Here is a 54,341-nt window from a genome sequence, read left to right as displayed (position 1 = left end):
TTAAATTGGGACGAACGAAGTAAATAACCTAATATGGTCAAAGTATAAAAACTTATCACGTATATATAAATAGTTTTTTTTTTTTTTTTTTTTTTTTTTTTTTTTTTTTAAGGTAAGATGATAGGCCCTACAGCCCTACTGTATCGGCACCTCTCATAGGTTAAGCTAGTTCAGCTTCGTAGGACAATGTTTGAGACTTTGAGAGTAGAGAGGGGAGGGTAAGGGAATCCCCCTACTCCCAAGCAAATGTAGTTGGTGGGGCTCGAATTTATGACCTTTAAGTCACAAGATTAACGTATGTATAAATAGTAAATGGAGAAAATAATGAAGGGGGCAGGTACGATATACTCGTATATTTGTCAATTATACTCACTATAATACGAAGTACATAAGGTCACTTTCCGTCTTTAAGCATGCTTTTCTTGTTTTGGGTTCAATGCTTGGCCCCAAATAAACAAACACAACCAAGGAGCAATCCATTTCAAACTCAATTTGTTTAAACATTTTGAGATACTAGCTAACTAGCTAAGCCTAATGTAGCATTTCAACTAGGTGTAATAATGTACGTATAATCATGTACACAAAGTTTCAGTCACTCTTTTAGATATTCGGTTAGGTGAAATCGAGGCCATATTATAGGTACTACAAAATTAAAGCATGTTTACAAATCCCTATCCCATTGTGATAAAAGAAGTGCTATTAAATTATTGATGATTTAGATTAATCCTTAATTATTTAGTTAATTAGTTTCAAAGGTACATAAATAATAATAATTTTTTTGGGTGAAATGGGTAATATAAACTTAAGTGTTATCATGTATAATACTTGTAAAGTCGTAATTAACCTGATTTATTTCGGTTATCTAGATAAACACTACATATATTCAAAGTAGTAAACTAACATGTTGCTTAAGCCACACACTAGTTTACAATTATGTGAATGATAAGTGATGATTAAAACCTTGGAAGTTTGGTTTATTACAAAAAACTACAATACTTTGACAAAAGGATTTACAAAAATGTGGCATTTGTAATGTTTATTATTATGGGGTAAAAGCCAAAACATAAGATATGCACTTATCTTCTGGTCACCCAACATTCCCTTATTTTTTTCTTGTTGAACAAATTTTTTTAATGAAATGACTTATTTATTTATTTATTTATTTATTTATTGTGTGTGTATAGAAGCCCCAACCTCCAAGGGGTGGAGCAGGCAGTGGATTATTAATCATGCATTACTCATTTGCAAATAACTAAAATTATAACGAGCTAATTAAACTACTTCCAACCATTGTTTTTCATACTCCGATCCATAAAGTAAAAGATATAAATTGTTATACTCCCTCGGTCCCTAAATTACATTCCTACTTTTCTCTATTATGCTAAGAAAAAATTCTAGAACTAGGAATGTAATTTAGGGACGAATGGATTAATCATTTGATATAACTAATCTTGAAAATTGTTGAGTGCAATAAACGGAATTTGCTGTAGAATTATTGATGATCATTAATTAATGCATTGATATATATGAAATAAAGTAAGCGTAACATGAGGACTTTAATTTGTTAATTAATTAGAGAGTAACATGAGGACTTTAATTTGTTTATTAATTAGAGACTATTCTTAACCATGTATACTCGAAATTAATGAAAATAAGGTGTGGACATATATCCTAAAACTCGTTGTAACATAGATTAACCACATAAGTTGCGATGCTCATTATGCATTTTTTCACTCCATTGCATTAACATGCAATCAATAACGTTGTAGACACTATCCAAATACATATTGACCAATAATATAATGGTCACCAAGGTAGGGAAACTAAATAATAAAATACAAATTGAATAAGCAATAAATAAATGCATTTGTAGTTGGAAGAATCAAAATTATGTAGAAAGACCACCTAACAATCCATCAAACATATAGTCATAAACTCTTAATGATTGTTAAGAATCAATAGAAACTTAAAAAATAGGGCTATGCATGTGATTCGTTCTTATATATACTCGTACCTATCTACGTATTGATGTCAAATGCAACGTTACATTATTGCTGAAAACTAAATACTACCAACAAATCTTTGAGAAAATGCACATAAATATCTTCTATAATTAATTTTAAGATTGGTTTGTAATTTAGCTAGTTATTGGGGGTTATATTTAAATTAAATAACTTTGACTATTTATATAACTACAAGCATATATTTGAATTATTGGGTATTTTTTTAGTCCCAAAGGATTGGTTTTCAGAGTTAAATGATACCACATGGAATTTGAAGTCCACACACAATATTGAGGTACAATAAGCATGACTTGAGGAAGAGGAACATCTTCGCTTACCTTTTACTAGTTACAACTAACAAATAGGGTCCAAAATAAACTAGCAAAATCAATTATTTAACCAATTTTGAATTTAAGCTATCAACTTAATTTAAAGGTTACACGAGCAAATCTAACAATCGAAAAATTTAGAACTATTTAAAAAGTTAGACGAGTAAATTAAAAGAATCTCAATACAAATTACAATGCAAGGTTCCCAAATACCTCCTCCTTATTCTTAGTTGTTACACTTTGCGGCTTTAACACCTGCCAATGTACACCTAAATCACTCTCAAACAATAAAAGACTACTAGATCTTATAATACTCCACTTTCGCTCGTAAAAGTACTTATAAACCATAGGTAGTAGTATTGCTTACCAAATTGAGTGCTTGTTTATTTAAAGACATAATACTTGTAATTAGAAACATACATAAGTAGAGTTTTTTCTTGTTGCAGGAAACATACATAAATGTAAAAGCAAATCAAACTTGAATTACTGAGCATAAAAGCCAGTCAAAAATCACAAACACAAAGGCAAAGACAAGTTTTAAGCTCACTTTCCTGCAAAAATAATAAGGGATATAAAAATATACTTGTATGCATTAACATGAAAAATGGAACACATACTCAACCCACAAAAAGACAGCCTGGAAGGATCCAAATACAAGCCCCACCTCCTCTATTATTTTCTATTTTGTCCCTCCCCATAAAGTGCCTGTTAAATTTTTATTTTTATTTTAAATTTTTTATTAATTTTTTATATTTAGTTTTTTTTTAATTTATATTTCTACAATTTCCAAATAATAGATTTCCATTCTAATTTTATAGAACCCCAGGGAGAAAAAAGAGCTAAGAACAAAAAAGGGGAAAATCTCCAAGTTGGTTTCTTGATACATGCATTTGTGTGTATATTTTATAATATATGTGTGGTGAAAAGAATTGAATATATTATGTACATAATTAAATTCTTCTATTTTAACAAAAAAAATAAATTTTCAAAACTATTCAAATTATGATATAAACGGAATTTATAACGTCAAAATTATTTACTACATTTTGCAAAGTTTTAAGACTATTTCAAAAGTTGACAATAGGTTTAACGTACGCATGAAATTGCTAATTGTTGTCGAGTAATAGTTTAATTGGTTTCACTTTTACTAATGTCATAATTTTTTTCTAAGATTTTGCTACATTCACCTTACCAATAATTCTTGTTAAAATCATACCAATTAAACAAACAACTATAAATATAAAAATATTAGACCAATTAAAATTTTAAAAAAAGATTAACCTGCTTTATACAAGTCAATTTTATACATTTTACGTGAATAAGGTGAAGAGAACTTAACTTAAACTTTCAATGAAATAAGAGTTTAATGCGATAATAAAATAACTTCGAGACAATAATATCAATAAGATTAGAAAATACCCAACCCCACACACCAAAAATAAAAATAAATAAAATCAAGAAAGTAGTTAAATGAAAAAAAAAAAAGGATTCCCATGTTCTTCCCCTTTCCTGTTTCCCTTCTCTTCCCTCCACTTTTATTTCCTTTTTCTTGCTGCCACTGCTAAGCATCTTTAGTCTTTACCTCTCCCACTACTTTTGTTATCTTTCCTTAATTTTTTCCTTTTTTTTTTTACTCATTTGTGATTTTTATTTTCTTTCTAATTTCCAAGCTCAAATTTTTCTGGTATATATCTCTTCCTTCCTCAGCTTAACACAAATTTTCTCTCTCCTTTCCACTCATATTCTTCCTTTTGTTCTTTGCTTAGTTTAGCATTTGTTTGTTTGATCATAAAGTTTCTACCTTTTTATTCTCAATTGAGTAGTTTTCACTTCAATTGTGCTAAAAATTTGATCTTAGTTAGAAAATACCCAACCCTTTTTCTTGATTTCTAACCCCTTTTGAATTTCTGGGTTTTCACTTCAATTTTAATTTTTTCTAGTACCCAGATTTATTGGCTAAGTTAGAGTGGTTAATAATTTGCTCAATAATGTTTCCTCCTTATCTTCTTTAAGAACTTTTTGTATTTTTGTTGGGGTTGATTTCTGCAAAAATCTGGGTCTTTTTTCTTGTTTTTCTGGGGTTTGAATTAGTGGTGATTCAATTTCAATGGGATTATGTCATGCAAAACCCATTAAAATCCCAGAAACCCAGTATGAAAATGGAGAAATTAATGGAGAAATTCAACCCCAAAACAGTGGAAGTGGGAAAACCCCAAAATTCCCATTTTACAGCCCAAGTCCATTGCCTAGTGCTTTTAAGAACTCCCCAGCAAATTCAAGTGTAACTTCAACCCCTCTTAGGTTCTTTAAGCGCCCCTTTCCGCCACCGTCTCCGGCGAAGCACATTCGGGCTTTGCTAGCTCGGAGACATGGTTCTGTGAAGCCTAACGAGGCCTCAATCCCTGAAGGAAGTGAGTGTGACATTGGATTGGATAAAAATTTCGGATTTTCGAAACAATTTGCTAATCATTTTGAGATTGGGGAAGAGGTTGGGAGGGGCCATTTTGGGTATACTTGTTATGGTAAAGGGAAGAAAGGTAGCTTGAAGGGGCTAGATGTTGCTGTCAAAGTCATTCCTAAAGCAAAGGTTGTATTCTTAATCTTCCAATTTTGATTCATTATTGCTGCTTGTTTCATGTTATATGTTTATGTGCCAATATGAAGTTGATTTGGATCAAGAAATTGATCTAATTGCTTGTGTTAATCATTAATTCTCGGTGTTTTGGACTTCTGATTTTGGTCACTTTGTTGTTAACTGATGTTAATTTAGTCCTTCTTTTGAATTAGGTTGGTCAAATATTAGTGTTAGTTGGATGGTTGGATGCTGATGATGTTTGATGATATAATAGACATCTTTTTATGCCTTTGCTTTTTTTTTTTTTTTTTTAGTGTTGTATGACTTGCATAGTTGTTTTAAAAGATTCTGATTTCTTGTGTGACCTGAATGAGAGTAGCTAATCTTAAGGTTTTCTTGTATGATGGAATTTATACTGAAGAGAATTTGTGTAAAAGGAGATATAAGGGCCCTGCTATCATGATTTTGCGCTTTGTAGAAATTGCACGAATACGCCACTATTGTTAATTGGTACAATTATAATACAATATGGGGCCTTAAGTTGATTCAACCATTAACAGCTCATATATCATGATTAAGTTAACCTTTTATTGGTAGTAGTAAAATTTGTCTTTTGAGAGTGAAACTGTTTATGGCCTTGTGTAAAGTGGTCTATTTGGTCTGATGAATAATACTTGTCCAATTCTTGGCAGATGACAACAGCTATTGCAATCGAAGATGTCAGAAGAGAAGTCAAAATATTACGAGCACTTACTGGCCATAAGAATCTGGTGCAGTTCTATGAGTCTTATGAAGATGATGACAATGTATATGTTGTGATGGAGTAAGTTAATTTTAGCTCTCAATATCATTCACTATCCTATCTCTTTTCGAGAACGTGTCATGTTATACTCTTTCTTGGACACAAACACACAATTCAATTTGGCTGCGTTCTTACTACCAATGATATGGTTTAACGCGTGGTGGTGCTATCAACTAGTCATGGCGAATAATGAAAAATTATCTATAGTTTAGGATAATCCCAAGGACATGATGTGATATAAAATTGGATTCTGGTTTACTTGATTGGAGAATGTTGCTTTCTATGGTCCTTTGAATAATTGATGGGTTTAGTTGTGGATTCTGTCTTTACTCCAAGTGGGACGTGTAAGCTGCTGGGTCTGATGCCAATGATATGGGTTTTCTTTGCGTTATTCTCTTTATCGGCCCCTCTCCTAATATTTTTCCAAGTCCTTGTCCATCAACTCTGATATACTTAATGCATAAGAATGCTACTGTACGTATTGTGTTTGTAAAATTATGCTCACCATTTCCTTTGTTGAATCTTGTAGGCTGTGTCAAGGTGGAGAACTATTGGACCGCATACTTTCGAGGTATTGACTATTGACAAGCCATTAAACCTTGAACCTTCACTATTAGTTTAATATGTCTATTATTAGAAGTATAATTGGCTAACTTTGGCTTATATTTCAGAGGTGGAAAATTCTCTGAAGAAGATGCAAAGGCTGTCATGGTCCAGATTTTGAGTGTTACTGCCTACTGTCATCTTCAAGGGGTAGTTCACCGAGACCTCAAGCCCGAGGTAATTGACTCATGGCTCTTTCCCTTGAATTATTAAATAACAGTGTTCTTTTGCTTTCCTAGGTGGTTGCTCTTTCTTCCATGATTTCAGATTGCTATTTACTGTTCCTGCCATTCTTTAACAGTTGTCTTTTAAGGTTATGTGCAGAGACAAAGGATATATTAGTTTTTGCATTGGGAGTTAAACAAACAAGTAATAGTGCATTGGCAAATTAAGTGACAAATGAAATGAACTATGGACTGTAATTAAGTGAACATATTTTGAAAAATGGTGGAAGTATTTGCAACCCTCAGTAACTTTGTCCCCCCCCCCCCCCCCCCCCCTCTCCCCGCGGTTCTTCCTCCATTTGTCGGATTTGTTTCTGAAGAATATGTTTTTCTGTACATGTTTATCGGGTAGTTTGATTTAATTATTCTCGTGATTTAATTTAACATTTATCTTTCACCCTGATCCTTGATCCTTCATGCAGAATTTTCTATTTACTTCCAAAGATGAGAATGCCCCTCTTAAGGCTATTGACTTTGGATTGTCTGACTATGTAAAGCCAGGTAACTCCACTACTTGATGCCCAATTGCAAATCTTTCTTGTAGTGTGAATAGGCCCTTAATGCTTGTCTATATTCTTGCAGATGAGAGATTAAATGATATCGTAGGAAGTGCTTATTATGTAGCTCCTGAAGTTCTCCACAGAGCCTATGGGACCGAGGCAGATATGTGGAGCATTGGGGTAATTGCTTATATACTACTATGTGGAAGCCGTCCCTTCTGGTCTCGCACAGAATCTGGAATTTTCCGGGCTGTCTTGAAGGCTGATCCTAGTTTTGATGAAGCTCCTTGGCCTTCCTTATCACCAGAGGCAATCGACTTTGTCAAAAGATTATTGAACAAGGATTACCGAAAGCGATTAACTGCTGCTCAGGCACTTAGTAAGTTTACGAGTAAAAAAAATGTTGTCTAGAGATAGTTTTTTGTGTACTGTATCTTTCTTTTGTAGGCTTAACTTCTAACGATTCTATTACTAAAATACTTCTGCTTATTTTTTTATCTAGGTCATCCATGGCTTTCTGGCTATCACCAGGACGATAAGATCCCCCAGGATATGATAGTGTACAGGCTTGTTAGAGCTTACATATGCTCATCTTCTTTGCGGAAAGCAGCTCTTGGGGTAGGCTAATACATTTGATTTTTCCTCTTGTTAGTGGAACTTAAGTATGGATCTTGTGAAACAAATTTCCTCAAGACTCCTTCTCTTGTAAATTAATAACAGTGCTTGCTGTTGACAGGCTCTTGCAAAGACGTTAACTGTGCCTCAACTAGCTTATATGAAGGAACAATTTCAGATGCTATCTCCAAGCAAAAATGGCTACATATCAATGCAAAATTTTAAGACAGTAAGTTTCACATCAACTATTATTTTATGGTGTGTTTGTATATCAGTAGTGTTGGGCGAGCGGATAGATTAAGAGGGAAGGGAAGGGAAGGGAAGGGTTTGGTTTGTTAAAAAGGGGATCAAAATCATATCCTTCCCTCTCATATTGAAATATCGAAATATGGACCCATTACTCCCTCCATTTTATTCTCTTTAAATCCTCTCATCCAAACACACTTCTATCTTCCTCGCTCTAAAGTCTTCCTGACATTGCTGTTAATTTTATAGGCTGTATTGAGAAATGCTACAGATGCTATGAAGGATTCCCGAGTTATTGAATATGTCAACCTGGTTTGTGCCTTTTCCTTTCATCTGTATCTTACTTCTTGTGCGCTTCTCTTTTTGGACGTTGATTAATTATGCCTTGGAAGAATAAAATGACGTGAAGTAGCTAATGTGCTATGCAGGTTAGCTCAATCCAGTACAGAAAGATGGATTTTGAAGAATTTTGCGCCGCAGCCATAAGTGTGCATCAACTAGAAGCAATGGAAACCTGGGAGCAACATGCACGACGTGCTTATGAGCTGTTTGAAAAGGATGGTAACAGACCAATAATGATTGAAGAATTGGCCTCGGTATGTATTTTTTTTGCTGTTACTTTCATTTACATGGGAAACTTTTTGGAACAGCTTTAGCTAAGAATAGTATGATAGTCTGTTGCTTTAACCATGCCTAGTAGTTGCCTTTCCACTGAGTTGACGCAACTTTATGATCATTTAGTTGGCATAGTTAAATTAACTATAAATATTAGTATTACATTCCCCAGATGATTGTATGGCTTATAGCTGTAGATACAAAGGTTACAAACTTTTAGTTTGAAAAAATTCCTGCTTAAAATAGTTTATTTTGAATAAAGCTTACAAATCATATTTAGAAATCACTTGAACGATATCCTGAATAACTTGAGTCATTTGGTTAGTTGAAAGTATTATACTGTATTCTTATATGAATCTTTTCCCGTTTTTTGCTGTTCTGCATGTGGCTTACTATCTGTAGAGTATATAGAGTATAGATTCTTTAGGAAACATGAAACTCTCCATAGAAGTGTACCTACTTTGAGCTAATTATGACATGAATTCTAGAGGAACTATTTGCTTATATTTTGACATGTTTTTCTCAATGTCGTTATTTATTCCAACAGGAGCTTGGACTTAGTCCATCAGTACCCGTGCATGTGGTTCTTCAAGATTGGATTAGACATTCTGATGGAAAGCTTAGTTTTCTTGGGTTTGTTAGACTTCTACATGGAGTCTCTTCTCGTACATTTCAGAAGGCATAACTGGTGTAAGAACACTTCTACGGTCTGAGTTTCTTATTACTCAGCGGGTAAATTTCCTCACAGCAAACCATCTTTTCTTAAGATGAAAGGTTCCTATTCATGGAAGCTCAGCTGCACATTAATGTTAACCCTTATATCTGACAACTAATGAGCCTCCGAAAGCTCCTGCGTTATTTCAGTCTTTTTCTTTTCTTTTCTTTGCTTCCTTCAAAATCATATAAATGTTTCGTCTAGGATAGTGTTTGCTGGTGCTGGAACTTAAAGGTAGAGAAATGTACAGATGGAAATTTAGAATTTTAGAGTAGTGAACTGCTGGAAGCGAAAAATCAAGGTTTTGTTATTTTTTAGGTACATCCTGTGTACTCTATGCATATGTTTTTCTCAATAATTAGGGGAAAAAATTGTGCCTGATCAAGTCAGTAGCAATATGGACTGACCAACGTATAAGCCGAAGATGATCCATGGCATATTATGTAATGAGACTTGCTATTGTATTTTGCTTATACTGATATACATAACTTCATCATGAATTGTCCTCGTTTATTTAGTCGCCGCCTCAACAGTGACCAACACAAGCTGATTTCAGTTCTTATATTGTGTTCTTTGATGATATATGTTATGCATTGTTTGGCTTCAACCACTCTTGTTTTGTATATCCACTAGATTTAGATACACAATAGATTTCAAATTGGATTGATCCTTTATTTTTTTTTGCAGTTGAATTGGCTCTTATGTCACGTATAACCTACCAACTAAAAGATGACAAAGATTATACTTATATTTAATTATGTCACAAGCAAAGAGTAACGTGAAGAATAAACTGAGAAGTCTTGGAATAACAATTAAGAAGATTAAAATGGGAATAGGTTCAGTTACTTCAGTAATGCCGTTGGATCTAGCTTTGTTTGGATTCAGACTTGAATTCACAATTTATTTTATTGAATTTGGATTGGGATTTTTCTTTATACTGGGTTGGGCTTGAATTGGAATTGGACTTATTTGCATATCATTCAAGTAAACAATGCACACCTATTCTTTAAATTCTATAATACCCACTTAATTTTTGAAATGTAAATTCAATTTTTTTTTTTTTGTTTGGTAAGATTAAGGACCCTACTTTCAAGCAATTGTAGATCAAAGTTTGAGAGTAAAAGGGGAAGATGTAATAGAATCCCCTTACTTTCAAGCAATTGTAGTTGATGGAACTCGAATTTGTGCCTTCAAAATCACAAAATGAGATTCTCACCAACTTCACCAAACCTACTTGGTTTTCGTAGCTTAATGTATGGTTCAATTTTTGCGCTCTTTTGTTAATTTTTTGACGTCAACTAACTCCAATAATGATTGGAAACTGAACAATTTCAAAATCTTTGAAAAATTGCTATTTTGATTTTCACATTTACTCAACTATTAAACAAGTCCATTGTACGTATGACCTATCATATTCAATTTTCAACTAAGTAAGCCTTGACTCACTTTGTAACAGACTTAAGTACGTAGCCACATAGGTCACAAAGCCACAAAGGTTCAAACTTCAAAACCCTTAACCTTAACCATATTTGTATCACAAAGTTTTATACATGGCTGACCACATTATGTGGCTGAAATTACTTGGTCAGGCGTTAGTTAGTCAAGGGTTACTCGGTCGGTCATAAATTACCAAATTATGGTTTACTCATGTGTTAGCCGGCCATACAAAAAATGCGTTTTATTTGTAATGTCGGCTCATTCGGGTTAAAAAAATAAAAGAAAATACAATTTTTAACTTTTCTTCTTCCACATTCGTGTCAAACCAGAAATTCTGTGATCTTTCACACTGTTCGTTTCACGTAACAAGTACTCTTAACACTCAATCACTGATTCCCTCTCCTGCAAAATCTCCCAGAAATGGGAAACCTTAAAAATCAACCAAAACCCAAATCACACCTCTCTAAACCAATCTTACTTCTTGCACTTTCAATTACAGGCATTGCATTCTTATTCCTCTTCTCTTCTTTCATTTCTACAACTGGGTTTTCTTTCTCTTCTCCTAAAATCACTCCCCATGTTTTCAATAAATCTGGAACAATCTCCATTGATAACAAACACAAGTTCTTGTACTGGGGTTACAGAGTTGATTGCCCTGGTAAACATTGTGATACTTGTGCTGGTCTTGGTCATCAGGAATCTAGCCTTCGATGTGCCCTTGAAGAGGCCATGTTTCTTCAAAGGTATCATTTTTTTGAAGTTTTTTGATTGAATTTTGATCTGGGTTAGGGTTTTATTTGGGTGTGTTTTGAGGGTTTTTGGGATTTTGAGCTCTGGGTATTGTTGAATTAAATTGTATGATCTTTTTTTGTTGTATGAATGGTTGGGATCTGACTATTGTTCTGTGTTCTAAGGACGTGTTTCAGACTTTGGTTGTGTGTTATCTTGTTTTTTGATTGCTGAATTAGTGTATGTTGATTGCTGAATCAGTGTATGTTGATTGCTGAATCAGTGTATGTTGATTGCTGAATCAGTGTATGTTTTATGCATTTGTCATAAGTTGCTGATTATGATTTGGGTGAGAATTTGGGAGTATGTAGAATAAGGGTTAATTCATTGCTTATAGGGGGTTTGGGGTTCGCTATCCGGGTTAGAAATGGGATGTTTTTGTTGTTTGATTACGAGGGATATGCACATTGATTATATTATATTTTGGTTGATGTGATTAGTATCAAGCTTTAGAAATTATTTGCCTCTTTGTTGGCTTCTCATGAATCCTCGTTGGTAAATAATACAAGTAGAAGATAGTGTTACAATGTAGATACTTGTTAACTTAGCTGATTAGTTTCCAAGAAAAAGTAAGCATTGGTTTCAGTTACTTCTCAATGGTAAACTTTTAATTTGGCTCTTTGATTGAACAAGGAGTAGTTAATTAGGAATGTAATTTCGAGTTTTTAATTGTCTGAACTATGTCCTATGAAGCTTGAACTTCGGTCTTGTATATCAACTTTTTCATGTCCTTTTGACTCCTTCTATCCAGTCATCTTTGGGCTTTCCCTGCCTCTTTGGAGATCCCCTTGCTCCCAACCCTCTGCTTTCTTTTGTTACTGGTGCGTCTTCCAATATGCGCCTGATTTGCCCAAACCAGTGATACCAATTCTCCTTTATTTTATCCTCAATGTCCACTACTACAACTTTTCTCCTAATATCTTCATTTCTAGTTCTATCCTTTAAGGTGTTCCCAAATATCTATGTCAACGTACGCATTTTTGCTACTCCCATCTTCCGAGAATGTTCTTTTTTGGATTCTCAACATTCTATCCCATACAATGCTGGTTTGGTAGTCATTTGATTTTGTAGAAGAGTGGAGATGAAATTGACTAAGATGTAACCCATAGGATTAAGTTTGATTGGCTCAAATGGAGATAGGCAAGTGGGGTATTGTGTGATCGTATCATACCTTTGAAGTTAAAGGGAAAAATGTAGAGGTATAATAAAATCTTTAAATATATGCTTCACAGTTTTGCATAACTTTATCACACTTGGTTCATCAAAATGCTTCCATGTATGTGCTCTTGCAATATCTCTGGTGCTCTTATTATGTTATTGTTAGACGGTTGTTTGTTTTTCATTACATGAGGAAGCAAGATTTAGGCCATGTTCTTAGAGCTGCTCTCCTCTGTTCTTCTCTGCTAAAATCTGCTCCTCTGAGTGAAATCTGCTCTACTTTGCTGAACTCTGCTCAAGCTCAAAAAGAACAGGGCCCTCTAAATTCTTGAGGCAAATGGTGGTTGTGTGTTTGGCTTTATGGTAGTTCGATTAGCGTCTGCAAATTATGTTGCTTATTGAAACCTGTACTAATTTTTTGACCCTCAGCTTTCTGAAAATGAGGAAACTCATTGTCATGGAATTATTAATTTTAAGCTTCATATGTTTTAATTTCACTTACCTTTCAATTCTTTTTCCTTTCTACTTGCGGGATAGGAATTTTAAATTATTTTATAGATGAGCTAGGTGTCATATCTTTAATTTTCTGTGATATTTTTGACGCCTTGATTTGTGTATTTTTATGCTGCAGGACTTTTGTGATGCCTGCTCGGATGTGTATTAACCCAATCCACAACAAGAAAGGGCTATTGCATCAATCAAGTCAAGCGAGTTCAGATGAGGCGTAAGTTTCTTTGGTGCATGATTTTACCTGCAGAATTTCAGGGTTCTGTACATTTAGCTCTGAGACCTTCATTTTCCTCCCTCATTGTCTCAAAAATGGGAAACCCTGTTTTTGCAGCCAGAAGGAAAGGATTTGATGGTAGCTGCAACCAATCTTGCTTGATGCAAATCTAAACCCGTTTCCGATGTCTTCTAGGTGGATCGCTACCTCTTGTGCAATGGATTCTTTGTACGACTTGGACCTTATATCCACCAAGATACCTGTGATTTTAGACAATTCAGAAGTTTGGCACCATGTATTATCTACTGCTATGAAACTGGGAGGCAGAGGTGTGGCTCATGTGAAAGGAGTTAGCCGAGTTGAGCTCAAGGAGGATCCTCAATATGCAAATCTCTTGCTGATAAATCGAACTGCGAGCCCTCTCGCATGGTAAATGATCTTCACCAATACTTAAATTCGGATTGCTTCTATTTGGAACAATTGCTAGTTTGTATATTTTGAGCTTTATTTGTAATTTAAGAATTCTTCCCGTTTTCTCTTTCTTTTGCCATTTTGCTACAATTACCTTTTTAGTGGGCTGGCAGCTATGTGGAATTTAATTGTGTTATTATTACTTCCTGGAAGAAATGCAGGTTTGTGGAATGCAAGGATAGGTTAAACCATAGTTCCATCATGCTGCCATATACTTTTCTTCCATCAATGGCGGCCAAGAGATTTAGAGATGCTGCAGATAAGGTATGCATGTGTATCATTTTTAGCTAACTTGTTCACTGTCTAGGGTTATGATATGTTAAAAATTGATAGTGTTGCTTATTGAGATCTAATTGTTTTGGAGCAATTGTAATTTGATCAAACATTGTGAACTGAAATATGTTAAATTCTAAGTTTTCATCTTTATAGTGATTCTTATGCTTGTCTGAACCAACGTTAATGATCATCCTTCTCTGAAAATTTTATCGAAAATTGTTGATCACCATGTTTTCTTCTATTTCTGGGAAGATATTGTCCTTTTAAATTCATGCTCCAAACTATTGGATTGAGTGCTATGTGTGGCATATCTAGATTTTCTACTCCAATAATCTGTTGATTTTTTTTATTTTTTTTAAGTTTGAGGCTTAACATGACAGAGGTGCCACAGTTATTATGTTTTTGTCCTTTGTATTTGCTTGGTGATTGACATGGACAACACTGGCAGTAATTCATGTTACATTTCCATGTTAACATTTACTCATGGAATTGAACATGGAAATGGTGATGGAGACTGTTCAAAAGCTGGAGAGGTCATCTGATATGAAATGAAGTGTTTTAATTCATTGTAGTATATAGCTTATTGAGATGAATGTCTAAGTGTCTAGCTGGTACAGATCTAGGTGGTAGTAATATATTATGAAGTAGGTTTGCATAGGGACATTTTGAGATGGTCCAACTTGTATTCATGTGGGGAGATAATGAAGTGATTAAAGCATTACAAGTGTTTTGGTTTAGTAAAATGTCATTAGTAAAAATTTGTTTAAAATTGGGAGCCATCACTCCTTGTCATTGTACAGGTAAAAGCAATGCTTGGTGACTATGATGCTATGCATGTCCGCCGGGGTGATATATTAAAAACAAGGAAAGATAGGTTTGGTGTTGTGAGGAGTCGACATCCTCATGTTGAGAGGGATACAAAGCCGGAGTGTATTCTTAAAAGAATAGCAAAATGGGTCCCACCAGGGCGAACTCTTTTCATTGCTTCAAATGAGGGGAAACCTGGATTTTTTGCACCCCTTGGTGCCAGGTAACCTTCGTTAGCTTTCTCCAGCAGATTTATGGCATATCTTATGTGGATTGAAACATAATGGTTTTCTAAATCTTTGATCTCTAGTATAATAATTGGGCTCTTTGGAATGTATGCATTATATTAATTGATCCGTTTGCACCATGTTGTTTGTGTATGTGGCTTGAGATATGTTTATTTAAATGTGAGAATTCTAGTTTCTTTGCTGTTTACAATTTCTATTTTGACATGAGTATTTAACCAAAATGGTTTCCCTTTCCCTGAGCTCAATTGCCATTGTGCTATTCTCATGGGTCATGACACCTTGCTAAACTTCACGTAGTGTATGTAATGATCCTGCACGGCCTGATATTTTACCTTCCATTATTACATCTACAGTCGTGCAGTTAACAAAATTTGTTAGCCTATGTGTTTGGCCAACTTGATGGAGGAAAAGAATTGAAAGAAAAGGGAGATAGAGGGAGAGATGGGAATCTTATCTTATCTCTCTATTGGAATCTTTGCAAATTTGGGAGTGGAGGAGCTACTGTGTGTTTCCTCTATTACTTCAACGCTGGCCTGTTTGTTTTGTTAAATAATTGTACTGTGATAATTTTAGGGTAGCATGCTCCAACTCCCTTTGTTATTATAGGTATTGCTGTTATGTGTAATGAATAGCATTCGAAATACCAACTCACCCTATCAGATAAAATCTAGCGTGCCTAATCCTGTTAGCATGTGATAGATTTTATGATGAAACAATCCCGTTCCCCTAGTAAATGTAATAAACGTTCTTATCCCTTTTATGATATTGGTGATTACCAACTCATTATGGATGAAATCAGACAAACCAATACCAAGTCTTAGTAGCAAGTGGTTTTCAATCAGTATATAGATGTGAGAATAGAAGACTGAAATACAAAGTTATTTTGTGTTGCTCGGTTATGATGCAATTTGATGTAGTACCACCTCTAATGACATAAATGGTGCAACTTTTCTTCCACCTACCAACTTATTTTTATTTGTCTGTGTGTGTGTGTGTGTGTGTGTGGGGGGGGGGGGGGGGGGGGGGTGGAGAGATTAGCGCAAGAGGTTTATAAGACAGTTATGACCTTTTTTATTAGAGAGAGTTTGGATTGGTTTGGTTTGTGAAGGGGTGGAAAAATTTTCCCATGGGGGAAAATTGTTCTCCCTATGATAAAGAACATTTTTCTTATAGAAGTCTCCCCTCCCCAATCTTTAACGTCCCACCCTCTCTCTTTCCCCAAAAAATAAAAAAATAAAATAAAAAATCTCATTTATCCTCTCTTCCACTTCCATTTTCCTTTCATGTAAAACTTTTGTGGTAAGTAAACTAGTTTGCAGTTGTGTTTTCCCTTGACAAACCATTGCCCAAAGAATAAATTTTCACTGTAAATGTTTTCTGTTTAACCGAAAAGAGCCTCAAGTGAAAGAGTGTGCCTAAGATGTAGTATTTTTTTTGCCTTTATTTAGGAAGATTAATACAGCTACTGAGTCTATTTTGTTCTTTGGTATTTGCAGGTACAAATTGGCATATTCATCAAACTATAGTTGGATTGTAGATCCTGTGATAGAGAATAACTACCAGTTGTTTATGATAGAGAGGCTCATTATGATGGGAGCAAAAACTGTCATCCAAACCTTTAAGACTGAAGATTCAGATCTTAGTCTATGTGATGATCCGAAGAAAAATACTGGGGGATGGTTGAAAGTTGTCAGTGAGGGCTGCTGAAGAAACAGGAATTGGTCTCAGCATCTACCTGGAATGGAAATTGTGACTAGAAAACTATAAGGACTTTCTCGATCATAGCTGCTGGGCTGCAGGCTTGTGTATCTCAACGGGAAAATCTATGCAAGTGAATATGAAGAGTTATTAAATGGCTCTTAAGTTTCCACTTCCAGAAGTTTGGATGTGTTGATTGTCGATATGTGATGGCGCTGTATATTTTTAGCTTATGTAGGGTTTAGAGTTTTAGACTGTTAATGGATTAAACTCCAGTGGGTGGATTTCATAGGACATCGTCCCTAGTTTAGCAACCATTGCCCATCATCAATATTTTCAACAAAGAGCTCGGAAAAAAAACTGTAGGACATCATGTAAAGAAGAGAATTAGAAGAGGTATATTTATGTGTAAGGCAGACACCAATCTGTTATGCTGTTGAGCAAATCGCTCTTTATACTAATTGGGTGCTTACTGCATCACCCGTGTTTGACAGATTTTGTGTGAAGAGAAGTCATAGGGGGAGATAAGACTTTTTGGATACCTATTTGTAATAGTTTGACTCATTTTATTGGATTCTAGATTGAACTCAGTTAAGATTAACTAGCATGAGATACCCCTTCAAAAAAAAAAAAAAAAAAAAAAAAAAAAAAAAACTAGCATGAGATAAATTAATTATTTCTTTAACTAAGTGATCAACTGACAGTAAGGCTTAATGTGACTTTTTAACCTAAGGTGACACATTAACAACTTTTAAATACATACCGAATTACTGACCGATTCACCCAATCTAACTTAGGTCACGCTTATACGGTGAATGGCTCACCCTATACCTTTTTAAACACCTTATTGCCAATCCCGCTCTCTAATTGTCATCCCCGCAAGCTTAGCAAGCTTGGTGGAGTTGGTGGGGAACTCACCTTGTAACTTTGAGGTTACGAGTTCGAGCCCTACCAACTACATTTGCTTCGAAGTAGGGGGATTTCCTTACCTCCCCCTCTACTCTCAAGTGTTGATCTATGGAGTTGAACTGGCTTAACTTGTGAGATGTGGCACTGAGGGCCTTTTCAATAAGGTCCTTTGGAAAAAAAAATCTTATTCCCGCATGACTAAGAGTCTGTTCTGATTGACTCAGCCATTTCAAACATTAGCCTGGCCCATAATGACCCAACGTTAATCGGGTCAGCCCGCCCATTGCTCCCTTTTACAAGAAGCAGAAGTTTGATCAATGTTGCAGTATTTGACCCGCAAAATTTTTTCTCCTGCGCTTTGTCTTCATCTTCAATTCTTCAAGCTTTTGATTGATTACTCCAAAAGCTTCAATCTTTGTGATATTTGCGCAATCCTATAAACTGGGTAATTTCTCTCTTTTCTACTATAATAATATATAATTTTTTTTCGGTATCTTTGATGTTATTTTTGTAGGGTGTGGGGTTTTTAGCAGAATTTCAGAATGATTGTATTTTAATACAATTTATTATTAATTGTTAAATAAAGTTTGATTTTTGTCTGAATTGCATAGGAGTTCTAATTGATTTTGATTTTGTTTTGAATTATTGAAGATGACTTGATTGTGAAAGTGCACAATTATGAAATTAGAATGTAATATTTTCGTGATGATTTTATGAACTATATAGACAATGAAAATCTGAATTTATTTTGATTAGTGACTAATTCCAGGGAGGATTGAGTATTTAGCTGGAAGAGATTTTGGCGCAAATGAAAATTTGTGTGAAAATTTTCAAGTACTATTTGATACTGGTAAATCATAACGATACTATTAGTAGTATTATCAAGTGATTTTGATATAATTTATGGAGTAAGATTTTCAGTAGGGGTATTGGAGTAGAATTTGGTTCAGCTCAAAAAAACATAAAATTAATTTTACATTTTTGCTGATGACTTTTGGTGATTATATTGCTGAATGCTGAATGGGCGAATGGCCGCCTGAATCTAATGTTAATCCACCTGTCTCACACTCACACAGTCCTTTTGATGAGACAGGAGCACGCAGAATTCACGGTGTAGTACAGCGAGCATTTCTTGTTTTAGTAGAAGGGGATTGGGGTTTGTGTGCAAATGATGATTAAATAAAAAAAAAAAAATGCTGAAAGATTAAGAAGAACAAAAGAATAACTTTCTAATTTAGGTTCTTCAGTGTATAAAAAATTTTCCCATCCATTGGTGGTGGTTCGCGGGATGTGTTTAGATACCAATACATTCTACGTGATTATTTGGTGAATTTGATTGCTAAGCAGCTATCACTGGATAACTTATGTCTTATAGCACTAATAGCAGGGGTGATTGGTTGTTCTAGTGAATTGATCATAAAACTGGAATATTCTGCTCATTTTTTAAAGAATAAAACGACCTCTCCTTACTTCTTTGTCATATGGAAATTTTGATTTTGGCTTTCAGGGATGATGAAAGGTGTTCATATGTTTGAGAAGGGTTGTTGATACAGCATTCAGTTTGCATTTTTGTTGCCATATCTGCAATGTTTTTATCAAAGGTTCGTAATAGACCTTTGTTGAGGAGAGCCTTTTCATCTTTTCATTCATCATTTACGATGGGCGTGGAGAATCAATTCAGTATTCAGAAGGGGGAAAGCATCGACGGTGTTTCATCAGGGGGCTTGTCAACTGCAGGCTTTGTTTCTGGGAAAGATGAAGCTGTCACATATAGCAATGGATGGAAGGGTCAGCAGCTTCCAATCAGTGACAAGTGAGTAGACAAGCTAGATTTAGTCTTCAATATTTTTGGATAGAGCACCGTGTGTGATTAAAGCACCCAAACATTGGGTTTTTTATTTTTTAATATTTTTAATGAAAGATGGTAATTGTGACTTCTAGAATTGACTCCATCACCATAAGTTGATAGTTTGATACACATGTATTTTTGTATTCTCAATACCCTACATTGTTTTCCATTACGTACTATGAAGTCAAGATTTTGTTAAACTATAAAAAGAAAATTCTAATGTTAAACCCCATTCTCATACTGTTCAACAGAATATACCATGGAGTGAAAACATACATTTTCCTTTCTTTCTATTCTCCATTAGTTGATGACTTGACTCATTGAACTATCTTATGTTCTGACTTGAAAAGAATAGAAGCAAATGACTAACATATAGCATGCCAAGAACTGAACAGATAAGCTATTTGATAGAATTTTGTGGTCTTTTCCACCAAAGAAAATCCTCAATAGCAGAATTGAAGTCTTGTTATGCCAGAAATCCCGCAATTTCTCAATAGCACAGATACCTTTATGTAAATAGAGTTTGATTCAATATATAGGAGGCTGACATAAACTAGTCCTGTGCATCACAAGGGACCAGAAGTTATTCCGTGTTTTTTATTTTTTTTTTTTATTTTTTTTTTAAGACCATGTTATTTCCTAAATGTACTTACTTTTATCCAATCTCTTCCAGTGGTAAAATAGTACGAACATATATGTCAAGGAGAAATGCTGTTGAGGGTGTTTTGAGCTCATCAGCTTTTGTATATGGGAAACACAGAGTAGCTGTGAGTCCTCATGCTACCTGTTCTTTGCAAACTCATCACTACAGTTCCCTGGCCGATGATAAGAACAAGGTATGTAGAATCTAAGTTTGTACACTGTTTGATTTTATAAGAATAAGCTTATGCTTAATTGGACCTCCTTGAAATAAATTTCTTTATTTTCTGTTATTGCTTAACATGTACTTTATTTCAGTGCAGCTGCTGGAGAGGATACCCAAATATGTGAAGATAGTAGAAGTTGGTCCCAGGGATGGCCTGCAAAATGAGAAAGATATAGTACCTACTGATGTGAAAATTGAGTTGATAAAGATGCTTGCATCTTCTGGTCTGCCTGTTGTTGAGGCCACTAGTTTCGTGTCACCAAAATGGGTTCCTCAGGTAAGAAATTTCTCAATGATCCACTCTTGTAATCATCGCTGATAAGGCTTTCTTGTCTGGTGTGCACTTCGGTTCTTCCTATTCTATGGGCCTCTGGCTATGGGTGGTGTGTGTGTGGGTGTGTTGCCGGGGGGGGGGGGGGGGGGGGGGGGGGGGCGCAGTTCTATGATCTTATACAAGGTTCCTCCCTGTGAATTTGAAATGCAGTTTCATCTTTTCTTACTTCCTTGATACAGCTAGCAGACGCAAAGTTAGTAATGCAAGCTGTCCAAAATTTACAAGGCAGTAAATTTCCTGTATTAACTCCTAATCTTAAGGTAACCTCTGTTCCAGTTCTGCATGCAAATCCCACTGAGATGAGACCCTTGTGGCTGACATTGATATTTCATGATCCCAACTGAATAGGGCCTAGAAGCAGCTGTTGCAGCAGGTGCCAAGGAAGTAGCAGTGTTTGCTTCGGCTTCAGAGTCCTTTTCAAAGTCAAATATCAATTGTACTGTTGAAGAGAGTCTGATCCGATATCGTGATGTTGCTAGTGCTGCAGAAAAGCTTTCTTTACCTGTCCGTGGGTGCGTATTGCAGCTCTGATTAATTATAACTTTCTGGAAAAAATAGTGTCACTATGCATATAAAGTAATTCTGTTTTAAATCTTGCAATGGCTCTTACCTTCTAGCCTATGTTCATGGTAGTTTTCTTATCTTCATTGGATGTGATGTGTTTGTGTGCCAAAGCTTCCTCCCTTTGATCTGTTTTTTACATCACAGAAAAGGAAACAGTCACTGTCATTTTGTATCATATAATTCACCTCAAGATGGCGACAATGGCATTTTGTGCAAATAATAGTTCTATTTATCATTGCATTTTGTGTATGCATGTGAATAGCTAGAGCTGTTTCTAGGGTGGATTCTTATATTAATGAATTCAAAGATTTCTGTCTCTGGTAAATCTGTTTTCCTGTGGAGTATCCTGAAAGCTATGACTTTCGGCCATGCCCTTCTAAATTTGAGGTGCTTCTTAGAAACAAAAAAAAAAAAAAGAGTATGGAATATAAACAGCAAAAGATAACCTGATCAGCTATATGCATCCTTCTTCCTCTGATGTCCTTAAGAGTGCATGGGGGGCTGCCAAACATTTGAAAGAGATTTTCAACCTTGGTGCAGTCTTTACTTCACTTTTGATTGTATATATTACAGAGAACTATTGGTTCTGGACACTGCCATGTGGGCCTGCATATTTTTTTTGTTGTACTATTGATTATAAGATAGATGCATAGTTTGGTATGTTGTACTATTGATTCTGTAGCAGTGTATGTGATTTGCCTGTGATCATGGTTGAGAAAGTTTGATGGTCTCCGATGATTGAGAATCTGAGATGTTTGTAGCTCTCTATTTTAATATTTTATGTAGTTGCAATACATTTCTGCTTAAGAAAATGTTTTCCTATCTAGAATGAAAATATATGATTGTGTCTTACATGTGTTTGGTAAATAGCTTAATGGGCTAATTCTTTAGGACGGTGCTAACAGCTGAAATTTTTCTCACAGATATATATCATGTGTTGTGGGGTGCCCAGTTGAAGGAGCAGTCTCACCCTCTCAAGTAGCATACGTTGCTAGAGAACTATCTAATATGGGCTGTTACGAGATCTCTCTTGGTGATACTATTGGAGTTGGGACTCCAGGTAACCTTCAATATCAAGGTTTCGCTTTGAAAGTTTGAATATCAAATATTTTGTGTCGTCAATAATCATGGTACGAAATTGTGGTTGTCATGATTTGTTTGTAGAACTTGTCTCCTTCATTACATTGATGTAGACTGATCTGTCAGCAGCTAAGACATTTGGAGCTTATAAGAGATTGGGTAAACTACCTAGCAATTGTCAAAGTGTTTTTGACGAATCCATCAATTGAGTTCATATTTTTTTTTTAATTTTTAATTTTTTTTTTTTAATTTTTTTTTCTTTCAAAATTGTCCAATAAGTCCATTATTTATTATTACTTCTCAAGTACTGATCACCTACAGTAAGTACCAATCATCTTTAAACTCCAGATGTGTAATTCTATTGTGATCAGGGAATGGAATTGGTATACTTGAGTTGTAATGTGACTAAAGTGGAAATCTCATTTATCCTCATATAATTTTCCTGAATCATACCTCTTTGAGAATTATAATGCTCAACCAAAGCGCTTTCTACTTCACATATTCACTAAGCTCACTGTGATATGAGAAAAAGAAATGAGAATTCAGTGTGAAAAGGAGGCATTGTGAAAAAAAGGGATTACTGTTTTCATGCAGATAACTTTGATGTGTTTTTGGTCACTCATTGTTTGTCTACCATATCTTAATTAAGTGTCATTAAGATGGGTTTTTGCCTCTAGAATGTTTTGAAAAATCATGTCATTCTATGATAAAATTTCTTGAGCTTTGTTTTTCATGAGGGTGATGCTGTTCTTGTTGTGTATGTAAATAAGTAACAATGACTTGTGAGATCCACTGGCGTGCCATTTTCTATCTAACTCTAATTTCATCCTCTGTTTCCTTATCCTTATTTAAGGCATCATTTTGCTAATCTTTTCTTCTCTCTATTTCAGGTACTGTTATTCCAATGCTTGAAGCTGTTATCGATGTTGTTCCTGTTGAGAAGCTTGCTGTCCATTTTCACGACACATACGGCCAAGCTCTTTCAAATATTCTCCTTTCTCTCCAAGTAAGAAATTCATTGATGTATTAGTTTGTTGTTAGAAACCTCATACATTGTACTACGTACTTAAGAAGAACCTAAGTGCTTGCTAAGTATCATCTCAAAATTTTCTTATGCAGTCATACCTCCTCCCATACCCCACTACAGTTACTTTAAAATTAAATAGTAGTCAGCTTGTTATGTTATGTCCTTGATTTAGAAACTTTTGGTGAACATAGTTGCATTAGCTGAGCAATTCCTTGAACCCCTATCAAGAAACTCAATTTTTTTTACTTTGTAGATGGGTATCAGTGCTGTGGACTCATCGATCGCTGGTCTCGGTGGCTGTCCATATGCCAAGGGTGCATCTGGTAATGTAGCCACTGAAGATGTTGTGTATATGTTGAATGGACTTGGAGTAGAGACTCATGTTGACTTACAAAAGCTTTTGGTGGCTGGAGATTTCATCTGCAAGCATCTCAACCGTGCATCTGGTTCAAAGGCTGCTACTGCTTTGAGTAAAACGCTTGCTCATGCATCTAAGCTGTAAGATACGCACTTTGTAAAACTGTTATTCATCTTTCTGACTTGCTCTCTGGATCATACAAAACTATGTGGTATATATCCATGCTATTATTGATGTGCTGTGTTATGTGAAGTCTCCAGTTGACTGGTTCATATCCCATACTGCATTTTCATTCTGTTTTCAGTAACAATGACATTGCCGTTCTTTATAGAACATAGGGAGGTTTTGGACTCATAAAATACAAAGAAGGCTATGTTTTATCGGAAGGAAACTTCCTTTCTAGGAAGAGTAGGCATACTATTTTCCTGTTTTTGAAGTTACTGATTTCCATGAAAATATACTGTGCTTTTCATTGATAATAAAATTAAGTTCAAAATCTGTTTTCCTTTTTGAATGCAAGCTGTATTAAGAAACACCGAGAGAGAAGCTAGAGTAACAACCATGTTCCAAACTAGCTAGTGAGGAGTTTCATCCTAGATATTATGTTATATACTTATATTTCATTTAAGTATACCAAGGACCTGGGAAAGTCGAAACAGTGAGAAATGGTAGAAGATTTTCAAGAAATCGGTCTGACCGTAAATCAATTCCCTCTATAGTCTTTTAGGTTCCCATCAAGAGTGGGATATGGAGTTAGATGTACACAACCTTATGCATAGGACGATATGATAACAGTGGAGTGGTAGCTAGTAATCTGTTTTTAGTGCAGATTACAATGACTGTCTTATTAAGTTTTGGAATTTTAGTATTTCCAATAAACAATACTGCTTTGATGAGCCAATTATTCTTTATTATTGGTCCGTTGAAATTAGAATTGCATGAAGAAACAGCACTAAGTTAATGCTTGTTTAGTTAATGCCAGGAATTAGTTTGTTGTAGCTAGTGAGATGCAATTAGTCATGAACTGGAGATTCCTAAAATTATTCACAGCAACATTGGGAATGAGAATTAATGGAATGATTGACAGAATATAGAGAGCAAAGCATTAACCAAAACTCCATATAGAGTACTTTGTATGTAGATGAGCGAAGCTAAATGGTTAATTGTTAGCTACCTAACACACAAAAAAATAATTCAAAAGTCGATAAAAGTCGATTACTTTTCTCTTTTGAGCAGTGAACTCCATTTTAAATATATGATTCACCCATTTTAGGGTATAAGCATGGGCATTTGATCGTAAGGGATGGAGGAGGAATATTTTTGTGGATGACTATATGGAATATATCATTTTTGGTTTATGTAGCCGACCCCACTTATGGGATTAAGGCTTTGATAGAATTCACCCGATATTTATTTTAGTGAATCTGAAAGTTGTTAAATGGCTAACATATTAGCCGTTTAGATTTTTTATTTTATATTTGAGAAACGTAACTCCGGGGGAGGAGAAGAGAACAACTTTACAGCCAGATGAACACACGAACAAGAAGCCAACAAAGAACAACAAAACCAGTCGAAAGAAGTAAGCAAACCTGTGTCATTGAAAATGTATTCCAACCCCAAAAATGGATTCTTAGCCATATTAAGTTTGAAACAAACCACCTTTATGATATGACACACGAAGTACTTTGAAGAATCTAACTCCTGAAATAAGAAAATAATCTTATCCTGAAGCAAATGAATTGGAATATGCTTCACTAACCAGTGAAATTAAGTGAGTGTAAAATTTTGACAGTCCATTTTTCCCTTTGAAATGCTTTTCTATTATTCTTAATATTTTCGAAATGCTCGTTAAAGATCCCCGAAAAAGACTATAGTACTCTCGATACACCAATCATCCCTCTGAAATGAAAATCGATCTCCGATCCCTAGCTTCTACAATGACATAGAAAGTAGGCTTCAAACGGCCTCGAATCCAATCTTACAACATCAGGGAGTAAAACCTTTTGTTTTCCATTACCCTTGCTATCAACTTTGTAACTAGACCGAACTCTTCCTACATATCTTGACAAATTGTTAAATCATATGTAGGTTTGTTCAACTTATATGGTGGATTAGGATACCGTACATAATAAGAACACTAATAATATTATGTAAAAGAACGTGACATTATGAATTGTAATCCTTTTCTTAATACAATCAAAACCCTGCTTAAACAATAAGATTTGAATATAACGACATGCCAAAAACAGAAAAAGATGATGGAAATCGAGACACATTGTTGTATGCAATATTTGAAGTGTTGAATATGATAAAGTAGTACGAGTTACTTTTGGTTGAGCTTCAAAATCAGTTCTTACATTTTCAAATCCCAAGTATTTCTATCGAGATTCTAGGCTAGCCTTTCAGATTCAGCCTCTTTCTTCCCTAAAGTTCTGATTTGAATGTAGATTTCATCTTGTATGCATGTTAGTCTTTGATATAAAGTTTCACTTTCAACTTTTACTTGGCTTATCTACCTGATTGCTTCTTGATTTTAACCTCATTGATTTTTTTTTTTTAACTCATCCCACACCTCATGAAACTGCTAAATAATACTCCGTACTCCCCTTGTTTTATAAGATTTATTTTTCTAGTTTATATTGTAAATATAGTCGTAAGACCAATGATATAGAAATGATTCGATCTCAGATTTTAGCTATCATTCACAAGTGAGTTGACATCTCCATACCATCCACTCCCCTTGTTTCATATTGTTTGTAAGTTCGTTGTAACAGTTTGATGGACATACTTGCAAATTAAATACAAATTTGACTATAAATATAGACAATTATGTATTACAAGTAGTTAAAACTAACGAGTAAAATTGATTTTTGTAGAATATACATTGTAACTCACTTCCCAATTGTTTTCCCTCAAAACTCAATTTTACAAAGTCCTCATGTGTTTGATGTTACCTACTCTTGTTAACTTCAATTTGCTTAATACATGGAAACTGATTAAAAGTATAAATCTCTAATTAATTTGACTTTATTAAACATATTACAAGTAATATATACTTGTACATTTACACCCATATTATTGGCAAAATCTTTAAATATATTGGACCAACCTTTATCCATAGGCGTGGAGAATGATGATGCACTTTATATGTGTAAAATATCACATAATATAACGCAATAGTGATGGTTTTGGTCGGTTTGGATTAAATCAATTTGTAACAACTTCAACTTCCAATATAATGAGTAGTTTTGGGCTGTTATCTACGGAGTACGATATTACTAAATATTTTATACATTGAACGTATGTTTGTCTTCATTAGACCATTGTTTTCTTTCTATGTAATTCTCAAAGTAAGACACCATTCATTACTTTATCATTGTTTAACCAGTTGAAGCCGTTGTAGGCAATATAATACCACCGCTTTTTTAGCTGTTTCGGGAGGGTTTTTGACACCATTCACATATCTTAATTTTACCATGTACTTCATATTATTGCAAAGTATAATACAAGATTTTTGGGATTCATCTCGATATATATTAATGATCAAAGTTGTGCATTGAGAAACATATTGCATATTACGAGTAAGTTTTAATAGAACAGCTAACAAACAAACTGAGTAGAAGCGCATTTTTAGCAATTTTGCTATAGGTTGTCCAAAAAGATTACATATTTCTAATGAGATATAAATACATTTTCACATAAACATAAAATTACAATAATTTAGGTGTTGATTTATGTTTAATATTTTCAATTTTAGCTTCTTTTGTACTCTGTACTTCGTATATCCTTTGGGAATACGATATCAAGCAATATACGAGACGATTATTTTATGTATTTATGTATGGAGGGGCATTTAATTTGTTAGAATTTGTGCATAGAACAGCTTAAAGCTTCCATGCAAGAGTCAGAAAGCAAAGAGAGTAATTAAAGGGGAAATAATACTAAAATCAAAAAAATGAAGAAAGAGTAGGTAGTTGTTTGGTCGGATAAAAAGCAGTGATGGTTGCTGGCTATCTCCAGGAGACAAAACTAGGTTTTGTGGATTGTATTCATTTCACTACCATTCAATGCCCTGATTTATTTGCATTTACAACTTGGTCGGACCTTTATTCTATTTCTAATTTATTATTGTAATTATATAACCACTCTTATCTATTTTATTAAATTCACATTCTCCTTTATGATATGAGTCATTGAATTTGGTTTCATCAAGTTAACAAACACGTTTTTTATATTTATGTTTAAGGTTCTATAATTAGGTTTTTGTAAATAAAGTATTCAGTTTAAAGGTTAAGATATACGGAGTACTTTGTGTATGACAAGGCCGTAAATAAATATTAAATAACACGTAATACCAGCATTTTGTAAAAAAATTAAAATAATAGATATTGAAATTAGTTCGATTTGCTTGTCAAAAAAAAGAAAGAAATTGGTTCGATTTGGTTAGGTTATTCTTGACTAAGACAATGCATATATGCACTTGGTTTTAAGAATATGCTAAAATTCAATGGACATGAATCATAATATTGCAAGGAACATACATTATTGATTATGCTAAAATGTAAATGACGTGAATCATAACAAGACACTATTTATGAATAGAATTGTTACATAATTATTTACAATTTTGCATCGGAATAAAACATATTTCTCAAAACATTGTCCACGCACATAGAATCGGTTTGAATTTTTTTTTTTTTTTTTTTTTGTCTATGATCCTTTTCCTAATAAAGTTGCTGATAATCATGTTTAATGTAAAAACTAGGTTAAAATCCCGTGCAATGCACGGTCGTTAAATATTTTTGACAATAATATTACAAAATACTACATAAAGTATATCAAAGATATTCAGAATTATTTCATTTGGGTATATATGGAATATAATTGTCAAAGTGGAAAGAAAAAATCATAAGGTATAAATAGTTTACTTATAGATTTTGCAAAAAAAAATAAAAAAAAATAAAAAAAAAATAAAAATAAAAATAGAGAGAAGCGAAAAAGGCGGGAAAATTTTTCACTACGCCATGACAAGTGTCATGAAAGGATTTGCTTTTAGTATAGGTTAATAGATAGATTAGGTCTCATTGGAGATAGTTTCTTTATTGAGCATCTGTCAACAGAACATTTGCTCCCTTGATTGAGAAATAAATACAGTATGTAGAATTAAATAGGGTTCTGCAAGCTTTAAATGAAAATTGTATGTGTTCTGATGTAACACTATATATGGCTTTTTCTCTGATTTGTGGTAGATACAGAGTATGGCCCTGACTTATTACTTCTTCTTTGAATTGCTTAGGGACTAGGGCACTTTTATTTTCTTTGGATTTTTTTTGCATGGTCTCAGGATTTTACCCCCAACTACAACTTTTCCACATGCCCTGCTATTGAGATATTATCGTATATTAGGATTACCTCGACAGGCAGCCCCGTTCCTAGAAATTTATGGGCCCTAGGCATAATGTAAGAAAAGGGCCCCTTACGTAAACAAATTTTTTTACACGCAATAACTTTAAATATAAGACAATGAAAATAACTTAAATTATTTGAATAATAAGTCTCCATACACAATACTGGAGTAATAACTTTGCATAATATTTCGGTAATTGAATAAATATGAAACGATGTAATTGAAAAGATTAATATTTTGAAACAGATACTCATAAAATCGGAAAATTAGAAGAAGAAGAAGAGGTTATATTGCATAATTATTTCCACCTAATTGACATCTAAGTAATTTAATATTAATTGCTAACTAAATGCATTTATTATCTTTTTTAAAAGTAGCTTATTTTTTAACGAGTAAAAACTACAATTTAGATAGTTTAAATTCTATAGCTATGCAAATCGATTTATTTTTTTTGAATTTTTGGGCCCATTCTGGCATGGGCCCTAGGCGGTCGCACTCGAGGCCTACCCCTCCGGGCCGGCCCTGTCTACAGGATGTCCAGCCCCTAAGAGGATTATTGATCTGGCCTTATCCACTTAGCTCTGAAGTTCTAAGGACACTCATAAGTGAGGGGGAGTGTTGAATCCCATTGTAGCCCACTTATAAGTGTCCCACATTGGAGAAAGAGGAGAGAATGTTTCACTTTATAAGGTAGAGGAGTACCTCCTGCTATTGCCAATTGGTTTTAGTAAGGAAGCTCCAAAGCCTTGTTTGTGGACCTAACTCTCCTCCTCCTTGTTCGGGTTGCCCAGGCCCATTTTATAATGTTTCGAAATTTAACACCTACATACTACTTCGTCCCGTAATATAATACGAGTAATATATCCATTTATGTTCCGCAGATTGAATTGTTAATGTTGGTCATTTTTTTCACGAGTTTGACGATATTCAATTTTTGTTTAGCTTTTGGAGTCTACTCTAAAACTTTGCTGAATTACTATTAACTTTCCTCTAATTTGAGAATAAGACTTTGATTTTGTTGTTATTGTAACGGATTAAATTCATCATTCAACCATGTTTGTATAGAGTAAAATCTATAAGCGGTTCTCCTATTGGGTCCACATTCAAGGATATATTGTAATTTTAATCACGCCATAAGCTACTAATATTTAGTACAATGTAACATATTGTCAAGTAATTTTATATGCTTATCAATGCAATTATGCCAGTCATAGCATACAACACATACATTTTGACTTTAAAAGGTCAACGAATTAATCAACACATCGTATTGGGTCTATCACTCCTCAATCCTCAGTCCTCACGCACACGATAAGACTTATATAGAGTGATAGTAACACTAGTGCACAAATTTTAACCTTAATGGTCGACAAATTAATCTACTCGCCGTGACGGGTATGTCACTCCTAGCACACACAATAAAAAGACTTCTAATGAATGATAGTAACAATAGAACACACGATTGTCCTGCAAATTTCTATTTCTACCAAACAATAAACATAACTCCTAGACATCCATACCATACTATAAGTTGCTATCATTGGTTTCTGATAGGTGACTTCTGAGAGCTGGCTCTTATTCGAAGGTTGTGGACCCTTTGTATAAAAAAATATGGTCATTTTGTCAGATGTAAACTTATTTTTTGGAGATATGTAGGTTATTTGCCTCCTATTTTGTTATAAAATTTCAGTTTTCTGTAAGTTTGTTGATGTCATATGCTTCAATATTTCCTGGTTTCTGCTTCTATATAAGTTTACAAGAAATGTGTTGCTCAAGAATATATATCATGAGTTTGGAATGTATGGTTGGAAGTTTTTGGATTTGCCTACTTAGCTGCCTGCTCTTGTGGAATCATATGACAACAGCATCCTCAATATTCTGTCAAAGAAATTTAGGCTACAAACACATGGATATTGTAAGCCGAAATTCAAGATTTAAATAACAATCTGTCTTTACAACATCGTTAAAACTTACGAAGGATATATAAGATTGGCGTCTACCACAATATTTTAGTGTGACCAATAGTAGAGTGTCACATAATGACATAACTCACGTTGCTGAAAGGTAAGCTGTAATGTTAAAAAAAACGCAACTATTTTGCTAAGCGTTTTATAATTCACCCATATATGAGATTGGTCTCAACTAGGCCTGTTCACGGATCGGATATCCGATCCGAAATGTGATTTCGGATCGGATATCCGATTCATCGGATGTCAGAAATTGAAATCCGAATCTGATCCGAAAATTTCGGATATCCAATATCCGATATCCAAAATCATTTGGATCGGATATTTCGGATATCCATTATCCAATGTTATTGAAAACTCAAAATTAATTATGGTTGTATTCCTGTAATCCTGTACCTGTTAATCCTGTACTTTTTTTTTTGTTTTTTTTTGAAAAACCTGTACAATAATTGTAGTAATCTTTTTTGCAAATTAAATTAATAAAAAAAAAACCATTAAATAACATACAACTCCTCAAATACAAGCAGTATTGCAGTAGCATACTAGGAATCTTAGTGCATTACAAATCCAACTCCTCCAATTAAAAATACAAAGCTTAATAAAGTCTCAATATTACAAAGTTTACTAAAGTCTCAAATCTCTCAATATTACATTTTACTAAATAAAATAGAATCTGAAACCATGACATGTTAGTGACACTCTGCCAAACTAACTAACCACATTTTAGCAAACTCTTAATCAACGAAATCAACTTTTGATTTTACCATCTACAAATTCTCTTAATCAAGCTCCTAAATCCTCAACTCAACTCAAAAATACAAGTGGCTAATCAAGTTAGCAAGCAATCAACCCCAAATACATACCGGAGAGGAGCGGAGATAAGCCGAGTAAATAGGTTGGGGTGGCGCCGTGTAGATCTGGACGAGTGGACTGAAGGAGTGAAGGAGATCTGGAGCGTGGATTGAAGGAGATCTGGAGCGTGGCGGTGGGGTGGGGTGGCGTCGTGGACTCGTGGCGGTGGGGTGGGGACGTGGGGTGGTAGCTTGAGGCCTTGAGCGGCTGAGCGTAGAGAGAGAAAGGGAGGAATTTAGGGTTTTTAGTGAGAGAAAGTGAATAGGATTATCTAGGGTGAATTGAATACTGAATAAGTGAATAGGTTGTCTAAATAACTACTGATTTATTAATTTGTTTTAATAATATTTTTTTTACAAAAATATATTTAATTTCAATATTTACCCTTTAAATTTTCGGATATCAGTTCGGATATCCGATATTTTTCGGATATCGGATATCCGAAATTTAAAAATAATATCCGAAATTGTATCCGATATCCGATTTTTCGGATCGAATATCCGATCCGAAACGAAAACTCGGATCGGATATTCTAAAATTCGGATCGGTTGCGGATCGGATTTTCGGATTCTCGGATAGTTTTGTACAGGCCTAGTCTCAACCAAAACTAGATGTTGAAAGCTTGGTCAAGCTCAACCCTCCAAACCTTTCATAATCCTCAAATTTTATCAATTCTCTAGCTTCTTTTAATTAATTAATACGAGTAATAAACAACTTCTCATTATAATTTCAATAGCTTTTATCATTGTGTTCCTTTACAAGTTTGATATATTCCGTGCAACTAACAACACGGAAACATTTAGTGCCAATAGATTTTTGAGATAGTGTTAGCCAGAATCAAAGCTGTAAAACAATCTTTACTCTACAGAGCTCAATTGACATAATTGGCAACACAAACTTACTTTAGCCTTTTCATCAATGTTAAGAATATCAATTAAATATTTTTTTTGTTTTTTTTTTTTGAAAAAAAGAGAGAACATTGGTTAAAATTGTATACATTTTAGTATAATCATGAACTTGCCTTTTGACTTGCTTTTAACTATTATTTGCTCTTTTTGATAATTAGATTAATTGATTTAATTAATCACGTGATAAAACTCAACATTAAAGGCATACATTCCTTAAAAGTATGGGCTTAAACCTACATTCTTATACATTTATACGTAGACCTCCCTAAATCCTATAATCGGTGGGTTGTTGGAGTAATAAAAGCAAAGGGCATTCATTTAGATTAGTGGTCCTAGTGATCATGACCAAAGTTGTTTTTTGCCCTATAGATTGGGAAATCCAAAATTAAGACGTTCTTACGAAACATAAATACTCTCTCCACTTTTAAAAAGAGACTCTACAAACTTTGCTCTTATATTTCATTGGTACAAAAAATCATGCGTGTGTACTAACAATTGACGAGTAAAAGACTTTACAGTATTCAGTTGATCGCTTGGCATTAAGTTTCACGTCATATATATATTTTTCTTTTTCTTTTGGTGTTTAAGGAGCTACAAGGACGAGTGATGTGAATCGATCTCAGAATCACTTGAAAGTGGGAGGGTAGCTCTAAACACTTGAGCTATCCCTCACGTCCTGTACATATTATGTAAATCAAACAAACGCGAACAATTATACTCCGAAGTAAATTAAACAAGTCGATGTAGAAGAATGAAAATATGGCCAAAAGATGAAGCATCTACCAATTGATATGCCGTGTAGCTAAAGTTTCATCTATGAAGGCAAATATATTCTGTTTCCATTTATAATACTTGGATCCTACTTTTGGATTCAGTTTTTCAAAAGTTTATTTCCTTTATTACTTTTTCGGTTCTTTAATAATATCATCTCTGTTTTTATCTCTTTGTTTTTACACATTTTTACTAACACTTTAGATTTTTTACTTGCTTAAAAATGACTGTCACCTCATTTAACCCCCAAAAATGGAAAAACCTCAAAAAAGAAAAAAAATTTATCCTTTTGTTTGGAAACAAAAGAAGAATATATAGCTGGCTTGATAATTTCCACTTAATTATTGACTTAAGATGTTGGAATAATATCAGATTATATGCTAATTGTTTTACATCAATGTTTATCTGTAATAATTATATAATTACTGTTACATAACTTTATTTCATGATATCATCCAACTTTTTATTTTAATTTCCTGTTTTTGAATCATTACTTTTGAAATACACCTCCATTTTAAAGTTTTTCCTCCTTTCATCTAAATTTATGTGAGGAGACATCTATCCTGTAGTTTCTGACAATTAATTGATTCCACAATTAATGAGAAGAAGAAGCACAGTTTACATTACAGATTCCACAATTAATTTATCAATTAATTAACTTTTCATGAATTCGAGATCATACATCACAAATATAACATTTGTTAATACAGTACATATTTCATGTTAATATATTCAACAAAAATAGTCATATGAAATGTCGTTAGTTCTGTTTGCTAGGATTGTCAAGATAGCATAAAAAAGCATGCATTGTTTGGTGTTATTAAATGTATAGCAGCTATTCTATACTAGTATTAGCCATCATATAATGTTGTAATGACCTTTCATTAATAAAACCTTTAAGTCCTAATTAACAAACTATTTAAGTATGCATGCATAAAACAATGAGAAAACAATAATCAAAAGAGATTGAAAAATGATACTCGTAATTTTTTTATTTTTTATTTTATTAATGATTCTTTAATTTTCAACATTAGTAGCTATGTTTAGCAAGAAAAGATTATACTTCCACTCACACTCACAACAACCAACCTGAAAAAAAAAAAAAGAAAAAAAAAAGAGACAAAATATTCATTACACCAACAACCCATTATTAATGTCATTAATAGCATATTAATGATCACAATTATTCTCTGAAAAATATAATTTCATCCATATCTCAAATTTTTAAACAAATAAATACTATATGTAAAAAAAAAAAGAAAAAGAAAAAAGCAAACTTCTTAACAAATTATAAAAATAAGATCAAAATTTTCATATACACTCCTAATTAACATAATCTGCAAATTTAGTTTCAAAATATCATAATTTTGTTTTTTTCCTTTTTTTCTACTAAATATAAAAATAAAAATAAAAATAAAAACTAAACTTATCTATTATGAAGTGGGTTTGGACCTGTATGAACTTTTCTCTTATCAGCTCCAAAAATATCATCACCACCATTTTTATTATTGTTTTCTTCAACTTTATTTTTCTGATGTTGCTGTTGTTTTCCATGAAAATCAATGACTTCAGAAGAAGACGACGACGACGATGGCCCGGATTTGAATTTGTTGAATCTACCATACCCGAACACGAATGTAGGAGTTTTGAAGATCAAGATTACGAGTAATAACAACGACAAACACGCTAGTTGTTGTTGCTTTCTCATTCTACTGCGATGACCTCCCATACTTAAATCTTTTACACATAAGTTTGCGAGTACGAGTGCGAGTTTGAGGTTGATTTTATGTATGTACCACGCACGGAAACTCTCATAAAGGGGTATCCCGGTTCCGAAACTCGGAAGCGGGGTTTGATTTGTTGTGTTGTTTCTTTTGTGAAAGAAAAAATAATAATCGTATTTTTGCGGTTTTGTTTGGTTTGATTTGGGGTTGGTTACATTAATGTTAGGGGGAAAAAGTTTTGGGGGTTTGGGAACTTTTAGTAGAAGAAGAAGAGAAGATTGTAAGGAGTCAATTGGAGGAGAAAGAGTCAAAATTGAAAATACATAGGTTTTGGTGCAACCTTACAATTTTAAATGAAGGCTGTTGTTGGAAATTTCTTTTAGTTCTGAATTCTGAGATTTTATTTTTATTTTTATTTTTATTTTTATTTTTTTATGTGTAAAAAAAAAAAAAGGTGAGGAGAGAGAAAATGGGAGTACTTTGAGTGAGAGTTGAAAGTTATTTTTAACTTTGGGAGGTGGAGTGGGAGTAATATAATTATAACATTTAGAAAAGGGTGGGAGGAGCTATTTTTTGTTGGTGTTGTTGTTGGTGGGCTAAAAAAAAAAGGTTTAAGTGGTGGTTCAATTGTTGAAAACTTGGTTCATGTGAGGTCAATCATTTTTATTCATTTATTAGGAGGGGTTTTTCATTGCTTTTTGGGGTTTATGACTTAGGGGTTAGTTGGTCAACATCTTCTTTCTTTTTTTGTAAAATTTATGTACTATAATTAAGATTATTATAATCATCACTTATTCTTGGTTTTACCATAAGTATCTTTTGATATAATGCATTTACATTGAGGTAATTGTACTAATTGGTTTTCATTGTTGTTTGAAAATGACATATTTTAGCTTTGATATTTTAGACCGACACATGATACAGAGTAGATGATACTCTTTCTGCCACAAAATAACTGATATAGTTTTCATTTTCGTCCGTCCTAGAATAATTGATACATTACTAAATACATCATGGGACTATTAATAAAAATTATTTTCCTTTACTCTTCCATGACCCACTATTTTTGGGAAACAATTTCAAAACACACACACACACAAAAGAGAGAGAGAGAATTTTTTTACATCAAAAAATGTATTAATTATATCACTCAAAGTTTTCTTAAACTATGTGTCATCCCAATGTCCCAGATTTTCAAAGTAATAAGATTTGATCAATCATAGATTGAATTTACTTGAATTAGGGTAGGTTTAGAGGAATAAAATCCTTCACAAATTTAATTTGGGAAATGGTTATCCCATCTAAAACATCAATATACTTTTCAACCCATCTTACATTTACCGTTTGTTTTGGTCTTCGAGAGGGAGATTATCTATCTCTTGATAAAGTTGAGAAGTACGTCAAAGTTCTAAGTGATCATGTATCCATACTCTAAAACTAATAGCATAATAAATATATGTATCTACAACACATTCAATTTCTATCTATTCTGAGAATGACTAACTCTAAGGTTGATGAATCAGTTTGACTTTTAGTAACTTATCTCGATAGTTGGAAAAAATAACAAATGTTATAAGGGACGGAGATAGTAGTAAAAACGGAATGGAAAAAAATAACATTTCTTTGATGGGCAAATGGGCAATGGTGCTCTTTTTGGAGTTAACTAGGCTTGGGTGGCTAATGTGGCTTAAAGTTTAAGGGAATGTTAGTTGTTTTATTTAGTACCAATAATTAACAATAATAATCATGCTTAATAGTGGATAATCCAAAAGGGAACATTGCCAAAAAGGAGCTTAACCTTTCTTTCCTCAAAAAGTTGCAAAAAATCAGGTTTAATAATAAGGGTGAGAAAAAGAAGCAAATGAATTGTTTTATGTGAATGTCTAATAGAATTCATTACTAATATATATTACTACATACAACTGCTTCACTAAGATCTTTGTCTTAAAATTATTGTCTTTCTTTCACTATTATTTATTTATTTATTTATTTATTTTTAATTTTCAGGAAATTCAATGCTCTTTTTCTTTTGATAGAGCAAATAAAATTCAATGCTTTACCTTACAAACAGTGTGAATTTATTTTTAGAAGGGTGGGAATATAATTCTGTCCTCACTCTTTCATTGCATTAAACCAAAAATAAAATAGAATGACTCACCAGACATCTTATTATAGCATGAACTTTTGACTTTGGTATCTCATCTGTCATTTAGTAGTTAAAGCAATTACTTTAATTCTTTAACAGTTAAAATTGTTACAACTTGAAACAAAAAATGACACTATTTGGCTAAAAGTCGACTAAATTTGATTAGTCAAAACATTATCTCCTTAGGAATGCATACTCTATTATAAATCTTTTTGTTATAAACTGGTTATGATATATATAACACGGCTTACACGCATTTCTCTCACATTAAGTTATGGCATATATGGGCTATTAGTAATGTGTGATAAAGTCATCACGTGTTGATCAATGTTATTACTGTTTAATATAAGTTAAAATCGTTTATATTTACTACATATCACTTATTTTCACTGTAATTAGCACAAATACGACCTTTCTATCATGAACTATGATGTGCACTTGATCATGAATATATCCTTTTTTGACTATGTACATGATTTTTTTTTTTTTTTTTGGTGCGATTGGTGTATATGAAAATCAATCCAATAATCACCACACGTATGTACTAATTCCAAAAACTACGTCTAAGAAATTGTTGTGGCAATACACATAATTAATCATAATTATTTATGTACACGTAATGGGTTGTAATATAAAGATCGAATGATATCATAGAATTCATTTCCCATTGATCTTGAATATGAAGATTTCTTACAAAAAAGTCTAGTTATAATTGCAAATTTTCCAAAAGAAAATTAGTAAAATTGCTAAAATACTTAAGAATTGGTGGGGACGTAAAAGAAGTGGAATTTAGTAAGATTTTGCACCATGGGGCGGTGATTTTTCTTAAGAGAAATGATGGTGTTTTTGTTTACTTTTTCTTAATGCCTTTAAAAGGAAATATGAATATGAAATTTTTATTTTTTTCACTGTTTTGCAAGTCTTACGATCGATGTGATACGAACATTTTGACCCACTTATTACTTTCTCACTTTAAATCTAGTCGTAAATTACATTCATAATATAATCTCATTACATATTATTATATTTGATCACTAATTTTTTTGATAATTTAATTAATTTTTTCAAGAGATCATCTAACCTTTTTATTAACCTTTCTTCATTTGTAATAATATGTCGTTTGAAATATTGACATATTGAGCCATTTATTACTTCTCAAAGACTCCAATTACATTTCATAAATATCTCATTATATATAATCTAATCATTTAAATTTTCTTATAATTTTTTGAGAGATCTAATCATTAGACTAATCTTTAGCCTTTTCCATTTCTAAAGCTAGGTTGTTAGAGATAATATCAGAAAATATATGTGTGATATATTTTCCGTATTGATCTTATTAGGAGAATAATATATTTAGGATTTTTATGTTAAGATATTATTTAGAGAATATATCTTTAGGGTTTATGATTATGGTAGTATATCTTTTAGGAATATTGTTTCCTATCTTATGTTCGTAGGTTTTGTATAAATACTCTACCTATTGATGAATAATAATCAAGCTAAGCTATTCTCTCATAAATAATTTGTCATAGGTTGTTTAAAATTTACTCCCCTGTCCCTAAATTACATTCCTATTTCTAGCATTTATTCCTCACATAATAGAAGAAAGTAAGAATGTAATTTAGAAACGGAGGGAGTAATGAACTATGTTAATATATTAGTTAACCTTTTTGTTAGTTAATTAAACTTGTATACAAGCTTTAAAGTTAATTAATGAGGAACGGAGGGAGTATGAAATGGAGCATGTAATAATAATTATTTCATTAATGTTTAGCAACATACCGTCAATAACTCAATATGGATACAAAATTGGTTGTGGATAATGAACTCAGGAAATCTCTACAAAATAGTGGTCCTAAAGAAGCATATTCCCTTTTTATTTAGGACCACCTTATAGTATATAGTATGTATGTATGCATTTAAACAGTAGTAAATAGGATGAAAATATATATAGGAAAGTCCATCATCGATCCACCTCCTCCTACATAAACAAAGTTGAGGTGAGCAATGCCCTTTTTTTAAGTGGTGGTGCAACTTGTATGGAGATCAATAATCCTAATGTATTGGACGACTACTTTAAAACTACCCGCATTCTCCTCTTTTACCTCAAGGTGTGCCTCATAGAGTCAAGAAATGCACGATAATGGGTTGTGTTAGTTCATATTTTCACATTTTAGGCCGAAAATTCGGTCAAACCATTGGGGCTTTGGTCTTTATATGTTAATTCAAGAGAGTTGATCATGGATCACTCATTTAACATGGCACGGACAATAATGGGTTGTGTTAGTTCACATTAAAGGGCGAAAATTCGGTCAAACCATTGGGGCTTTGGTCTTTGGACCATGTTGAAATAAATTAGTTTGGATTGTCAACTTATATACTAATGAACATACTTAATTTGTGTAACGTTAAATGATTGCAACTATTAAGAAACAGAAGAATTACTTAATAGGGTACGAGGCTCAATATAATCTTACTACAAGACAAGAAGACACATCCAGAAGATTAAAATCAAGGAATTTCCATTTAATGAGAAAGTTGGGATGAGTAAGTCGAGAGCAAAAGAAAATGTAATGGATAAGTGCTAATGGAGCTATAGATGTCTAATATCTTTATCATAGAGTTCACACGACATATAAATCGCCTAATATAAATTAGTACACAAGTATTAATAAGGATCTTGATTATTATTTCGCATGACATAAATATAATACAATTAGGCTCATGGTATTAATTATTAGGTTAAATGCCCGGCTCACTTGTTATTAGAATAGAATCAATAGATGGTCTTTTCTTTAAGTGTCAATATTATATATATGTTTACTACTTGTATGTCATCAAGGGTAAAAAAATTATGATTGATTTGAGTACTACACTCTACTACATAACACTAATTATGTTATAAATTTGGATTTTTTTTTTCTAATCATATGTAATGAGTCTATTGATATTTGAATTTCAATCGTCAAAAGCAAGTAAAAATAGACTTTAACATGAAAATTGAATTAAGATCGCCATAACACATGCGTACGTACTCTTTTTTTTAGGATCGCAAAACAATGAATTTATCTCACAATAAGTAAAGCACTTGGGAGGCTAGCTAGAATATTTTGTTGCAAACAGGAATAATGTAAATGAATACTTCGTATGATGATAGGGTACTTAGATCATATAGTATAGGATGAAGCATATACTTGACCCATAGGTGAAATTGGGTAATTAGTATATCATCCATGATCATATTGTAATTCTTTTTTAGATGTTTTAACCTTAGTAAATTAATGAATTGGAATTTGTCTTTCATTAATCTTCCAAAAACATAGGAAGTGGTTTTGACAAAGATGTTTTAACCTTAGTAAATTAATGAATTGGAATTTGTCTTTCATTAATCTTCCAAAAACATAGGAAGTGGTTTTGACAAAGATGTTTTAACCTTGGTATATGGTTGGTGACATATACTAACAAAAACATTAGAATTATTAACATGCTGAATTAATACGACTAAGGGCCTGTTCTCATTAACTGAACTCAGCTGAACTGAACTGAATTGAGCTGAACTGAACTAAACTAAACTTAACTGAAATGAATATTTTATAAGAGAAGGAAATTAGGAGCTGAACTGAACTGAGCTGAACTGAATTGAACTGAATTTCAACGTATGAGAACAGGCCCTAAGACTCCCCAGTTCAATATGTATAAATAAAACTCTATTTTTGTATCAGTTCAATATGATAGGATTTATAACCTATTTTCACTAGATTTACGACTGAGTTTGTCTTATTTCAGGTTATTCAAATAGAAATTTACTTGTTATATATATAAAGGGATACATGGAGTATTAATTTAAGTTTGGTACCTTACAACACAAAAGAAAACAAACATTTCTCAATCACAATTACTTAATCTGCTTTTTATTGGAAAATAAGGAAACGGAGAAGCTACTATACTAATACTCCCTCAGCTCGATTAATTACCTAGCTTGCAATCTTATGACTCGCGTGCTAATATATGAAAATTAAATGTTGTTGTGTAACTTGGTGTATAAAAATACTCATCATAAGTTCATAACAGTTAACCAATACATACATTATATATGTTTAAAATATATCAGTTAAACAGTCGCAGCAATTATGAAATAGAGAAAGTATTTACATACATATTTACAAAAAAAATAAAAAATTGTAGGATTATTTTATAAGTTAACCAAAGAAATTAATGTCTAAGTTTGAGTAGCAACAATTCTGATAAGTTGCAACATAAAACCAAAAGAAATCAAATCTATATAGATGGGAATTGTCGTAATGAGTACATACTACATCATTAGTAGGGTTGAAGAATTATATAGTTTTGCCCTGCAAGCAATTCAATAACCTTTTTGGACCCCTCCTAATCTTCCATTTTTTTTTCCAATGATATTATCTTTTTCAAAGAATTTTCTTTAATTTTGTAGCAAAAATTCTTTACTCTATATTATTCAGATTTATTGGTCAAAGTTATGGGGCTCAACATCATTAGAAAATCAACTACTATTACTACTACTTGAAAGTATGAAATATCTCACTATAATGAGCTAGGCTGTCTATGGCTTACCTCATTAGTTGGTAATCATGCTATTCTTATTCACATGTATGACTCTTAATTCTTGAATAGGAGTAGTTCTTTTACTTTAAATTACTCCGTAAGTGGTACGTTTATTTTCATGTACTCTCCCCGTCTCTAACCTTATTTTTTTTGTTTTTTTTTTTTTGTTGTGTGTGTGTGACAACCGTTATTATTAGGAACAACAAAAGAAACGGGACATTATTATTCAACAAGCAAATAAATATTTGTCATTATCTTGGTCAATACTAATATTCTACCCTGGAAGACAAGTTATGTGTTAAGGATAAGATGATTAATCATGGTTTGTGAGACCAATGATATTTGTACCACTAAAGTTGAGATGAATATAAAAACAAGTTGAAACTATGATATCATAGGAATAAAAGGCCATAACACCCTGCCAATAATAAAGGCCATACCATAATATTATTCCACACTAATATACTTCGCAGAACGCCTGGCTTTACAGCTTGTTCCTCGGCTACAATTTTTTCATTTTCTCCACCATTTGGTCAAGCTAAATAGATTTTTTACCCGATAAGCAAGCAATACTACCCGCCACACGGTTAGAGCTAGCCTTCCGATTTCAGGGGATCTGAAGCTTGATTCTCATCACCCACCCTAGTGACTAGCTAAAAAGAAAAAAATTGTAACAATTAATACGAAGTAATTAACTACGATACCCTAAATAAAACCTATAAATAAAAGCTAGCAATTATTCGAATGAGAAATGAAATCTTCTACATGATTCTTTAAATAAATTGAGGTCTTGAACATTAGGCTAGTGTGAAATAAAAGTACTCTTAGATTATACCGAGTAGTCGGATATTTTTAGATGATTTCGAATCTGTTTTTGATAATAAGTATTGCTTTGGTCTTGGATGATCATAAATAGTCCTAAGTTATTGTTTGTTAAAAATGCGTTGCAAAAATTGCCAATTTTAAAATAAATTTCGGTTAATCCATGATCATGGCTTGCCAAATCATGGCTAAATTTGCTTCAACTAACTTAAAATCATCATTTCAAATCTAAATTTTTAGGACTTGACATGATGCCAAACTTCAATAACCAACTCCTACAATTATGCTTCCATTTACATATTAGATTGAAACCTTGATTTTTGTCCTTTATTATTATTATTATTATTATTATTATTATTATTATTATTAATCATATATTATGGAAGACTACACAAATTTTAATTATATATCGACTATATGTACCCATTCTACAAAGGTCATAATCGGAAAAGAATATTCGGAGAAACTATAGTGGTTAGTGATATGTACTATGTAATCCCTCTAGTAAGTAGCTCCAAGAGTCCAAGCACATTTGAATTAGAACGACAGTTTGCACGACTATTCACGATTGTACTTACATTCTTTATTTTGTGCATTATATGGCCCTTACCCACATTGGGTGTCCAACGTTGGACCTGTCCTTTGAACATGTAGCTATTGAGTTGAGTCCTTACCATTAAGGCCCTACAATGTCTTTGTTGTTCACCCTAAAGGCCATAAATCGACGAATTAGCTTTGTGCTTACACCGTTAATTAAATTTATCGATTATTGATCAAATTAGAACTATATACCTAATACATTAACTTTGTTTTTAGAGGATTATAATTAATTTACATTACAGACATGTATACAAATTAAGTTCGATATCAACTTTGTTAACAAAAACATACTTACGGAGGTAAGATGAGAGGTGATAATTCCGGCAAGAACAAACATAATAGGAGAATTTGTTCAATGTGGTAACTAAAAGAAGGGGGCCAATACTATTGGATATGACAATTGCTAATTATTCTAAACACAAAAACTTTTACGTAAAAATAATGATGTTGCTTTGTAATCTACTAAACACAATCGTTTTCATTAAAGATAATCTAATGATAATAATTAAAGAGATTCCTAATGGTGAAAAATTATAAATTCATGTAATGGGATATAAGGTAGTCAGATCAAATGGCCCTAAAATAGTTTTTAACACTATAGTATATATGATTATGTATCAAATTATTAAAACCTTTAGTGGGTTTATGAACTGGTGACAACCATGGGGTCATCATTTTGGAACAAAATCTCAAGTCACAACCAAATTTGTGAGTTGTTAGCTTGTGACATTGACAATCAAATTAAGCTACTATTCTAAATTCTATTACCTTGGACCGTTCCAAGTACTTGGTGTAACTCTATATATATAACCTTGACTGTACGAACTAACTCCTCATATGCTTCTTAGTCAAGAGTTCAATCATATTTTGATTAGCTAGGCTTAAGTTCAACCTACTTGTAATGAGAAATCAACACTTGGTTTTATAGCAATAGTAAAGTTGGATCGATATGGATGTACAAAATATGTAGTATACACGAGTGTACTGTGTACCTCGAGTTTGTAGCTACTAACAGAGTAACATGTGTAATTTATAATTATTTACCAAATGCATAACATGACATGTTCGTATTACATTATAGAAGTTAAAAGTGGTACAGTTATTCAATCAAATAAATACCAATTTGTCCAATTATATAGTGTAACAATAATTTTGTAGATGATTATAATGGTACTCACATGATGCGGTTTTCACCATAGATTTATCTCTTTTTCTATGTCTTTTTATCAGCTAGCTGATGGGCCCTAATCCCACCACCTTTTATCCCCATCTCTCTCCCATCATCTTTTATCCCCATCTACTTATATACGCTGAATTGAACATAACCTTAATTAAAATATTAACAAGTACTAGTAATAATTGTCTGAGTTTATGCTTTGAAAAAAAAAAAAAATTTATCTAAGTTTATTATATTCTTAAAGTTGGTCAAATAAACTACTCTTTATCAAGGGTTCTAAGAAATTCATTAAGCAATTAATTGCTCCAATGTTGTTATTAATCATTCTATACAATAGAGTAGATATCATCCAACAGTTAATTCTCTAACACTTTACATGAATAACTAAACAATAAACTATTCAAACCATCTAACACAACTAGCTAACCATAATAAACTAATACAACTAGTTAACAGTTAATTGCTAATTGTCATTAAGGTCTAGATTACTTTCTTTTTACATCAATTTATATTTGCACCTGGTTTTCTAACGTACACCCAAGTATACTTTCACACGCGTCATGATTTTGTGGCTTATGGCCTTATGCAATGTGCCAAGCATGTATCTAATAATGCACCCAAACACATGCCTTTACCACGTTCAATATTCTTGCATTATCTTTAACAAACTGTACACTCGGGACTATAACAGACATGATAAGAATGACCATGATGATATTAATAGTCTTAATACTAGTAGATCAAAATTTTATGCTTAGCAACAGTAGCCCATATAAAAGTTGTATGTCAACACATAAAAGAAGTAGCCCACAAGATAAAAGAATTGAAACCAAGACTAAAAACAATTGGGCCAATTAAGTATTATAATCCCTAACATCACTAGAGAAGACTAGAACCTTCTAATTTGTTGACTAAAAGGGCATTTCTGCAATTTATGCTTGATAATTCATAAACCCTATTCTCTCTCATAAACCCTAGTGAACTGATTTAGGGTTTTTCTTCCGTCTATTTCATCTTCCTCTTTCTTGTGATTCTTCTCGAAAAAAATGGCGAAGCGTTTGATGCCATTGTTGAACAGAGTTTTGGTAGAGAAGATTGTTCCTCCTGCCAAGACTCATGCCGGAATTTTACTCCCTGAGACCAGCAACAAGGTATCAATTTCCTTCAAAATTTCAGTTAATTTTTACTCAAATTTGTATTTTGTTATTGTTTTCTGCTTTCATATGACTAATTCATGGGGGAAATTGTTGTAAAAATGTGTTTTTTTGCTTGATTTTGTAATGGGTATGTTGCCAATTGGTAGATTTGTTATTTATTTGCTTAGATTGTGTATGAAATGCGAAGAAAATTAATGGGTTCATCCTATTTTAGATTAAAATTGTGGTACATTATTGGGTTTAAGATTCTGATTGACTATATAGTTGATTAGGTTATCTGCTGAATACAATGGCAGTATGTTGACTATGTTCTGCTATTCATCTGATTTATTGTGATTTGTGAGATGTTGGCGGGTTATTCTGCAAATTAATTGTATGTTTGTTATTCATAGATTAATTGGGGATTATTTCCAAGCTGTTGCTGTCTGTAAAATTTGTTTTTTTTTTTTTATTTTATTATTATCATGCTTTGTTTTGGGGAGTTTGGTTTATATTAATTGAATTAGTTAAAGTATTATCACTGAAATTTGTTACTTGGATTGGATTTTAGTTGAATTCTGGAAAAGTTCTTGCTGTTGGACCCGGCCTTCGCGACAAGTCAGGGAATCATATTCCTGTTGCTGTCAAAGAAGGGGATACTGTACTCCTTCCTGAATATGGAGGAACTACAGTGAAGCTTGGTGAAAAAGAGTGAGTTTATTGTTCTCCATGCACTTTTTTGTAAGAGATGGTTGATTTCTTAGTCAAATTACTCTAATTGAATGCTTTGACTCTTGATTCTCAAAACAACTTTATGATTGATATGGATTTCATGCTTATACACGGACTCTTGGTGGTTATCGAACTAACAACATAACAACTAAATTCAGATAAAAGTTGTAACTTGAATAGATTTGCTCTGCTTTTTTTCACTGAGTGTGATGGAGGCTCCTGATTTGCGTAACTGGTGACAGTGATTTGATGTGGGAAGTCCATATGATTGTAACAATGTGTAGTGAAGGAAATGTAATTCCTGCTGTATCCAAGTGTGTGTCTATGATCCATCTGCACTATGAATAAAGTTTTGTAATATTCAGATGTGGGAGGTCGTACTACCTCTGTTTCTAATTACTTGCAACAAAAGAATATATTATGTCTCACAAATAATCCCCTTTGTTGTGAATAATAAGCAATAGAAATAGTAGTTTTATGGCATTTGTTTGAATGCTAAAGCAACTATGCAACTAGGAAGTATCCATGAACCTTTTTTTTTGTGGAAAAGAGTATAGTACCTGCTCCTCTAGAGTACATGGTGTTTAATGTGAAGTAGAATTTAAGCTAGTCAATATACTACGAGTAATTAGATAGGAGTAAAGTAATTATCATATCATATCCACCCAGTATGCTGATTTCCAGCTGTCATTTCTTTTTTTAATGAGAACATTGGGTTTCAAAAGTTGATAACTATCATTGAGGCATCAGCAAGGTGCCAAGCTCTGCTTGACTTGAATATAACATCACCAGAAGTGTTTTAACATGTTATTGACCTTGGAAGATATATAAGCTGCTGCCTTTTTGTTTCATTTTATTTTGACGGGAGTGGGGAATTATATAAAACAATGCGAACTTTTGACCTTGAGTATGTTGCAATTTTAGGGACCAATTTGCTAATTGAAAATGCTAATGGAAATTCTCTTTGTTCACACCCCTCGATGCCCCCAAAAAAGGGAATAGAGGAGGAGACTAGGAGTCTAGAGTTTGTTAAAGTAGAGAAAGGTGTAGCAAGGGTTGCTACCTTAGCTGGAGGAAAAAACAATTACTAAGCTGAAGTAGTTGTGATGCCTATGTCAGGATTTTTGGTTGGGAAACTTGAAGATTGATATTCTTAAGAAAGCATGCATATCATGCCGAATGCTCTTGTTCCTCCTGTTTGCAATTCATCTCTTTTACCTCTTTTTAGCTGTCAAGTTTTTTGGAGGAAAAATAAACCTGCATTATTTGTTGTTGTGGTATTTTTCTTCTGTTGCATTTTTTATTTTCATCAAGCCGTCATCTATATAGGTGAGACTTGAAACACTTGTGTGTATTAATATTAACTTCTCTGTTTTGAGGCATCAAGAAAAGATAATTTTGACTTTTAGTAACAATAGGATGGAATTAAAATACATTAGACAAAGCCGGAGTTTGGACTTAAAGAAGTTGTTGGTCGAGTTGATTTCTGCATAGTTAGAAGCTTCGATAATGTAATGAGTTCTCTCTAGTAGGCTAATAACTTGTGTGAATAAAGGAACCTTGCCCTTTGGTGTGTTCTAGCTAAAGACTATAGATCTTGCCAATGAGGTATAATGTAGAACATCTATTTCAGTGCTTGCGTAGTTTATCAGGCATGAATATTATACTTGGCACTAGCCTATATGATGAACCATTCAGTAATATATGTTGTGTCTTGTGTGTTGTGTTCCATTATCTCCTCATTTACCAAATTCAGTTGTTTTGAAAATAAAGTGCTTCATTTTCTGAGCTAATACAATTACCCACTTCTCATCTCACTCATATTGATTTTGATTCTAAAATACGGAGTATGTAGTATAATATACTCCAAAATGCATTGAAGTTATGCCTTATTTTCTTCTAACTAGTCACTAATATTGGAAATGTATCCTGATTATGTTCTATGAAATGCAGGTATCATTTGTACCGAGATGAAGATATAATGGGAACACTGCATGACTGATTTTAATGTCATTTCCTGGCTTGATCAAGTACACCCTATGATTTGTTATCTTAGGAATATCTTAATTTTAGCACATTGTCAATGAAGCTGCTATCTTAGAATTGATATTCAAGATGGTAAAATATGATAGAATGTGATTTTATCCTTTTGCGGATTGACCAATGTCCAACGTTTTTTTTACTTGAATGTGAAACTGTATTATGGATTCAAAATATTATGTTTCTTCTTTCAAGTACAATTTTTCTTACCTTTTTTCAAATTATTTGGAGTATGGCTTCATCATCAATCGTGATGTTCCCTATTTGGGTAGTCGGGTGGTTATCATGTCATTGCAGAACCAGTAATAAGTGTAATATCTACAAGTTATCTATTAGTAAACAGGAGATTTTTGGCCATACTGTTTCTCTGAACTCAAGTTTTTGTCGGATTTTCGTATATTGATAACATTGTATGTAAGAGGTCAAGAACAAGATGGTATAATTTAAGGCATGTATGGTGGAATATGATACATCTCCTGATATTCGTTGTTCCTTACCCTCGTATAAAAATACATACGTCTAGTGTATCAGATTTTTATTTCATGCACTCAGTTTCACCATCATAAAATGTTTTGTTTATAAACTCGAAGATTTGATTGATCTTGGATTCTTGGTTTTGTTCATTTGAATGTTATCACAACATATGCAAACAGCAAATAATGTTATATGATATACTCGCAAGTCATTGAAATTTCTTGCATTGTAATGCACTCTTTTATTATTGTATGTAATTGACTATAACCAAATCATTCCATATGGTTTCTGAAATTTTTGTTATGAGGGTATGGCCGAATCAAATTTTTATTGATTATATTTTTCGGTGCGTATAGTCCAAAGATTATTGAGCAAGTGAAACATCTGGAAGTGGCTTCCCATCCAGGAAGGAGCGGAAGAGCACGAGAGATCGAGCAGGTTGCGAATATGGTGCTTCATGGGCAGCTCCTCTTACAGTTGCATATGCAAGAATGTCACCATATACTTGCGTCCAACCACCAACCTGCAAAATTAAGATGTTAGTTCCGAGTTTCCGACCCTTTTCTTGCTCCTCTTTTTTACTTCAAGTTTGGTTGAAGCAATTGTTTGGAGGAACCTAATAACAGTCAATTATAGGCATAATTAACGCTTGAATTTGATCACCTTAATGGCATGTATTTGTGCGCTTATAGCTAATGAATGTTCAATTTTCATTTTATATAAATTTAAAAAAATAAGACAAAAAACTATTATTCATATACAATTATAATAATACGAATGAAGTACAAAGTACTTATTAGTTTTTAGCTTGCATTGATTTAATTGGAGTCTATTTGTTTTTTAAAATAGGGTAAGGTAATGTATACTTTAAGTATAATTTGAGTTTGGATTGGGTAAATGGGTAATGATTGATTTGTCATGTAAAATATTCTAATTGGACTTCAAATTTTATTAGCGATTATAATGGTTGTAGTTTTAATTTTTTTCAAATTACTATTTCAAATTACACTATCAAATATCAACGTGATTAGTAATTCCGCAAAATGTATGATCGTCATATAAAACATGAGAAATCTACCTGTCTATCTGTTAGCCAAGCTCTATACGACACAGTAGTGTTTAGTCCCAATTCCTTTGCCAATCCGTTTACAAGCGTTCTAGTTCCAATGAATGGTATTACCGAATCTTGGTCACCACTGCACAAATAGAATTAGAATTATAAATTTGAATGATCTTTAAAAGTTCAATTCCATGGAATCCACAATTATTGGTCACATGTAAAGAAGCATATATAGAGCATTCATAGACATGTATATTACTTGTATAAACTAGGAATATTTGATCTATAACTAGTGCTATTGTCCCTATTCAACTTCTGCTTTGTAACAGTTGGAAATCATTATCTAAAGATTTGAAAGATTGTAGCTTGTACACATATCTAAGACAAATAGAAAATACACTTAAGACGTGCCCTGTAGCATATACTCTAACAATTACATGAACATGTGATTGACGTTAGAACTTTAGATAAGGTAGGGTTAATATTGAGAGAAACTTACCTTAGCATAACCACGGTATAATTTACGCTTTCAAAGAAAAAAAAAAAAAAAATTAAACTCGCACCAAGAGATCAGTAAATTTACCTGTAAACCAAAACTCTCACGCCACTTTTAGTGAAAGTGCCAAGTAGTGGAAGAGTAGGAACCTCTAGATCATCCATCTGATAGTTGCGCACACTATACGTCCATTGTTAACAAAACATCTCAATGTTGAAATATATGGTGGAAAATTAACCAACTAACAATGCTATGAAAGTGTGTATACAAGTATATCCAAGAATTAGAGTATGAAACAGAGGTAAACATGGAGTGCCACAAGGGCGGGTGATGAGAATGCTTGAAGTAAGTATGAAGTAAAGTATCGTAGATGTAACAGAAAAAGTAGAATATTGTGCAAAATAATGGTGTCATACATACGTAGTAGTAGTACTTAGGATATGATATGATGCTCACGGGTCACAAAGAACAAGGACCAACTCATGCTGACTCTAACCCCCCATGCTGCCGCTGCTATGCTGATATAAGTTTTTGTTCTTACTCTAAAAAAAGCATGTTTTTACAAATTTTTTATAATTTGGACCACATAAACATGATAAATAAATAATTATTCGATGTTTTTACTTTTCTGTGTGAATGAAAACAAAATTACAACTTTTAGATCTTAAACTAATACATATAAACCTCATAAACAACATTATCAAAGATAAAAAAATGTACTTGTACGGGCAATGAAATAGTAATACTAGTAAATGATAGAGTGTAAAATCTAATTCTAAAAACTAACAATTATTTTAAACTTTTGATTTAATTGATCTTTGAATAAGGTACCTACAACCCACGTGATATAGAAGGTCATGATAAGAAAGTTACGAGTTATTGTCAGCCTAATCTTAGTTTATAAATTATCAAATTTGTATTGCCAAAAACTATTTTGTATGCATTTAAATGGAGTATCTCACATGGGATTTTACCAATATATCAACCAACAAATTCCAATCTAACCAATGCAAGTTGAACTTATCAATGGGCCATGTTTATATAGGTTTCCAAATTAGCATTGTACTAATGTTATAACAGAATTTTTGGTGCAAAAATAGAATATTTAAGAAGAATCTTACTTGCTACAAGTAGCCCATTGAGTGACCCCAATAAGGTGTGCATGCATAGCCTTTTGTACATCTTTCCCGTTTAAGTATTGAGTTGTTTCATCATCTATACAAACATCAATTTTCTCTTCATCCTGCCATTAAATTAATCAATACGTCAAGTATTTCTGTTGAATACAACGACACTCAGACATTGATATGACACTTAACCATTTCATTTTACGACAATATCATGCAATATTTTCATTAATGATCGACGTGTAATTATGTATAACAATTCTAGCCGAGTTTAAGTAACATGCGTAATAGAGAACAAACAATGACTGAAAATACTTTGTACTTCGTATATATTACCATCATTTGGTTGAGGACATGAGCTTGTTGAGAAACCGAATGTAAACAAACGTCAAGAGTGACATCGTACGAGTCAATAAACTTGCCAATCTCACTATTAATTTGTGAAATAACTAATTTGCAAGGTGCTGAGAGAAATCCTTTCTGTGATTGTCTCCTAATTTGTGAATAATTGCATATCTTTTCAGAAAGCTCATATGTTGCATCTGAAATTAGTCCATGAGACCAAATATATTCTGTCCTTGAATTGAAATCAGTGTTAAACTCTAGCAATGGATTTCCTATCTGCATTTTCAGGAGCATAATCATCATATAAATCACCAAAATAAAGTTAATTAAATACATTATTAAAATTGTTAATCATTGTTTATTTATCACTTACAGCAACTCCCTTCAAATTTGACTTGAGGCTTGATTTTAAAACAAGGTTAGCAAGTTGTGGAACATAGTGTCCTGTTTTTAAACAGGGGAAAAAAAACTTTTAACATATTAAGTACGAGTAAGTGTTGTCGAATAATTGTCCTGTATACTATTTTGGTCGTAATAAAAAAAAAAAAGAAAAAAAGATTAATAAGAATATGACCTGCATAGCTCTCTCCAGTGAGGAACAAATCTCTATTCTTGTATTCTGGGTATTTTGCTAGAAATTTCTGAAGAAATGCCAGATTATCTCTTGCTGAACATATAGTTTTTTTCATCAGTAAATAATACAAGTACTAAGTAATTAATAGAAAAAGTATACAAATTATATAAGGAAATGAAATTAGTTAAATAAAAGACCTGTCATTTCATCATTAACTCCATTATAATATGATTTATTAGCAGAATAAGAAAACCCAACTCCTGCTGGTGATTCAAGATACAACATATTTGCTTCTGCAATCAAATCAATAACAATAGATATTAACTAATTAATTAATTAATTAATTACTAATTACATTTTTTTGCATTAGCTAATTTTATCAAAATAAATAAAAATAAAGACTTCACCTTTATTCCAGCTAAATTCATTCTTAACCAATACAGTTCCACTTGGTCTAAAGGGTCCTTGTTCACTGAATGCTCCTGCTCCAATTGATGAACAACCTGGCCCTGTAAATTTATTTAAAAATTAAATATATACTTCGTAATTCCCAAAAAAAAAAAAAAAAAAAAAAAAAAAAAAAAAAAAAAACCTCCATTTAGCCAAAGAACAAGGGGTTTGGAAGAAGGGTTAGTTTCAGCTTCAACAAAATAGTAAAAAAGATTTCTTTTTTCGACTTCGTCGACAGTAATATAACCCGAAAATTGCTTAAAATTAACAGGGGGTTGCCCTGGTAAGCTTGTGATTAAATCATCATCAGATGATAATGGAGTTACTTGTAATGCAAAGTTGCATAATAAAAGTGTTGCAAAGGTTATTATGAGTTTTGTGAAAGACAACATATTGCTACACTTGTGGAAGAAACTAAGGAAAATAAACAAGTATATATAATGTTTTGTAGTAGAAGAATATTATGATAAGGTAATACTACTAGTCAAATGAAAGTTTGGTTGATTTTTATAGTGTGGTTCTTAGTATTCATTCTAGTGTATGAACTCAAAACGTATCTCTATGTCATTTGAGGGCCATGAAGAACTTTCCAAACTCAATAATAATTAAGTTGATTGAAACATTATTGAAAGGCTCGTATAAGTAGTGTAGCCTAGTGTTTGTTTAGGACAAATTTTGTTTTCAAATTGCATCATTTATTTATTGGACTATCCCTACCTTATAAATAGTAGGAGATTGCTCTTATTAATAGTACACGGATCATTATGTGGACAACTAATGAAATTAATCTATGATTGTGTAGAACTAGATGTACTAGGAAGAAAGAAAATCAAATTAACTACGATGAAAAGGGGAAGAAAGCAAGAAGTGATTAAAGGGAATTATAGGGCTGCATAGAGCTTATTTTACTGCAAAATCAAATTTAAGAAGCGTTATTTTGTCTGTCATTTTCTGATTATCTGTTATATTTCGAGCATTGTGAAATCATGTGTATCTGAATACTATTATATATTAATGCCACTACTATGTACCCGATGTACCATGTACAGCTATACGTTGTACCTTGTTGTTTCCAATTAAGTTAATGAGCGCAAAAGATATATTAGTATCATAAATTCATGTATATAG

General features: G+C 32.9%; 5 protein-coding genes across 5 annotated transcripts; 4 read left to right on the top strand and 1 right to left on the bottom strand.

Annotated features, from left to right (window-relative positions):
• The first annotated feature begins 3,826 nt into the window (after positions 1-3,826).
• Positions 3,827-9,727, top strand: LOC145609287 (CDPK-related kinase 7-like). Its single transcript, XM_081664808.1, has 11 exons — positions 3,827-4,919; positions 5,600-5,730; positions 6,239-6,280; positions 6,381-6,489; positions 6,959-7,037; positions 7,119-7,415; positions 7,539-7,654; positions 7,773-7,880; positions 8,147-8,209; positions 8,326-8,493; positions 9,060-9,727. The coding sequence occupies exons 1-11, from the start codon at positions 4,440-4,442 to the stop codon at positions 9,195-9,197; spliced, it is 1,731 nt and encodes a 576-aa protein (XP_081520934.1). The 5' UTR covers positions 3,827-4,439; the 3' UTR covers positions 9,198-9,727.
• Positions 9,728-11,021: 1,294 nt separating this feature from the next.
• On the top strand, positions 11,022-17,328 carry LOC145608658 (uncharacterized). Its single transcript, XM_081664267.1, has 6 exons — positions 11,022-11,407; positions 13,243-13,335; positions 13,531-13,764; positions 13,968-14,070; positions 14,883-15,112; positions 16,634-17,328. Exons 1-6 carry the CDS (start codon positions 11,085-11,087, stop codon positions 16,842-16,844), a joined length of 1,194 nt encoding a protein of 397 aa, XP_081520393.1. The 5' UTR covers positions 11,022-11,084; the 3' UTR covers positions 16,845-17,328.
• A 743-nt stretch (positions 17,329-18,071) lies between these two features.
• On the top strand, positions 18,072-24,335 carry LOC145608406 (uncharacterized). The gene is made up of 9 exons (XM_081664014.1): positions 18,072-18,189; positions 19,252-19,557; positions 20,267-20,429; positions 20,556-20,735; positions 20,972-21,052; positions 21,141-21,304; positions 22,280-22,416; positions 23,327-23,442; positions 23,717-24,335. The coding sequence occupies exons 2-9, from the start codon at positions 19,331-19,333 to the stop codon at positions 23,963-23,965; spliced, it is 1,317 nt and encodes a 438-aa protein (XP_081520140.1). The 5' UTR covers positions 18,072-18,189; positions 19,252-19,330; the 3' UTR covers positions 23,966-24,335.
• A 21,386-nt stretch (positions 24,336-45,721) lies between these two features.
• On the top strand, positions 45,722-48,881 carry LOC145608941 (10 kDa chaperonin, mitochondrial-like). Its single transcript, XM_081664520.1, has 3 exons — positions 45,722-45,930; positions 46,487-46,626; positions 48,601-48,881. The coding sequence occupies exons 1-3, from the start codon at positions 45,826-45,828 to the stop codon at positions 48,647-48,649; spliced, it is 294 nt and encodes a 97-aa protein (XP_081520646.1). The 5' UTR covers positions 45,722-45,825; the 3' UTR covers positions 48,650-48,881.
• Positions 48,882-49,367: 486 nt separating this feature from the next.
• On the bottom strand, positions 49,368-53,673 carry LOC145606663 (serine carboxypeptidase-like 45). The gene is made up of 10 exons (XM_081662474.1): positions 53,356-53,673; positions 53,171-53,272; positions 52,961-53,056; positions 52,764-52,856; positions 52,563-52,633; positions 52,181-52,465; positions 51,839-51,960; positions 50,805-50,897; positions 50,240-50,357; positions 49,368-49,684 (listed from the first exon to the last, which is right to left on the bottom strand). The coding sequence occupies exons 1-10, from the start codon at positions 53,603-53,605 to the stop codon at positions 49,526-49,528; spliced, it is 1,389 nt and encodes a 462-aa protein (XP_081518600.1). The 5' UTR covers positions 53,606-53,673; the 3' UTR covers positions 49,368-49,525.
• Positions 53,674-54,341: the final 668 nt, after the last annotated feature.

This window comes from Chenopodium album, chromosome 23 (assembly GCF_948465745.1).
Source record: "Chenopodium album chromosome 23, dcCheAlbu1.1, whole genome shotgun sequence".
In the NCBI taxonomy this organism is placed as follows: domain Eukaryota; kingdom Viridiplantae; phylum Streptophyta; class Magnoliopsida; order Caryophyllales; family Amaranthaceae; genus Chenopodium; species Chenopodium album.
Note: the sequence above shows the minus strand (reverse complement) of the source record. Positions and strands in the feature narration are given on the sequence as shown.

What these genes read in the sequence shown, in the direction of transcription:
- LOC145609287 (XM_081664808.1), top strand. Translation starts at nt 4,440, where the DNA reads ATGGGATTATGTCATGCAAAACCCATTAAAATCCCAGAAACCCAGTAT. An exon ending in TGCGGAAAGCAGCTCTTGGG is followed by an intron (nt 7,655 to 7,772) that starts GTAGGCTAATAC and finishes TGCTGTTGACAG; the next exon opens with GCTCTTGCAAAGACGTTAAC. An exon ending in TGATTGAAGAATTGGCCTCG is followed by an intron (nt 8,494 to 9,059) that starts GTATGTATTTTT and finishes TTATTCCAACAG; the next exon opens with GAGCTTGGACTTAGTCCATC.
- LOC145608658 (XM_081664267.1), top strand. Translation starts at nt 11,085, where the DNA reads ATGGGAAACCTTAAAAATCAACCAAAACCCAAATCACACCTCTCTAAA. An exon ending in GAGGCCATGTTTCTTCAAAG is followed by an intron (nt 11,408 to 13,242) that starts GTATCATTTTTT and finishes TTTATGCTGCAG; the next exon opens with GACTTTTGTGATGCCTGCTC. An exon ending in ACTGCGAGCCCTCTCGCATG is followed by an intron (nt 13,765 to 13,967) that starts GTAAATGATCTT and finishes GAAGAAATGCAG; the next exon opens with GTTTGTGGAATGCAAGGATA.
- LOC145608406 (XM_081664014.1), top strand. Translation starts at nt 19,331, where the DNA reads ATGTTTTTATCAAAGGTTCGTAATAGACCTTTGTTGAGGAGAGCCTTT. An exon ending in CTTTCTTTACCTGTCCGTGG is followed by an intron (nt 21,305 to 22,279) that starts GTGCGTATTGCA and finishes TTTTTCTCACAG; the next exon opens with ATATATATCATGTGTTGTGG. An exon ending in ATATTCTCCTTTCTCTCCAA is followed by an intron (nt 23,443 to 23,716) that starts GTAAGAAATTCA and finishes TTTACTTTGTAG; the next exon opens with ATGGGTATCAGTGCTGTGGA.
- LOC145608941 (XM_081664520.1), top strand. Translation starts at nt 45,826, where the DNA reads ATGGCGAAGCGTTTGATGCCATTGTTGAACAGAGTTTTGGTAGAGAAG. An exon ending in TCCCTGAGACCAGCAACAAG is followed by an intron (nt 45,931 to 46,486) that starts GTATCAATTTCC and finishes ATTGGATTTTAG; the next exon opens with TTGAATTCTGGAAAAGTTCT. An exon ending in GTGAAGCTTGGTGAAAAAGA is followed by an intron (nt 46,627 to 48,600) that starts GTGAGTTTATTG and finishes TATGAAATGCAG; the next exon opens with GTATCATTTGTACCGAGATG.
- LOC145606663 (XM_081662474.1), bottom strand. Translation starts at nt 53,605, where the DNA reads ATGTTGTCTTTCACAAAACTCATAATAACCTTTGCAACACTTTTATTA. An exon ending in AGTTAATGATGAAATGACAG is followed by an intron (nt 52,857 to 52,960) that starts GTCTTTTATTTA and finishes CTATATGTTCAG; the next exon opens with CAAGAGATAATCTGGCATTT. An exon ending in CACTGGAGAGAGCTATGCAG is followed by an intron (nt 52,634 to 52,763) that starts GTCATATTCTTA and finishes GTTTAAAAACAG; the next exon opens with GACACTATGTTCCACAACTT.